The sequence below is a fragment of the Hoplias malabaricus genome, chromosome 4 (assembly GCF_029633855.1).
Source record: "Hoplias malabaricus isolate fHopMal1 chromosome 4, fHopMal1.hap1, whole genome shotgun sequence".
Classification (NCBI taxonomy): Eukaryota; Metazoa; Chordata; class Actinopteri; order Characiformes; family Erythrinidae; genus Hoplias; species Hoplias malabaricus.
Genome location: NC_089803.1, coordinates 25,870,526 through 25,937,680, shown reverse-complemented (window position 1 = coordinate 25,937,680; position 67,155 = coordinate 25,870,526). Strand labels below are relative to the sequence as shown.

Here is a 67,155-nt window from a genome sequence, read left to right as displayed (position 1 = left end):
GTGGATTCTGGAGTGAAAATGTGCGTGTGCCCAAAACCAGAAAACAGCGTACGCTGCAAAAAAGAATCTGATTTAAAATGCCTTGCGTACGCACACATAGACTCTATTTTCTCTTTATAAATCACAACTTTCTTAAAGGCTAAGTACCAACTATATGAAAGTGTCAAACAAATAAATACAGCGGAGTTCCTAACGTGTGTTTATTGATAGTCAGAAAACATGTTATTTCTTACTAATTGAAGGAATAAGGTTTAAAAGACCGTTGGTCCCAATCCCCCCTCAACGGTGTTCGGAAACTCTAATAGGCGTCTTACCTGTGACGTAGACGGTGGACAACAACTCTAGAAGTCACACTTAATTTAATGTAAAATGACGAAAAGGTGTGGTGTTTTTGGCTGCAATCATTGAATGTACAGTGGGACATCTGTGAACAAATGGCCCAAAGATCCCAAAATATCCAGAAAATGGACTAAATTTGTCAACTATAAACGGGCACTTTGGAAAGGACCCTCCGCTCACTCCGTTATCTGTAGCTCATTTCACTGGCGCTTTTCCAACACTATGGGCATGTAAGGACACCAACGAAAGGTGATCAAGAGCCTCTGTAACATGGAGGTAAACAGGGTGAGGACACTCACTTCGCCTGTTTTACTTAGTGTTAGTTAACGGTAGCTTGACTCGCTAAACTCGGTGGCTCAGATTATACTCGGCTACGTAGCTGCATTACGGAGGTTTATAGTGAACTCGGATGAATTTGAGTTCGACTTCGATCACATTTACAAGAATAACGGTACCTCTACATTTGAGTTTAGCTTATTGCTAGGCTATTGTCATGAATAATGTTGGTTATTTAGCTAGATACTGTCATAACAGTCAGTCATAACGGTGTTTTACCGCGGCGTTGTTCAGCTGTTGTCCACCAGTGACGTCACGGTTGCGTTCAAGAATTTCGAGCTCGGGTTTTTCCGTCAATTTAATAAAATTGTCAGTTTTAAAGCAAATTAAGCTGCTATTTTCATTTTAATTCATACTTATATATGTCAATAACTGAAATAGTGTGAAATATTCATGGAGGTCCATTAAGTGGTGCTTAGCCTTTAAAAACGTGCGCAGATGAACCAGCCTCATGTTCCGCCTCCATCACGCCCACATTGCTCGATGCAAATGACCTCGTGAATATTTAAATATGGGCTTTGGTCATTGAGATAGTGGAGTAAGGACCGAAAGACAAAAAAAAGAGAAACTTCGACTGCGAGATAGACGTTAGTTCATATTACCAGCCCATAACGATTTAATGTCTATTTATTATGGGGTATAATTTCTTAAAATAACAATAATAATTATTATAATAATGATGAACTTATGACACTTTTAACAACAGAGTTTAAAAAGCACTGTGCAAATATATTCATTACAGTGAGATAAAAGAAAATAGATAAAATAATTAAAATGTAAAAAATCTGAATAAAATAAAGTGAAATGAAACAAGCTAAAATACTACAAATAAAGTAGAATGAAATACAGCAAGCAATGTAACTTTAATTATTTTTTTATATTCCGTATTTTTTAAAGTTATTTTAAACAAGTGTGCGTCAATCTTCCTTAGCTCTCGTACGTTTTTTTAGTCTTTATGTGTTATAGACGGATACGTGTGAGGATGGTTTGCATATTTACTTGCAATTCTCTATTTTACCACATGATGTCACCAATTAGCGTTCTCCGCAAAGTCTGGCTGTGCATGGGTCAAACCTTGCTCTGTTTGGACGCAAAATATTTCTTTACAAATCAGTTTTTCCGTGAGATGTTACATTTACATGTTTCAGGTCCGTTTTTGTGCGTATGCACCCTTTATATATGAGACCCCTGGTGAGAGTGAGACACACTGTACTGCAAACTACTCTCTTGATCTAGGCTACTTGTCAGCAGCCATAGCACGTACCTGAACACAGGAACATAGGCCTGGCCAGTACATGGAAGTCAAACCATAAATCACAGCTGAGTAGTCTTCTTGAAAAACAAAGAGACAAGCCTGGTTTAGCCAGACCACCATTCTCCATATAGCCATTGTCAGAGATGTGTTTGTGATATTTGAAAAACAGAAACGCCCAAAATACATACCCTTGTCATTGGAAGGTCTGGAGAAGCTTTGGTGCTTCATATCAATGTCTTTGTTTACATGTGTTTAGTGGCATTAATTAATTAAAAGGAGTAATATGTTTTGTTCATAATATATAACACTGGCGTCAGTGTTTTATTTCTTGTTCATTTTATTTAAAAATGAATACTAGATGATCTACCACCAAAGAACAAAGAAGACCAATAACATTTTGTTGCTTTCAAGAATTACAATTACTTATTTATTCAATGCAACAAGTTAAAGCATATGAAGTTTAAAGCCCCAGGGAACCCATTTTTAAATTTTGTGTTTTTATGTATAATTTTAAACTTGGGTGTTCTGTGAAACATTCAGCAAAGTTTAAATAAAAAATACAAAAGCATAAATATGATAAATCTCTCCTCAAATGTAGAATGGGCAGTCCTAAAGTGGGTAATGTTTATGTCAGTATTACCCTGACCAATCACAAGGCTACCATAGCCATGCCTCCTCTCGGAGTCAAAGAGACGGATGAGCTAACGCTTAAGAGCCATTAGTAAACGAGCTAAACAGCTACTCGCCAAGCTCTGGGGTATGGGAGTGAAAGACATAAACAGAGCAAACGGAATGCAAAACAATACAGACTGAACCTGAATGGATTAAGTCTGAGTACAGCAGAGATAGCAGCAGCACTCGGTAGGCATGTTTAATGGGGTATCAGAGGAGATATCAGATGCACTTGGCTGGAGCGCAGAGCAGAATAACAGCAGGGATGGCAGACCCACTCGGTTGGCAGTACAGTGCAGATAGCGGGCACTGGGCTGGTGTGAACAGCAAAGTAGCAGCGCGGATAAAAGCCACACTCGGTCGGCAGTACAGCAGAGTAGCAGCAGGTGAAAGTACAATTTGGAGACACTCTAGAAGATATCCAGTTTGTACAATTATGTTAACATATATATATATATATATATATATATATATATATATATAATCACACAAAACCACACCACAGACAAATAAATGACAATAGACGCCCATAGATTCATACATGAACTGCTGTATAATGCCAATTTTACCCACCTGTGTCATTTTATTGTGTAATGTTATCTTGTGTAAAATGACAACTGAGGCATTTATATTTAAAATCTGCTGAAAGTTTCACATAACATCCAAGTTTAAAATTATACAAAACAGCACAAAATTTAAAAATGGGTTCCCTGGGGCTTAAAGGGGCTGTGCGCAGCTGTATGGAGTTTTATAAACACACTGACGCCACAAAATGTCTCCACACCACTTCTCTTTACAATATTTCAGTCAAAGACACACACTCACATGAAATAAGATAAATTCAGCAGTCCTCCTCTCTCTGTGAGATATAATACATGTGTAAAGTTGCTGAGTTCTGAGCGGTCCTGCTGAGCTTGTGAACTAACCAACGCCAAGCCGCGGCTCTGGCCAACGCTCATGTTGTTGTGCCAAACACAGCCCCAGGAACACACACAAACAGAGCGTGTTCCTGTCTTATTTCCTATTATTTAGCCACGGTTTGCCCTGAAGAACCTACTGTTCTTTGGCTCCAACTGGGAACTAATATTTCTGGTTTGTGAGCCCGTTTTTGTCGATGGAAACGCCTTAACGGTTGAAAATTTAATTAATGAACTGGAATGTAAAATTTGGCTGAACTAATGAGAAGTCACTGAATTCTGTGTCCGCCGAGTTCTGATCCTAGAGGGTGCTACTTTATAGTGTTGGCGTAGGAGGTCACAATTTCTGAGAGGTGCTGTTAGAATTTGTGACCCCCACTGAATCTCCATATAAACCTTATAAACATTCATGTTTAAGTACATTTATGTAATTAATATTCAGTGGGGTAACAATTGTGACTGCAGCTGTCAGAAATCGTGACCCCTATGCTGGACATGAAGCAGCGCCCTCTAGGGTCACAAGTTGTAAACGCTGCAGAGCCAGAAATCCATAGGGAGGAGTTGGATGGGATCCAGCTCCTCCCTCTTTATGCTTTCAATGGAAAAACTAAAACTAGCTCCTCCCAGTACAACCTAACCCTTACCTTATATTATAACCTCTCATGAAGGAGCTGGATGGGATCCGACTCCACCCAGTGGACTTCTGGTTCTGCAGTGAGGAGTACCTGAACTAACAACGGTGTAGTAGCGCCACCTTAAATTCTCTTTGTGAAATATGACTGAACTAACTGTTCCTACTCGCACATGGGCCTTTCAACATTAGGAGTCAGTCAGTAAGCGAAAATGCCTCTTCTAGGCCGGTCCGGCAAATATACACAAATATACAATTCATGTCAAAAGTTATGAAATCCATACACTAAGAGTTCAATGTTTCTGCTATGTAGTTAATAAAAAAAGCACAGATATGACACTCCAGATTGACTCCAGTAATTTAACTCAGGTGTTTTGGGAATAAGTCATGGCATCACGCTGTAATTTAAAATTTTAAAACAAATGCAAGCACAAGTCTAAAAATGCAAATTAGCCTGTGGTCGAAAAGTTACAGACTATAGCAAGCTGTGAAAAATGACAATAAGTGTTGGCTAAATGAAAGATAACATTCCCCCAACAAGGGAATCATCTACTGAAACGAAGGAAAAATATGTAAATATCCCTCAATCCTCAATTCAACCGAATGTGGCAAAAGATGTTTGTTGTTCCTATTCAGCGGTGTCTAAAATTTGGTGCAAGTATAAACATAGTGAAAATGTTATAAAAGCAAAACATATGGGTAGATCAAGAAAGTCATCAAAGTAAACATAGAAAACCAAATCAATATGCCTTGGAAATTAAACACACACAATAAAACACATTTAAAGAGAAAGCAGAAACAGGACTTAGTACAGAACTGTAAGATAGACACTGAATACGATTTACATGTAAAAATCATGTAATATCTCCACTCATGTTCTATGTCAGGTAAAGAAACAGCACAGGTGACATTCATTACCACAGGAGTAAATGCACTAATGTACATGGAAATATTGGACGTGTTGCTCATTCTTTTGAAAATAGGATGAGAGGATGAGGACAAAAAGCTTTTCTTCAACTCAGTGGCATGGCTAATAAAGAGCTCAGATCTTCATCTGACTAAACTTTCCTGGTGGGAGGAAAATAATGGTCCATGACACGGCTCCATCCTGTAAAGCTGAACAGCCAGCCATTTATTTAAAAATAGGGGAACCAGCCCTGTTTTGAATATTGCTTTTAATTAGTGGAGTTCATGCCTCAGAGAATTCAAGCCCATGGAGGAACAACAAAGTATTTTATTTTAGTTATTTTTTATTATTATTATTATTATTATCATTTTGTTATTATTATTATTTTATGATTCTGTTATATACCTCCACCAGATGTCACTGTGGTGCAGATCAATAATACAGGATATTATGATATTTACAAGATACAAATTAATTAATACTCTGAAATTAGAGAAAGCAATAAAGTTTATTGCAAAATCATTTTATTTGGCTGAAAATCTGCAGTCCCAAATGACTTACAGCTGTATGCAAATGTCTGACTAAACATAACAAAGTTGCAATTGCTTTTGTACAGGCCGTATTTTATAAATATTTTTTCAGTTGATTTTCAAGCAATGAAAATCGCTGGTTAGTCTATTATATTAATTTTAACTCATTATTACAAGGTGTGGTGTGTCTTGCCTGTAGGTCAAACACGTGGAAAGCAGTTAGATGTATTAGTGCAGCTGCAGACAAATATTTTCATATACTGCTTGATAACTTTGGGGCTGTTATATGATGCTGTATAACAACATATGTGCCGGTTATTATGCAGTTTTTGTTTATGAATCTAATGCTGTTGATACACAGTTCATCATGCGCCACCAGGCTTTCTATGCCATAAATACCCCGGATAAATGGACTATAACCATCTGACAAAAGCCTGTGGGTCATGAGGCCTGCCTTCCTAGATTGGGAACTCATGAACCTGAGGATTTGAATGTGATTCAAGAAGTCAAGAGCCTGGCTCCATCTGATAGTTTTGTTATTGTGCCCATGAGCAATTTACTTGGTCACAGTTATGTCAGAGAAAGCTGATGTTGTGTCTTACATGGCTTTGAAGTACTTTTTAGGGACACTCAGGCAAAAATGTAATACTGGAGTGTAATACTACATCTGCTGTAGATTAATCTATGCAACCCCTGCAAAGAGCGGCACGGTGGTGCAGTGGATTGTGTTGCAGTCACTCAGCTCCAGGGACCTGGAGGTTGTGAGTTCAAGTACTGCTCCGGGTGACTGTCTGTGAGGAGTGTGGTGTGTTCTCCCTGTGTCTGCGTGGGTTTCCTCCGGGTGCTTCGGTTTCCTCCCACAGTCCACACGTTGGTAGGTGAATGACTGGCTAAGCGGCCACAGAAAATGAATGAATGATAAATATATGTGTGTGTTGTAGTGTGTATTGCGGTATAGTATATAGTATGTATTGCAGTGGTACGAGAAGATCAGTCTGTGCCCACTCACTCCCCACTCTATTATTAGACACACGTATCTTGTTTTTTCCATTGTCCTTAGCTATGAATTCTTGATGCTTGGAATAGATGCTTACAACTTGTTTAGGGTATCATTTATTCTTCAGATTCTGAGATGTGGAAATGTATTCATGAGCTAAAACGCATGTGTTGCCTCAGAGGCCGACTCTTTAGATAAGGTAAGCCGAGGTAAGCGCTGAGGGTGTGCCTCATGGGTGCGTTAAGGAGAAGCAAGTGTACGGTGCATAAATTACATGGAAAACACGTGACGTCAGGCACTAGGAGGTCCCTACTCTGTTTAGTCCTCCACTTTCATTCATACGCAGCGGTCAAAACTCATAAGCTCACCCACCAGCCCACGGCGAGCCTCCAGAGGAGACGGACAGGTAAGATACACTGCGGGCTTTACTGACGGGCTGCAGTGCAGTGTGTGTGGGTGCCGGTGTGTGCTTGGTGGGGGAGGGGGGTGTGTGTTGAGGTGGTTCGTTCACCGGTAAGTAGGTTAAAGTGCACGAGTAAGGAAAAGCACTATTTTAATCGTTACAATAAGAGCATGCGTCGCCTGTAGATACTGCACGGGTTCAAACGCGTCTTTATATAAAACAAGTTAGTAGTAGGTCTAGCTCTTTACAATGTTCGTTTGTCTTTCTTTTTTCATTCAACATATTTTGCTATAATATTAGTCTTTGCCGTGGCACTAAGGCTCAGTGTACTGTGTAATATAAACCCTTTAACACGTGTTTTGCCAACACGGTTACGAGCTCTCAGCGGGGTCAGTAGGTGCCCGGTGAATGCAGGGCATGTGTCCAAGGACGTGGGTTTACGATTAGATACGAAAGTCACTTATTATTATTCATATAGCGGTGAACCTACTCACAGGAGTGTGTATGTTGTGTTTGAATCCAACACTCTTAGTGCAGACAGCACTGGGAATGAGAAACACGGATCGGTGGCTTTGATTTCATTCAGTATCCTCATTTAACCCGGGTTTTCCACTGGATCCTGTGCCGAATGATTGTAGCCTGTTTACCGTGGGGAATCCAGGTCAAACGGAATAGGACGTTAGACAGAGGTGTAAGTGATAATCTGTAACAAGACCACCTTCTGTACTTGATGCCTTTCCTAATGCAAACCTGTTGTAAATAAGACCACATCCGTGAGGTAAACAGAATGTGTAGTAGTGGGTATTATCGTAAATTTGCATAACGTGAACATCATTTTTTGGATGTATTATTATCAGTTCTGAGGTCGCTTAAAGAACATAATGAAGTGCATTACCGCACTTTTTTTTCCACACAAACACACACATGTCCTGTGCTACAGCGCTGCGACCTTTCCCCCAGTTTCCAGTAGCAGCGGAGAATCATGTGATCAGGGAGCAGAGCTGGGGGATGGGGAGATGAAGGGCAAAACCTGAGCTTTTGACATCTTAGCATGTCCTTCATACGACTTTTAACGTCTTAACATTTTCTTCATACGACTTTTGACGTCTTACATAAATGTCCGGTGTTCAGGAACCTTTACATTTGACAAAGTGTTGTGAAAGTGGTTTTTCTATGATGCCTAGTTTTTAATCTTACTGATTTCAGTTTAAGCAAAATTATTCTTAGAACGTTGTAAAACAATGTATCGGGCGTGGAGTCATAATTTTCTCTTATAACAGTAAGCTTTTGGTAGGGTAACCAGATCTGAGATGGTGGAGGGACGACTACTGACGTGCAGACTGACCAATTAAATGTTTACAGAGAATGTCATCGACCAATAACGGTAGCTCTACAGTCAGACCGTCCAATCAGAAGATTTTAGGCTATTTCACCACGCCCCCTTCTTACTCAAGCGAACCAATCGGAGTAGGGGAGGGCGGGACTAGTTGTGAACGAAACGCTTCTCGAAGTTCTATGTAAGCTCTAGAAAAACACAATCCCGGACGTATGTGAAATTCCGCCCGGACATTTTTTTAGTCTAAAAAAGAGGACATGTCCGGGAAAGAGAGGACGTCTGGTCACCCTACTTTTAGAGTCAGTGATCACTGTGTGATCTCTATTGACCCAGCTGTGTGAATTATAATTTGGCAAGTTTCTGTAGTACTGCCAAGTTCAATGAACTGTTAACATTTGAATGATTTTGGTTTAAAGACATTATAGAATTCCTCTATGATTACTCTTTATGGTCAGGGCTGAAATATCACTTCACACTCAAGACAACCAGGTTTGGTGGCAGTTTAACTAATCCTCACATATTTAGTGCAAGCTGATCATTTTTGAAGAATGGCACAGTGTCTTGTATTGGCTCTGTAACTGAGCAGAGTATTTAATGCCTTCATGATTATAAACAAACTATATAAATAATACCGACCTTTCCTGCCTTTCAGTGACACATTTTCTTATCACTTATGCTCTTATCACCATATGTAAACAATAAACAAGCATTAAAAACCTAGACTCCTGATTGGCTGTCTAAATGATTTCTAAGAAATATGTTATTAATGTCATTGTATTTTATACCCAGGGGTGCCTATGAGGTGAAAGAGTACAATGTCAGCTTTAATTTGAGGATGTTTAAAAATGTATGGGCTATCAGTACGGAGTCAGCTGTATTAATGAAGTACAGCCATTGCTATATTTATTTTCCAGGACTGAAAATTTGTTAAAATTTTAAAGATAGACTAATACTAAAAAACTATCAAAAAACTGTAACTTTTACTAAGTATTGTAATCATACACATGTCCTATAATATTGCTACAGTAGATGTGACTGTTTAAAGGCTAGGAAGAATGTGTATGTGTTGAAATGCTGAAAGTGAAAGAAACATTAAATACTTTGGGATGTATATTTTTTTGACAGGTACATGTTGTTCTTCAGATCATCAAAGAAGAACAACAAAATTAATGCTAAAAAGAAGTAGCTGTATTGCTGACTACCTCTTTCACTTTAGAGTATATATGAAAAATATATATTTTGTCTGACACCTGAACAAAGAGTATAATGCTTGGGTGTCTTTATTACTTACGTTTAACAGGTTAACAGTCAGGACTTGAAGAGCAATCTCATGTAGCACGCTGGTTCTTGTAGTAAATGAAAACTGATCAACAAATAAAGATAAATAATATATAAAATAATGATACATGTAAATGGTTTACATAAATTACACAATGCTAAATGCTTTTGACAACAAAGGAAGCAAAGTTAACATAACCCTCTCTTATTATTTGATGTGACATATGTTGTCTGACGAGTTTAGAGATATGCACCCTGTCTCCGTTTATATGTGACACCTGCAGTGACTGAGGTTTTTATGACAAAGTTATCTTGAAAGAGCCTGACTTTGCTTTCTGTGTAGTATACATGTGTTTTTAGCGAAATGTAATTAACAACCTGAAGATATTTTGAAGAAAATAAAGCTCTATAAGTCGTGTTGATTCTGCTTTGTGTTGAACATCATAACTTGTTTGATGATGGCTACTCCCGGTTCACTCAGGTCATGTTGACTGCTAGGTGTTACTAGGTGCAAATGTCACTTAATACTCATACACAATGCTTTGTTTATAGATAGATAGCACCTACACATTACTTTTATGAAAATGGATCAAAGGTTAAGGGGAAAATCAGGTCACATGTTGTGGAATTATTACCTTGTTATGTCATATTTTGTTATGACTGAATTGTAGTAGATGTTAGCTGGCTGCAGGAGTGGAAAATTTATCTGCAAATAAAAGTATAGTCAAGAAATCTGACTGAATTAAATAATAAATAAATAGCAACAGACTACATGCTAAAAAAATTAGTATTGTTATAATATATATATATATATTATATTAGTGTTATATATATATATATATATATATATATATATATATATATATGTTATAACACTTCTTCAGATACCTACAAGTGTATATTAATAATTTTTTTCCTATAGTTTTACCATATACCATATACATTATATATCTGTTTTTGTGTTGTAACATGTCATACATGGTATGGTGGCACAACAGGTAGTGTTGCTGTTACAGAGATCCAGGGTAATGGGTCTGTGGGTTCAAACCACATGTCGGGTCACTATGGCTGTGTCTTTGTGGGTTTCCTATGTCCCACAGTTCAAAAACACTACGTTGGTAGGTGAACTGGCTGTGCAAAACTGTCCCTAGGTGTGAGTGAATGTGGGATGCCCCAGGATGGACTGGCGCTCTGCCTTGCGCCAGTGATTCCATGTAGGATCTGGACACACTGCAGACATGAACAAGATAACAAGTTATAGACAATTAATGAATTAATGTTTTTTTGCCTTCAGTGAGAGTTTGAAGGCAGTATGGCCGAAGCTCACCAGGCGGTGGCCTTCCAGTTCACCGTCACTCCAGATGGCATCGACCTGCAGCTGTGCCATGAAGCCCTGCGGCAGATTTACCTCTCTGGCCTGCACTCCTGGAAGAAGAGGTTCACTAGGTTCAAGGTACTTGGAATTTCCTTTGTTATCCTGGCAATGATTTATTAGGGCACTGTATCAAAGGTCATATATTTATTACTTTGTGTATTGCTTTATATGATTTCGTAGGAGTAGCACAATTTTGCTAGTAGTTGAATTGTACCCATTTAATCAACTGATAAGATATTGTTAACTTTAATAATTTGTATTTATAGTGTATAGCTTATGATATACATCTGATAATAATATGATGGCATTACTGATGGCCTCTTTCTGTATTTCTGCAGAATGGTGTCATGACTGGAGTATATCCTGGGAGTCCTTCTGGACTGATATTTGTTGCTGGGGGTTATATGACATATGCAAAATATGCCAAAATAGACCCATCGTTAGGACTCTTCACAAAAATAGCCACTCACATACCAATAAGGTAAATGACTGACAGCTTTCAGGATTCATTAGCCATGCGTAACAAGGAAAAGGACAGACATGATCTGCTAATGTACAGAATGTTCAGATAAAGAAGCCAAGCCTGTTCCACCTTGAAAAATGTTGCTTTGTGACTAAAGAATGAACCTCAAGGGCTCTTCCTGTTAATAAATCTTGTTAATTGAATGTTTGAGGAAGTGAGATAAACTGGAGGGAATCACAAAAAAGATTTTATGATAAATGGAAAAAGACATTCCCAATAAATAAATCAATAAATATAATTCTGCTGATGCCACATTGTGATTAATTTTGCTTCTGTGCAGTAAGTACATAACAGAGGATGGTCAGCGTATTGTTGGTGGAGTGCTGATAGGTACAGGACTGTGGGTCACCATCATCTTCTTCATGCGGAATGTGCTTAAATCTCTGTTGTCTTGGCATGGCTGGATGTACAATCGCCATGGGACTGTGTCTATAGGCACCAAAGCCTGGCTGGTGAGTTCAAACCATGTTAAATCTAATCTTGACCATTTAAAGAATTTTAAAATTACAGCTTTTTGTGGAAACCCTTTCCTACTTAACTTGATTTTTATGGTTAATATTAGTTGGTGTGATTGGCTAACTTGTTCCTGCATCTGTATAAAGGCAGCACCACACTGCATACATGTGTGTTGTTTTTGTGCTTAAAGTATGAAAAAAATAATAATTTTTGGCTTTGTAATACTGTATAATGTGTCTTTAAGGGGTTAGTTAATACTCTGTGGTATCATTTTACAGATTGGTAATAATTGGGTGATATTATGGCAATTTACATGTAACAACGTTTTGCTTGTGGCAGCAGGATAAGCGGTTATAGCCAATGAATGAATTAATGAATGGCAATGGCTTGTAATATTAGGGTTATTACCCCAAAACTATGAAGTAGTTATGTAGTAGAAAACAATTCTGTAAAGTACTCATTCATTTGCTTCGTCTTGGTTCCTGACCTAATATGTCTGTAAATGTTTATGTGAAGTATGACATACAGACAGTTACTCCATTTCACATCTGCTAATAACATCAGTTATTAATGCATTACGTGAGCAGTCATCAGCTCCTGCTGTTCCGTGCTCTTTCATTGCAGGGGTTTAAGCCCTAATTATCAGTTCTTGATGTTTTGTATTCATCCAAACTGGAATTTGAACCTATGTCTTTGGCTTACAAGGAAGTTGCTTTACCCACTCATTTAATAACATGATATGAGATACAATAACCAAGAAGGAAGATGGAAAGAAGTGATAATTTCTAAGTATTTTACAGCTTTGTTTCCATGTAGGTTTCCATTGTAATTTTAATCTGCTAGTAAGACTACATTATACTGTAACTGACCATTTAAAACATTTAGACAAATATTTAAATTACTGAATCAATAATTTACTGCACCATCCCCATATAGTTTCCACAGACCTTGTGCTCAGTGTTTGCATAGTAACCCTAATATTACAAAATATTTTTTAACCAAGATGTGGTTACTGAATATGTTTAATAACAGGACACTGTTGTATAATATATTTTTTACGATAATATTCTTTATACCCGCTTCTGATCAATCTGTAAAATAAAATGCAACTGTTTTTGCCATCAATCAATCAATCTGATTTTAATAGTCATTTGTCTCAGGCAGGTGCTATGCTATATTTGTTCATGCTAACCAGTTTACAGCATGTTGTGTGTTCCCATTCCTTTGGTTTAATGCTTCAACCCACTATCTCTGCAGGTGCTGGTGAAATTGTTTTCTGGCCGTAAGCCAATGCTCTACAGTTTCCAAAACTCACTGCCTCGCTTACCTGTGCCCCCAGTGAAGGACACTATGCAAAGAGTGAGTTATAACTGTTTAATATAGTTAATATCTGTTTAATTTATCTATCTAATATCTATTTAATTAAAAAAATTATAAAATCATAAACAATTTTTAAAAAATATTATTTATTTATTTAGATAGATTTTGTGAGGTTTGAAACTTTAGAATCTTAATTTTAAGGGAATGTTTGCACTTTTTTCAGTGCTGTAAATCAACTATACAGACTAAATATAATATAAATTAAAGGTGGTTTTGGGTTTGGAAAGATGACTGTAGAAGTTTTACCACTGAGTATATGCCTTTTTTAACACCCTGTCTCGTGTTCTCTTGTTTGTCTAGTATCTTGAATCAGTGCGCCCTCTCATGGATGATGAGCACTTCAAACGTATGGAAGGCCTGGCAAAGGACTTTGAGAAGAATCTAGGCCCAAAACTCCAGTGGTACTTGAAGTTGAAGTCCTGGTGGGCTTCCAACTATGTAAGATGACATCATCTGCAAACTCAGACGCCTGTGCCATGTAGCGGTGCCATGTGTCTTTTTTCTTTTACAATTCTGCTTTTGATGTTTACAGGTCAGTGACTGGTGGGAAGAGTATATTTACCTGAGAGGACGTGGGCCAATCATGGTCAACAGCAACTACTATGCAATGGTAAAGCCCTCACTGGTTTGAATTGGTGTGAATAGGTATGTGCAGTCAGTGATACTGAGCTATTAAGACCATAGGCTCATATTATGTGTCCTATCAGTGGCATGAGTTCACATGATAGTGAGAGTCTGAGGACATCATGTGACCCAGAGCAGGAAAGAAAGGGAGGTTTTATCAGAAATCCTTAGTGCCTCTTTACAGCAGTTCTTACTCTGTTGTTTATGGGGAATTGCCAGCAAGATGTAATTAAACCTGTTTCAGCTCATCATAAAGCAATACAATATCAGTAATTAATTTAGACTTATTTTAGGGTTACTTACGTAATGCATTCAGTTTTGCATGGACACTTTATATATTCTCCATAAAGAAGCATGAAATGAAAAGACAATGAAATGTAACTTGGGCTGTGGAATGAGTTTGAATGGAGTTAGTTATTCAGAAATAATCTTTGGGTGAATGCATTTGAATCCTCATGGAATTGTTTTAAATATCTAATGTTAATCCTTCCACAATTAGAAGCTATTACTGCAACATATGGGCACATACCTAATAATGCTCTTAATTAAAGAAAAAATAATAAAATAATAGTAACAAAGTTAGAAAAGAAATATGGCAAGAGATAAGTCTTGAAATACTTAACAAATGCGCAAAAGTTAATCCACAAATTAAACACAAGGCACAGATATGTTTCACTATTCACAAATGAATACGTCCCAATCTGTGTCCCACAGTCTGCAGTTTGTACAAATACAGTTACGTTTATAAACAAAAGTTTTCGGGTTTTCATATTTGTGTTTAATTTGTGGATTAACATTTACGCAATTGCCAAGTATTTTGAGACTAATCTCTCTCCACAGAGAACAGTTAGATATCCACATATTTTTAGACATACAAAGTACTTTGAGTGCTATTATTTACCTTTTAAAAAATGTATTTATTTGACACCTCTAGGATTTCCTGTATGTTTTCCCTACTCATCTGCAAGCTGCCAGGGCAGGGAATGCCATCCATTCCATCATGATGTACAGAAGGAAACTGGACCGTGCTCAGATCAAACCTGTAAGCCTTGCACATATCATCACACATACAATCTCTTTTCATTCTACTTCAACAAAGACGTTTTTACATATACACATGTTACTAAGTTTTCTGCCATACCTTATAAGCTTGTTATTAAGGCTCAGAAAGCTGGTTCATGTCATATATTTTTAAAAATATATACATTACTGTCTGTGCTTAAAGTACCAAAAAAAATAATCTGACAGGGAGATGAGTGTGAAGTAAAGTCCACTTATACCACTAATTAAGTCAGACATCTGCATTAACACATTCTGAAATAAATTTGAATTTTTTCCTTCTCCTGTAAAGTTACAATTTTGAGAGATACAATTTTGAGAGATGTTTTTTACAGGACAGCCACAATATTTAATTAAGTTGTCTTTCTTTATTTGATTACTCAATATATGAACTAAGGTGATATTAGTAGCCCATATAAGTAACAAAGTTATGAGAGTATGGACCCATTTAAATGCATTTTAAGAGGTATATAGATGATCATGTTTACTTTCTCAGAAAAAAAAGTACTATACAGATACATTATTGCCAATAAACATATAAATAAAGCAAACAGTATAACTGTACTATTAAAGGTACAACAATTCTGGCCCCTAAAGGTGCATTACATCCTCTTCTCCAGAAGATGAAGTGAATATTTGTCATCTTTAATTAAAGAACTGTATAAAATAAAAGAACATAATATAAGTCGGTGGCACAGTGGCACAGCAGGTAGTGTCGCATTCACACAGCTCCAGGGACCTGGAGGTTGTTGGTTCAAGTCTTGCTCCGGGTGACTGCCTGTGAGGAGTTTGGTGTGTTCTCCCTGTGTCTGCGTGGGTTTCCTCAGGGTGCTCCGGTTTTCTTTCCATGCTCCAAAAACACTCATTGGTAGGTGGATTGATGACTCAAAGGTGTCCATAGGTGTGAGTGAATGTGTGAGTGTGTCGCCCTTTGAAGGACAGGCACCCCCTCCAGGGTGTGTTCTTGCGCTCAGTGATTCCGGGTAGGCTTCGGACCCACCGCGACCCTAAACTGGATAAGCGGTTACAGACAATGAATGAATGAATATAGTCCTGGAGATACAATGATGTATATGAAATTAACAACAATTTGTATAGAATATGGTACAGTTATGTTCCCTGATTAAAGGTATGGAATATGTACTTTTGGGGGTACCACTACAGTGTCAAAAAGAGGTACACTGTCAGACAAATTGTCACTGGTGGTACGTTTTTCTGTCACTGTGGTACATATTCAGTATCCTTAATTTTGGAAAATGGTTGTACCTTAATCTACTGTAATTGTAGATTTTAAACTTGATTTCATACATACCATTTCATAGCCAGGATATAATGTTCTTTTATTTTACACTGTCCTATAACGAAAGATTATAAATTATTCATTCAAATTATTCTGAAGAAGAGAATGTAATGCTTTAGGCAACACAACCGGACTGAAGTATTTCTACATCAAACCCACATATGTATTTTCCTATTTATTTACATGTAGACTTGATCTTGTTTAGTGTCTGGCTTTCTTTCTTGGATATATGCACTGGCATGTTTGTGCTTAGGCAGATTCTACTGATATAGAAAATGTGAAGACTAATGATTAGACATAGTGTATGTTTATAAAAAAGCATGTGTTTTGTCATTCTTTTTCTAAATCTATTTCTCCATTTCACTTTTCCTTCTCATCTCTCTTTCTCTCTGCTGCTATTCTCTCTCTCTCTCTCTCTCTCTCTCTCTCTCTCTCTCTCTCTCTGTCTTCTAACACTTTACCTATTTGCGTGTTCAGTAAAAAAATCCCTCCTTAACAGTGCTGTGTTTTGTCCCCCGCTTTCGGACGGTGCTGTGTTAAATAAGGTTTACTTGCTGGAGAACAGAGTGCCGCTGTGTTCGGCACAATGGGAGCGTATGTTTAACACTTCCCGTATCCCAGGGCTGGAGTCAGGTAAGAGAGAGAGCGAGTAGGCGCACTCTGCGCCCTAATGGGTTAACCCATGGCATGCAGTCTCACATCACCTGCAAATTTAAACTTACTGTCACACATTAATCTTAAAAGTATACAATGCTTTCAACGTAATCTCAGTCTATCATCTTTGTAGCATGTGACCCTCTACCATGAACAGTAATCTCAGTGGGTTTCCCTATAATGAATAAAATAACAGACTACTCAATTAGAGGATTTTGGGTGTGAGATCTACAAAGGGGGTGGTCTTATTAAAGTAAATGTTTAACTAGATTTACTCAAGTGTGTAAAACTGATTACATGATCACCACTGGCCTCACAAAGCAACAACATTTGTAAATGGATTGATTTTGGAACACAGTCATTCTCATGCATTTCCCTGTATATAGTAAAAGAACAGAATATCCGTTGACATGAAAAACAAAACTGTAAAAATAAGCAGGTGCTGAAATCATAGTCTAATTCAAGGAAACTTATCAATAGAAAACTTCCTTGTGTTTTGATGCTGGATCGCAGAGGTTCTCATGGTTGTCAAATGTTCTTACAATAGGACATCTGACAGCACATTACTACATAGGTGGCAGATGGACATTACGTTAAAAGCCACTGGGCTATTCCTTTAAGTGCAGTAAGTTATGCTCAATTTGAACATTTCAACATTTTAAATTCAAGCTTTCAAATCCATTTGATTATTGTTTTATCAGAAATGCTGAACTTTTTTTAAAACTAGTGTTTTTCTTTATTGCACTGGTGATTTGAGGCTCCATCTCCATGGTCCCGAATGACCTTCTCACTCGTTTCCACTCCACATCTCGTGAACGTCTCTGACTCCGATCTCTTCATCCATTTTAGTCATCCCTTTTGATTTCATCATGCTCTTCCTCCGCTCTAGGTTTCCCTGAGGGGTTGGTATTTGGGATTCCTGTTATCTCTTAGTGTCTGACTCTCCCTCTTGCTTTACAGCTCATGGTTCTAAACACTATTCCCATGTGCTCATCCCAGTATGAGCGTATGTTCAACACAAGTCGAGTCCCAGGTGTAGAAACAGGTAGAGCTCTCTCCTGTCCTCTGCTTCTGCACTTTAATCTCTGAATTCCAGATTAATCTGCTGTTCATTCATTAGACATCAGACAGTGCATGTGGGTGGAGATTAAAATGCATGGTTTTGCAGAGGTGTGAGCTTTATGTGGTTTAACCCCAGTGTATTTGTCCATTCTACTCTTGGAGGATTTTTCTATAACTATTTAACTATTTAATAATAACGTAATCATATATTTAATTATTTAATGAGCCCTGCAGTTAAGTACTATTACATCAGATTTACACTTTGCATCAACAGATCAGGATTTTTCTATTTGTTTTGATGCCAAGTCAAAAATAACTAAAACTTGGCTTTGTCTCTTTCCAACAAACAAATGTTTTCACGGACAACTAAAAGGTCAGATTGAAAGTGTGTAATTCATATTTCCAGCAAATAAGTATGAATTTTAATGCACTGAAAAGCAGAAATATATATATGTAATATTACCATTTTATGAAAGCACTGGTTGCTGTGCCATGAAGTTTGAATAAATTCACATGAATATAAAGCCTTTTATCAGATGTTTTTATGTATTTATTTTGAGCATGTACATATATTTTCAATTAAATAAAATGTATATTTGCCCCAGCTATCACTAGATGTAGTTTCAAATATAATATGTAAGCTATCGTCTATGCATAGTATTAGGAAGTGTTAAAAAAATAAACAATGATTATTCATTAACAAAGCCTCCCTCCCATTTCCAACAAGAGCACTTGTTTGAACAGTAAAGGACAGTAAAATTCCCTCTAAAGGAAATAAACGGCCAGATAAATATATGGGTATTATCATGGGCGTAACTTTGAAATGTTCCTGGGACAAGAAAGCCGCCTTTGTATTGCATGGTTTAAAATATATTTTATTACCATTATTTTCTGCTTGTTATGATTAAGAAATTATACATTTAATTTCATGAAATACCAGTTTCCTACAGCTTGTAGAGGAAAAACTTTCATCCAAATGAAACAGAAATGCTAATAAATTTCTCCTCACAGATATAACACAGAGCTTCTCCAAGGGTACTGTGGATGAAATACCTTGGGATAATAATCACTATTAGAGACATGGGCTGACCAAATACACTGTTCCTCACTATTTTGTTCTTAGTACAAATTTCACACACCTTTTGGGCAGTAAGCTGTAATAAAACATATTTTCAGAATGCACTTTCCAAATTAGGTTTGGACAACATCAGCTATTTCAAAAAGTGGTGAGAACATGTCCCCTGCATCCCCAGAGTAAATTTACCATGTGTGTATAACAAAGTGGTGTGTAGAAAATAAGTATTTGGTCTTCAATCACCCATGTGTTCATTTCTCCTTTCACATTAAGAAACATTGCATGACTAATATAAGACTGAGATGTCTTTACATCTCAGTGACTGAATAATGCCAGTGGTAATGCTAATTTGAGCAAAGGTTTTGGACACATTGTCACTTCTAGGGATGCAGAATAATTTAGCTCCACCCTTTTTCTTTAATGGCTATTATTTTAAAGTTTCATTTCATACACAATTCATTCTCTGAGAATTCCTTATATGTCTCTGTGAGTAGACGTGATTCAGCACGTGAACGAAAGCAAGCACATCGTCGTGTACCATAAAGGACGGTTCTACAAAGTGTGGGTGTTTTATGATGGGCGGCTGCTGTACCCCAGGGAGATTGAGCAGCAGATGGAGAGGATTCTGGCAGACAAGTCTGAGCCACTGCCTGGAGAAGAGACTCTTGCTGCTCTTACTGCAGGAGACAGGTGAATAACTCTATAGAAAGTATAACATGAGATATTCACAGAAGGCTTAAAGCTTGTAAAGTTGTAAATTTGTTCAATCCCCGATTATTTACAGAGACACAAAACTATATTACTATTCAAAAGTTTGGAATCGCTTGCACATTAGAATTTTTTTGGTAATTTAAATAAAATATTCTAGTGTGTTCAGTTAACTGATTTCTTACTTATTCTCTATTTCAAGGGATTAGGAGAGGAAACGCTCATTAAATGATACATACAAACATAATTTAAAAAGTTGATTACATAATATGAAAGTGGCAGCTATTGAGTTGTTAATGAACAGAAAAAAAAAACAGATTTTTACTTATGTTTCAACAGAAGGGGAATATTTACACAGTAGTGCATTATACCATTCTGATGAAAATAAATTTTTTAAAGTTTTTCTTTCTCCTCACAGAGTGCCTTGGGCCAAGGCCCGTACCAAGTTCTTCAGTAAAGGGAAGAATAAGCAGTCACTGGATACAGTGGAAAAAGCTGCTTTCTTTGTGACTCTAGATGATACTGAACAACACTATGACCCTAATAACCCTGTCAAGTCCCTGGACAGCTATGCTAAGTCACTTCTTCATGGGAAGTGCTATGACAGGTCAGAATGACCACTGAAACTCATCATTTATTTGTGATTTTCTTTTTTTGTTTTCAGTTCAAATGATTTTAATTTACATAAATGGTGTTTGTATTTGGAGACAGGTTTCGCCATATATCATTTTAAATGTGTAACCTTTGTTTTCTTCTGTTCAGATGGTTTGATAAGTCCTTTAACCTGATTGTGTTTAAGAATGGAACTATGGGTCTGAATGCTGAGCACACCTGGGCCGATGCCCCAATCATTGGACACCTGTGGGAGGTGAATCTCTCACAATTACATATATGGAAAGTTTAAACATGTTATTTCACTAAACATCATTTGTAAAAATGTGAGATGTACTATACTTTCTTTCGGCCTGATGTCTTACACCTGTATTACACATCTGTATTGTACGTCTACTAACAAAGGCACAAATTTGATACACTTAGTGAAGAATGTAGAGTATAGTTATAACCCTTTTGAAACACAGCTAAAATAGAAATCATTGGGGTGTTGCTGAATTCTGTGAATCCGCATTTGGAATATATGGCTAAATAGCATTAATCAATTCATATGTAAAGACATACAGAGATAAACTCTTTCCAAGATTTCCTTAACACTTTTTCACATTTTATGCAAATAAACACTAGAACAGACGAGTCACCAAAAAATTCCTGGTTAAATTCTCTATCTTCTGTTAACCATATCTCAATCATACAGATATAGGTATTAGTTTACACAAACACATACTTTGGCCAGATGTGTTCATTAAAATATAAAAAAAAATGTTATCTGCTGACAGAGTTCAGCACAACTGCTTTGCTATGTTTGCTAAGTGGAGTGAGTTCTGATACAAGTCAGAATGATCAAGTATAGAATTCTGGTAGATATTAAGTTGCATATAGTTTAATGGCAAATATGTTTATTCTACAGCAAGTATTAGCCTTGGATCCTGTGATCCTGGGATATGCTGAAGATGGCCACTGCAAGGGCAAAATACACGAGAGTATGCCTGGACCACAGCGTCTACAGTGGGATATTCCAGAGGAGGTATACCATTTCTTCACTTCTATATCCCTTTTGTAATTAGCACTAAGATATTATACCTCCAAAAATTAGCAAACAATACTTATGAAGGTGACTGTGTATTATTTAAATTGTTTTTCTGTTAAATACAATTAAAATTAAACGACATGACCAATTTCTCCTTGAATATTTAAGGTTTGTAGTTGATATCTTCATTTCACTACAATTTTTACTTTAATCTTATATGGTACTGACCTGTCTAATCTTTAAGAATTTTATAGTAAGTTCTTTTTCTTTTTCTGTAGTGCCAGGCAGTGATCAGCAGCTCTCTAAAGGTGGCTAATGCCTTAGCAGATGACGTGGACTCCCACATTATTCCCTTCAGTAACTTTGGCAAAGGCCTGATCAAGAAGTGTAAGACAAGCCCAGATGCCTTCATCCAGCTCGCTCTGCAGCTTGCTCATTTCAGGGTAACGTTTACAGTACTGTGCAAATCGGAGGCACCCCAGATTATTATTATTATTTATAATAATGTATCTTCTTAGTAAATGTGCAGCTTTTTAAAGATTATATATAATGTAAAAAAATACAAAATTAACAGCACACTTGATTTAAAATAATGAAATATTTATTAACCTGTAAAACATTGGATGATAACCTCAGAAAATCCTGGACTACCAAGAAGATCATTTTGGACAGGGTCAAACAAACTCATTTACAGAATATCAGTATTTACTGTAATAATGCTTTTTGTTTTTAATTCTAATTTTAGTGTTTTTTATGGGTTTTTTAAACTCCTAAACTGTTAACATTCAGATAAATTGATTTTTGATATCTCATTTTCGCAGGTGCCTCTACATATACACTTATTTTGTTAGATCATTTTTTTTAAAGTTCACATTCCTTACCTGAAATGACCGTCTGTCCACTCTCCCCTACATCAGGACAAGGGTAAGTTCTGCCTGACCTACGAGGCGTCCATGACGCGGCTGTTCCGAGAGGGTCGCACTGAAACTGTTCGCTCATGCACCATCCAGTCCAGCGCATTCGTCAAAGCCATGATGGACAAAACTCAGACGGTAAGATCCACGGTTTTCAATAACTACAGCAGCCATTCACACCAGTGCCAAAATGCCACCATATAATTCAGATATATAATGTTAATTCCTGCACAAAATACTAACAGTATATGCTCATCCTTACAAAGTGGGACACAAGTGCGGGACAACTGAATTTATCTTTACTCTGATTAAACAGAACAGGTGTATGCTCTTAGCAATTCAAACTACACTCTGAATAAGCACTCTATGCTCACAAACAGAAACAAATTGCCTACACACAGAAAACTCTAATGATTTTTTTTCACTCTATGCTTTGTTCATATGCCTTGAATCCTTCTTCAGCAGAATTCAGCTTGGAAAGAGGATAAATTGAAATTGCTAATTGAAATAAAATAAAAATTTGACCACAGCGATAAATCATAATGTTATCTGTTTCTAATTCTCTCATTTCACATTCAGAGAGAGGAGAGACTGAGGCTGCTCAAGTTGGCCGCAGAGAGACACCAGGAGTTGTACAGATTGGCTATGACTGGAAAAGGCATTGACCGACACCTGTTCTGTCTCTATGTGGTGTCCCGGTACCTGGGAGTGGACTCACCCTTCCTTAAAGAGGTATGACATTTTTTCCTCCGGGATATATCCTATTTATTTTAATGCACAGTGAATTTACTATACCTCCATTTGTGTCTTTATTCCTCTCTCTCTTTTTCTCTCTCTCTCACTCTCACATTATTCATATTCATATTATTATTATTTGAAATGTTGGTCATGTACTTATAGTAATAGTCAAAAGGATATTATTGTTACATTGATTTATGTTATATATAACAATATGCAGTACAAAATATATATTATAATTTTGTCCAGATATATAAGTGGATTTACTGTGCTGCAGGTACTGTCAGAGCCCTGGAGGTTGTCCACCAGTCAAACTCCTCTGCAGCAGGTGGAACTCTTTAATCTGACCAAGAACCCACAGTATGTCACGAGTGGAGGTGGCTTTGGCCCGGTATGTATAAACAGATTTGGCAACAAAAACCTTGTACAAAGTAAAAGGCCAACTATAGTCTAGAACAGATTGAGGCATAGTTCTTGCTTGTAAAACGAGGCAGGAAGTTAGTCATAATCTGTAGCCTCAATTATTTAACTCACTAGTGTGGTTAAGTATTGGAGAGAGAGAGAGAGAGAGAGAGAGAGAGAGAGAGAGAGAGAGAGAGAGAGAGAGAATTGCCATTGGGTTAGTAAGGTTTAGTGCTGAATGCTTGTTTAAATGTAAAGACACAGGCTTAGTTACACGATTTGTGCAAAATCCCAGAAAACCTTTTGGCACCAAGTAGTGCTTACAACATCCACCTTCAACAGATGTCAGAAGAACAAGTCCACTCTTGCTTCAGATCTGGTGAAAATTGTGCATCCGTCCTTTGTGAGAAGAGAACTTACTGCTGTGGGTCAGAAGAGATGTGTAGCTTTCAAGACGGCTTTAATGAGAAAAGGAAATACACACACAAACAAATTGCAGAAAGTTTGCAAATCAAAAAAGAAACAGTTAATGCTCTTACAACAATGGACTGACCCCCAGAACGCAGACCTCTTTTTCTCAGAAATAAAACAAATGATGGGTGATGTCTGATATTGGACAGTAATGTACATGAGGTATTTTGGGATAAATATTACACATTACCACCTGTGTTTTTTTCCCTCATCTTAGGTAGCAGATGATGGTTATGGAGTGTCTTATATCATCCTTGGAGAGGACCTCATCAACTTCCATATATCTAGCAAACACTCCAGCCCTGAGACTGTGAGTACCATACGTTTACATTTACATGTATGTTTTGACAACCCTGGTAAATATATGTCTTACTGATTGCATAAGTAACTCTGACTTAATACTATGTACAGAGAACAGGCTTCAGTAAGATATTTTTGTGTATTTTGCATGATATACTGTTCCTGTAAATTTGCTGAGTGCATCATATTGGAAAAATGTGATTAAATTTTTTCACAGGCCTTATTCTGTGTGTTTTTACATTGTTTTTTTTTACATCTATTCACCACATAGAGTGTTTGTGCATTACATTGGGTAAAGTGTGTCTCCTCTAGAGTCTGTGTTGAATTCCAGCAGTGGGATCCACTATTCTGAATATGACTGTGTATACAAGTTATGTCACATAAAACGTTATGTGATTATTAAAGCCAGCATCCCATTTGTGTTTGTAGGACTCTCACCGTTTCGGCAGTCACATAAAGCAAGCCATGCTGGACATTCTGGACCTCTTCCAGTTGGATATGAAAGCCATCAAGTGATCTGTTTTCACTCTCTCCATTCACACAAAGGGGCTTCATTTCAGTGAAATGCTCAAAGGGTTTGTTACTCCTCCATAGACGTGTAAAGAGGCATGTACCTATATATTGAGGGTTTTTCACTTCTAAGAAACTGAATTAGTCTAATTGAAGCATGAAAAATGGATATATCCATGTACTGTTCATTCACATTGTTTTGAGTGTGTAAACTGGGAGAAACCTTTCAGTGGGTCTGTTTTATAACACATTGTCTCCATTTTCAGGTTTTGCATATTGTTTGTATTTTCATTGTTGACTTATTGAGCAGAATGGACATTAGAGTAACACATGAGGGACATAAGGATAACCCAGGGGGAAAAAAATCTCTGTTCTTTACTGTGCACATAAACCAAGTCTCCTCCGATAGCTGCTATAGCATGGCAATAGTTAAAATAAATATATTCATACTCAGGTTAATTAAAACTGCTGAAATAAAACTACAAAATATGTCACTTGACCAGGGGCCCCAACGTTTTTGCATATGTCAGTAGCACTGAGGCAGGAGAGCCACTAGAGGGAGCTATTAGAGAATTTACTCAATGCACTCCAAAGACTCCATTTCCTCACGTACTAGTGCACTGATGCAGTGGACATTTACTTGAAGGCAATTGTGAATGTTTTTGTATATTTCCCTCACTTGAAACTTCCTGTCAATGGGATGCACATTGTGGACAGTGGCAACTTCTGAAGCCTGTTTTTTCACTTAGATTTTTCCTCATAGCTTTTCCTCATAGCATAGCAATAACTTCAAACGGTTTCTTCAGAACAAATCAGTAAAGCAACACTGAGATTTCTGAGTAATTGAAGAGTACCTTAAATGGCATTTCTAAATTCTATTATTTTGTATTATTTTATTTTTTTCAAAGTAAAATGCATGGTGACTTGTGAATGGCAAAAATGTCTTTCTTCAGCAGTGAGCATTGCATGAACTGAGGGCAGGAGTTGATGGCATTCATCCATAACAATATTGTTGAGGTCAGGTTATATTATTCTCGCACACAAACACCACTCCATCTCATCCCATAGATACTAGATGGAACTCAGTTCCTACAGAGAACACATTTTCAGTGCACCACAGCCCAGGGGGCTATATTCACTTCTAGCTAACACTTACCATTGGACATGGGGATTTTACGCTCATGTGCAGCTGCTCCAGAGCATCACGTTTCATGTTTTTCTATGTAGATTATACAAGCTGTACAAGAACAAAAGAATGTCAATGTCCACACAATTGCTGAAATATAAAGCAGCAGAATTCAGTAATTATTCAGTGTCTACAAATCTTTGGACATACAGTGCATTAACCTTGAGGCAGACGTCATTAAAATCTCACAAAATCACAAAATCTCCAATTTGGTAACTTTGCAGGAAGGAAAGAAAATATAGCGGAATTCTTTGCCAACTTTCAATGCAAGTTTCTTTGGAATTATTATATTCTGAGTGAATTTGGAGCATTTTTTGGGCCATTTATAAAGAAACTATATATATATATAAAATGTTCTCATATACAAGAGACAGGGATATTTTATTCTGTATATAGGTTCTTCAACGGCAGAACAGTAAGCTATTTATTTATCCTTGAAATCCATGTTTTCACTGTTCATCGTTGCATTGGTTAATCAATAGTGTGTCTTCATTAATTGCTTGATTTTGTGTCATTGGTTGAATGTAACAAGAGAACTAATGTCTGAAAGAAAATAAAGCAACTGAATGTTTTGGGAAATGTATGTGTCACTAAATTGTATTCTAGCTGTAGCACATTCTTCTATAACAAGTTCCACAAAGGCAGCTGAAATGTCAAAAGACAGTAAAATAAATTCAAGGGAAGAGGTTGTCTGAGTCTGTGTTTACTGTAATATGTTCATGTGGGGAAATGTTGTTCTCTGGTTCTCTCAAGGTGGAACAGAATGATTGATGGGACAAAAAAGGACTTATTTGTACCTGGCTGAAGTTTAGCTTGTCTTTAAGTTTTTATTCACAATTTTGATCTGTTCTTTCTTTCATGCAGTTAGCGCTCTCCCAAATTGAGTCATTTGTAGATTGTAATTCTGTCTACACCAAAAATGTCAGTATTACCCACCTATGGAGGAGAAATGCTTTTCAATATTTGAAAGTGTCTTTGCTGTGTAAAATCTTCCTAGCAAGCCGGACTGAGATCCTTAGTTTTATTTATCCGTTTAGAAACACTGGAGCTTCGTAAACACACTAGACTGTTTTGGGCAGGGAAACAGACTGGAGAGTTAGCAAATGATGAGGAAACATCCTCAAATAAAAAAATAATAATACTTGTTTTTGATTAAAATCGTGAATGTTGACTTTAAGTATGATATGAATGGCTAAGGTTAAAGCTTGACTACAGGACCAAAGTGAGACCAAAACCTTATCTTTTAAAATAGTTTTAAAACAGAACACATTCCAATGACCTCATGTAAGTACACACAGAACATGAAATTATACAACATTACCTTTGAAATATAAGAATCAATGCGGAGAAGGGATTACAATGTACAATGATTTTAATGCATTTTTTTCAGACTTTTAGATTGATAAGTAGTTAAAAAATACCACAAGGAATATGCAAGCCATGTAAAATACGTCGAAAAAGATATGTTTATACTATTTCTGTACCACTTCTGTATGCACACTCTGTTGAAATATTTGTAGACATCCATTATAATAATAAGATTTAACTACTTTGGCTTGAGTAATCTACATAGAAAAGCATAAAATGAAATGGGTTGCTTTGGGGCTGTTGCACATGACCCTAATATCACAATGCTCAATACCAATAGTCAGTGAGAGGACTATAATGCCATGTAGTACTGAGTTATAAAGCAGTGGAGAATTATTTGCCTCTGAAATAAATGCACCAATGGGAAAAAATACAAATTTATTTTCACTTAAAAAGTTGGGTAAGGGTGTCTTTCATAGGTTTTTACAAATATTACACTATTTATTGTCACTTGCAAAATGCAATAAATTACATGCAGAACAAAAATAAATATATAAAATACAAATTTGTAAAATAAAATCCCATTGGTTTATTAATAAAGATCTGGGGGGCCCCAAGAAGTGCACCTGTCTAGGCGATGGTCCAGTTTTTGGGAGATCCTCAGCGATGCCAAAGCCAATCCATGTCCAAGTGTCTGGGGCAGATTAATTGGCCTCAAGCTCCCTGGGTGGGTAGGATGACCTCCTTCTGAACACCCAGTGGTAGCCAGTGTGCGTGTTAGCTGTTAGCTGCTGTGACAGAAATGGAAGTTAGCGCTCTCCTCTAAGCATCTTGAGCTGTGCAGTGATGACACATTTAGTAGTTTGCGTTATAGGGAAGACCTAGCCAACAAGAATTAGCCAAGACAAACCTCTCCAAGAAAATATAGACTAAACCATTGTATATGGATTCTTACTGTGGTTATGCATGAGCTGTTTTTGTTTCCAATGTTATTCCCCACCAGACACTCAAACACATTCGTTGACATTTGTGCTACAGTATCATGGCCCCAGTAGACGTGGGTCTGAACCAACTGAGTGTGCCTTCTTAGAGTCAATATTGGTGATACAGCATACAACATAGATGACTTTACAAGAAGTAAATAACAATGTAAATGTAATTAAAATGTATGTAAAATTTAGTGACAGTTGGAGGTGAGTCCTGGGGTAAAAGGTCAGGGCTTTGGCTTTGACTAATATGTCTTACGAGAAATTTTCACACTTAAAGTTCGGCTGAAAATAACCATTTGTCCATACTCTTAAACATTTGAAACAGATATCAGAAGCAGCCCATCCTCTTGGCAATGTTGTCTCAGTGGAGTGACAAGGATGAGTGGAAGGACTGATGGGGCTTCTCCGAAATCCCTTCCTCTGCATCATCCAAGAGCTTGGGCTTAATGCAGCACCTATGGAAAAGTAGCTTCCGCCTGTTCTCGTAATAGAGAGTTTGGAGAAAGTGCCTACCCACTCTGATCTCAGATCAGGAGTTGGATTTCCGTTATAATTGCCTGGGTTAAAGGAGGCTGATATGGGATCAGTGTAAAAGAGAGAGTTCTAGTTGCAGCTAAATATAACTTGCTGGTGGGGGATTGTGCTGATGCCTCAGACTAATGAGGAAGATGCTTACAGCTATCACAGGGGTGACACATTTCTCAGGAGGGCGAAACAGGAAGTGGTTCCATGTGACACTGGCCACAATGCTACGCCCGTGTTAGCCACCACTCTTTCCGCTGGATGGCTTACGTTTCAAGGCCACATTCCTGCTTCCCCTGAGCCCCCAAAGACACTCAACCACACAAACTTTTCTTACAACATATTTTATATCAGTCGTGCAACACAGCCCTGATTACCATTGCTGGCTAGCAACAGCCTCTACTCTTTTGGGAAGTCTTAAGACTAAATGTTGGAATATTTCTGTTAGGATTGGATTGTATTCAGCCAGGTGTTGATATTGGATAATTAGTTCAGAATCACAAAAGTCACTCCAGATCATTTAAAGGGATTAAGATGGAGTGTAGTCGCTCCAGAGAACTCAGTTCCATTGCTCAACAGCCCAATGTTGGTGGACTTTATACCCCTCTATTGTATGGCATTGAGCAAGGTGACCAAGGTGAGCTCATGTTCCTGATGACCCCACTACAGGCAGTACATTTTTATGAAGACAATACAAAATGTCTACAAGCTTTTGGATATAGTTTATCATATCCTTTCATCTTTTTAGAGTTGGAAAGTACCCGCTGCCTTTTATGTTTTGTGAATGCTTAAGGATGAGTGGATCAATAAATGGTCTGAAATTACTTGGCGTAAAAGCTTAGTACATTAACATGCATTAAAATTAATGATGTATTTTCCTTCTCCTATAAGGTTACAGAGATATCTGAGATATAACATTTCCCATGTTATGTTAAGCCTGACTCTCAGTGTTACTGCTGACAGAGTTCACAATTTTAACAATATTTCTGACACCCATCTTCAGTCATGTACAAAAGTTTGGTGCTCCTATTTAATTAATTAGTTATATTTAAAAAAAAAAAAAATTTTTTAAGTTCTTTGAGAGTGAACATATTGTACTTATATTTATTCATTAATTCATTGTCTGTAACTGCTTATCTAGTTCAGGGTCACAGTGCAATCACTGGGCGCAAGGCGGGGACACACACTGGAGGGGGCCGTAAACATTTGTATGAATCATTTTTTATTCCAATATGAAAGCAGCATAGGCGGCACAGCCGCGCAGCAGGTAGTGTCGCAGTCACACAGCTCCAGGGACCTGGAGGTTGTGGGTTCGATTGCCGCTCCGGGTGACTGTCTGTGAGGAGTGTGGTGTGTTCTCCCCGTGTCTGTGTGGGTTTCCTCCGGGTGCTCCGGTTTCCTCCCACAGTCCAAAAACACACGTTGGTAGGTGGATTGGTGACTCAAAAGTGTCCGTAGGTGTGAGTGTGTGAGTGAATGTGTGTGTGTCTGTGTTGCCCTGTGAAGGACTGGCGCTCCCTCCAGGGTGTATTCCTGCCTTGCGCCCAATGATTCCAGGTAGGCTCTGGGCCCACCGCGACCCTGAACTGGATAAGCAGTTACAGATAATGAATGAATGAATGAAAGCAGCATGGTGGTGCACTGTGTTGCTCTGTTGCACAGCTTTTCACCTGTGCTAATCTGTTGTATGGTTAATTGGCCAGGTATATTATTCATTATATAAATAAATATTGAGCACTAAAAAGTGCCATTGTAAGGTTTAAAAGGGTTTCACTCTTTGCACTTGAACAGGTGAACGCGTAATTTAACCAGGGCTATCCAAATGTTTGCGTTCAAATGTATATGTCTAATCTATACTTACATTATTATAAAAGCAACATTGTAACACATATAGCTACATATATAACCCACCTGGGCCTTTAAAAAGTTTTTGTGATTGGTAAGCTGGGAAACCTATTCACCCCCCCTACACAGTGAAATGTTACACCTTGACTTGCAGTTTCTAAAAGTAGCCTGGGAGCAAAAGGGCTTGTCCCTCCACTTGTCACCAGTTTAATTCATCTTCTGTGCAACAGCCTTTTCTCCACTGGCCCGGCAGACAGAAAAGAGCATTACACTTCATTCAGCTTTCATAACTGCTTTGATTTTGTGGAATGTGTTCTATAATCCAGCATGCAATGTGTTACCACTACTGTAATGTCCCCTCTGTCCTTGGGTCCAGAGCCTACATCAGATCTTACAGTCTCATATTTTGTTTTGTCATAAGTGGTCCTTTGTAACAGCTGTATGGTTTATCCCCATAACAACAATATCCCACCACGACCCTAAAATGGATTAAGCGACTGATGATGATGATGATGATGATAATAATATTTTATTTGTATTTGACCATTTCCCAAGCCATCTTTATTCCTGAAAATTCAACATTCAACATTTTGTAACTGTTAAAAGAACACGAACAAGAAAAGAAGACAAACTGGCTTGGTCCAGTATGCTATGTTCTCTCTCTCTCTCTCTCTCTTTCTCTCTCTCTCTCTCTTTCTCTCTCTCTCTCTCTCTCTCTCTCTCTCTCTCTCTCTGCTCACAGCAGAGGCATCTGGGGTATTTTTAGACAATGGAGAGAACTCCAAACATTGAAAAGTATGAACCGAAATGAGGATATTGCTCATGGCTGCTCCATACATAGGTAATGACTTATTTTTACTGGATCATGTTACAAATGAGTTTCTGTGGTAATTCAAACAGTGGATAAAAACACTGTTCCACCTTAAAAGACACTTAGCTTCTGAATGTAAACATCCAGAGAGATCTGCGATTACCCACATTCATAGACATTCCTTTTAAGTCTATACGTTGTAATTTCTACACACCTATTATGTGATGTCCCCTACTCAAGATGCACCCATTGTATAATCTCAGTTGAACCTCACTGACCTATAGAATTATGATGAGGACACCGTACCAGTGCCAAGCATTGGCTAGAGGGCATTATATCACCCGCTTTTGTTTATGTGGCATCATTATTCAAATGTAATGTAAATCGCCTTAAAATCTGTTCATTTCAGAAGCTGCATTGTGTGAACAGCCCTTTTTTGATCATATGCTCTATTGTGACTGGCTAATTGTGAAGGCCTAAACAACATTTTAAACAAAGAAATGTATTTTTGCAAGTGAGACATTGTTTGTGTGAATGTAAGGAAACAATTTTAAACTATGAAGAACCTTCACATATGTAAATGAATTTCCTACTAGCACATTTCATTAGTGCATTTCTGTAAGACACCACAAGCTTTTAAAAGCTGTCAGATTGATAAAATGACGTAAATGAGATGGTTTTTGTGACATCACAAATACATATATATTTTTAAACTGGCTGCTTTGCTATAGTAAGCAAAATGTTTTATTAACATTATATTTGCTTGAGCTAAATGTTGCCTAGCAATACATGCTATTTAGGAGAGTATGTACCTAGATGCTCTGCTTGTGTGCAGAGTGGTAAGGAGTGGAATTTTAAATCTGGCCTGTAATGGAATAGGTCCAAGTTAAGGTGAGGGAGGGGTCAGTCAATGTGTTTTCCATATGATTCCCGTTGCATGCTCACTGCAGCTATAAATATGTTTTATTGGGTTTAAGTGGTATTACTGGACATATTTGTTGTCAGCATAACAACCGATATACTGTGACAGTGTGGTAAGTTCCATTGAAATTAATACACTTGCATGTGTACATGAAATTTAACGCAAATGCATATTCATCCAGAGTGCATGTACACACTGTATTGTGCCCAAGTCAGAGAACACCCATCACTGATTTGCTTTCCAAAAACCATGATCAAAATGACCATCAAGGACAAGACATCCATTTTTAGGAGGTATTTTTGGAAAGATTAGAAATGAGATGATCAGCCTACATGAGGAAGGGAAGTCAAAGAAAATAAGTGACAAAAGAGTTTCCAATAATGGGATTCAAAGCAAAAACAAAAAGAAAAAAAAAAAGCACAGAAGAATCAGCTGAACAAACAAACAAACAAACTCTCAGAACAATGGATTTTTCACACCAAAATATTTCCAGACTTCAGCATCATTGAATATGTTTGGAACTTTGTGAATTTTCAAAATAAAGATAATCCACAAATTTGAACACATGACTGAACATTAGAGGTGTTGACATAAATTCTATCTCTGTGAAATATTTAAATTAGGTTTCCTGAAGAGGGTGGAAGCTGCATTGTAGGTAAAATATGAACACAGTTAATAAAATATTTTATTATTACTTTTTAAAACATATTACTTTTCTATTAAAATGCTTTTGCAGTGAATGAATGTGGCAAAGCACTGCGTTTATACAGTAAGAAAATGTAAACTTTATTGTAAATTGGCATTTCTAGATCTTTGATTTATAGATCGATACATGTGGAAGGCACAGTCACATATTTATTACATAAAATTAAAGCTAAAATAGAAGAACCTCCTTGAACAGAGTTCTACATAAAAAACATCACAGTTTTGTTTCCTTTGAAAACCATTAACCTAAACTAAAAAAGTTCAGATAAAAGATTATAAAAGATATAAGATTAAGACATTTAAGCAAGTCAAAGTTGGGGCTTCGCTAAGACATTCTTTACTTGGATGTGATATCTTTGACCTGAGAGATCTGCGGTTACAGTAAACATTGAGAATAACAATCTGGATTAAGAAGAGGTTCCCAGAAGGCTACATGTGCCAGGTTACACTGCTCAGGTTCTCTCCTAGCGCTCTAGCTTCATATGACCAGCTGATACTGCTTTCAGGCTTAAGGACCAATGATCAAATGGTGGGCTCCTACTAATCCCCTCATAAACTAGAGTGCAAATGACTCAAGTTTCTAGAAGCTTGAGGAGACATAGCACCCATAACAACATCATTTGGTGGCATAAAAACTTGTCTTTCTGTGTTCCCGTTTCACTGGCAGATCAGTAATTCAGACTAACTGTAGTTCCACATCAGAGAAATGGAAACAAACTTTGACCACTTTTCGTGCCCAGAACTGACTTTAAACAAAATTAATAAGGAAATTCATGACATAAACATTTGCATTAATGAGATTAGTACCTGACTTTCTGTTTAGTCTATTAATCGGTATATTATGTGGTCAAAATCAATGTTCTATTTCTATCGCCACGATCATCTCCCTACAACCTACAAGATTAAAGCATTACTTTTGATAAATAAAAAAGTACTGATTCGATGACTGGACAAACCAAACAATCTACGGTAGACAACATTAATGAACACCTTAATAGCAAACTTGCATGGAAACAAATGCAGAAAAGTCTGAATAAAACTAGCCAGGACCCTATTGTAAGACTGTGCAGCAACAGTACTGAAGATACGTGCCATGACACTGGAGATCATACCATAGAACCAGCTCACCTGTATGCAGTTGGAATACTCTTGCGGATAACACCATTGCCCTCCTCACTGCACACCGACCTTTGATCCCAGCTTGGAACACAAAACTATACCAAAGATATTACATTCACCCATCTGATTAAAATTTCTGCCAAATGTAACTGTAGTACTAACAGAGCATCCAGTCTTTGCAACTCAGGGCTGCTCTGTTCATCACCACAGTTCAATTACTAACTTTCATGTCATTTCTAAGTAGTAAGTGCTTTTGGGTTCTTTAGTGTTTGCCACTCATTCATTTTTCACATTTAACAAAGAGAACAACAGGCTTGAGGTACAGAGAAATAATCAGAAAAAATCCATGTGAAAAGTCTGCTCAGTGAAGTGGAGAGAAGTCCACTCTGCTTCTTCCTCACAATTTCGTTCTTTACAGAAGTCTCTTTTCACCCATCATTTGGTCTTCTTTAGAAAATTCATTTTTTTAAGCAAATGAAAGGCTTGATTTCTCACTCCATTTTATGCGAAGTGCAAACAGTTCAACTTTTAAGGCTGTAAGAGTTCCTCAAGTGTAAACCATAGCACTAAGAAAATATCAGTAAAAAACACACAGAATTGCACAAATTAACAGGGAGAATAGTGGAGAAGTGAAACATAAAAAAACAGATTTAAAAATGAAGAGAAAGTAGAAATCATTTTCATTTGTAAAGTGCAAAAGTAGAAAAAAATCTTGTGCCTAATCCCAAGACCATGTCTTGAGACGCAGAAAAGTGGTCTTTGTGGAAAGTGCAACTCGAGATCAGCACAAGTGAAAAAATCAAAAATAAAAAACATCAGCCTTACGACAGCCAGTCAATTTGGCCTCAGGATAGCTTTCTTATGAACACAGGAACCTCTCCCAGAGCAGCAGGATAACTCTGGAGGAGGGTCCCTCCATCAAACACTTTAGCGTTGTTTGTATCCTGCCATTGAAAGTCACTGTTTGGCAAATATATGTCTCTCTGTGATGCTCCTTTATCTGTCACTGGTGCAACAAGGACCTGAAAGAATAAATGACATTGTAGTTATTGCTACTACTGTAAATGATTCACATTAGCACAGCTGCTACATGTGGGGTCAAATGATTAAGTTGCACACAGTTTGGTTAGAATGGACCAGAAATCTAAGTCAGTTTTGCCTTCATGATTTATTTTGTATCTCTGTTGTGTAAAATGGCAGCCACAGTCATCTGGACAGTTTGATAAGTCAGTGCAGTCATAATGAAGACCTAAATGTGGCTTTAGAGAATGTATAAGTTTCTGTATTTATGTAAACATTTGTGAGCATTAACTTTGTGTTTGTTAGCCTCAAAGCTTCAGTGTCAAACTGAAAATAATGCCTTTATAAAGCAGTGCACATTTCATACATTTTGGACACAGAAATATATATGGGCAGTTATGTCCTGTTAAAATCGATCTATTCATTTATAAAGAAATATAAACAATATGCCCACTGTGGCTATACGCTCTAGAACATTTAGGTAATTTAGTTAATGATGGTGGCAAATAAGTGTTTTTAATATTTAATGAAACGTTTGTTCAAACATCAACATGAAACATCTAAAGCAAACTCATTCTAACGTTTCCAATGTACTGTCCACTATTTCTTTTAGCATGTTGAGCTAGAAGCTCACCTCATCTCCGATGAGAAACTCATCATCAACAGTAAATGTGGCTGGATCCTCAGGACTGACCCACCACAGTGGACGGTAGATGGGGTCTCCACTTGCCTGCCACTCTTCAGCATATTTCTCAATCAGAGGCACCACAAAGTCTTGGTGTTTAGCTATATAGACTCTGGTGAGGTTAAGAACCTGCAAAGAAAAAACGTATGTTGATCACAAGGCTATTTGATGACTACCAACAATAATATTAAAATCTAATAAATAAATCTAAATGAACATTTTTAACTTGTTCCAAATTGTGTTGTTTTTCTTAAAGACTGTGTGAACCCTGATGTCCAGCTGACATAACTGCAATATCTGCTGACTTTGATTTACACATTGCACTGAATTGTGTAATGGCAGTGATTTTTTAGTTAAGATGACACAATGCATAATAAAAACTAGCTCAATTTACCTATGCAGGCTACAGAAAAACTCCCTTCTCTTTGACAAACCACACATATCAAGTTATAATGCCAGCTAAATATATTTGTGACATACACTGAAATAATCTGTCATTCAACCCTAGTGAGCTTCATGATGCAAACTAAAATTAGAAAAAAAAAAACAGTTGTTATGCCAATTGATATCAAAGTTGGCAAATGCAACATTTATCATAGATGATGGCCATTAGAACAACTGTTTACAAATGTTAATGCATATTTGTGTTGTCCTGGAAGTTTTTAGGTATAGTTTTAGGACCTTATGAACACTGCAATATGGTTCAATATATTAAAATATTTTTTCATTAATTTAAAAATAAATACACTAAATTGCGACTTGAGGTTTGCTTCTACTATTAAAAACTATTTAATCTAGATTAGGCTTTCGTCTGAGCCTGCGGTGCTGGCCATAGGGGAGCTTTCATGATTTCTACAATGGGAAAATCAGAAAAATGTCTGCATTTAAAATATAAAATGTTAAACTTTAAACAGTATTCTGTCCTTCAGTGCCAAACTATTTAAATCACTGGCTTCAGTATACTTTCAAGCTTTAACAATCAGAATGTTCAGACTAACCCCATAGCTATTACACTCTTCTCAATTTCATATGGAAAAAGATGGGAATATTTTCGCATTGTGGTTTGACACTATCCAAATGTACTTCTGCCGTGGAGCGTTTCAAACATTCCTAGAAGGATCACATCCTTAAGCTAACATCCCATTCAGCCTCTGGTGACGGAAACTAAGTAAAACCACATTCATAAAAAATGTATTTTGAGGATGAGAAAAGAGGTTTCGTGAGATGAATTTTGAATCACTGCCTGAGTTCAACCTAATTTCAAATTGAGAAAACAGGCCTGTGGTTTTCATTCTTGGTATATTTCTGTTCAGACTCAATGTGGTCATTGATTTAACAATCTCTAATGGGCATTGGAAAAGCGCACACACTCACATACACACACACATGCACACACGCACGCACACAAACACACAGAAAGTGAATAATCATCACACAGCACTGAGTGGAAAATGAAGTTGGCCGTTAGCATTAGACATGCCTAAATGTTGTTTAATACGATTTCCAAAATTATAAAAAATGTATAGGGGCTGAAACACTGTCCATTTATGTTTAATAAAAAAAACTAAAATATACTTCTCTGTCACGCCAGTTAAACGTGACACCCTTAATTACCTCTGTAAATTCGAAATCCTCCAATTCATTATCATTCCTGAGTGTTGCAGTGACACTCATTATGGTCAAGACCCAGGGCCACTAATTTGAAAGAGAAGCTAATGTGAACCAGATGGACTTTTAACCACAGGTAATATTGGGAGAAGGCCAAGCAATTACTCCCCAAACTGCAAGAAAAACAGTGGCCTGCAGGATCTTCTACACTTGGCTGAAACATGAAATGGTCTCCAGAGGCTTGGAGACACCAGTACCTGAGTGATACACTCCACACTCAAAGGGTCAGATATTATTCCAACCCTCATTGAGATCTGTTTCCCACAGTCCCACACAGTCAGTGAGAATATTATATTCCCACTGTACAGAGTTGATGATGTATTCGGTCATATCAGCTCTCAAACTGAGCACCACACAGGTGGAAGTTGAACTACACACTTACACCTCTGTTCAGAATACTTTCCAAACATGTTTTGATGTTATATCTTTACACAAAAACCTGACTACCCTGAGAAAATATGTTAAGACAGTCAACTCAAAATGACAAAAAAAAGCATAGTGCACAGCCTCAGCTGATGTGTTCAGGATATATATTCAGATTGTCGAGGGCACAGAATTTTTTAAAATTGTTTCTGCACAGCAAATCAATATAATTGATCCTTTACATTGACGTGAATCATGGCAGTGAACATACACACCATACGCACACACACACACACATTAGCGACTAGGACTACATGGAAAAGTGGAAAGCCCAGACAGCATTTGAGTGTTTAGTGAATATTCAGGGAGAAGCAAGAAATATTCTTTCACATCCCTACACTCATTTATCCTACCAGACCAGGAAACCAAACCTCCAACCTTTGGTCTCAAGTACACTTCTTTAACTCTTAGTGTACAGCTGCATGTTCACAGTCACTGCAAATTCATGTGCTTATATGTACAGTATTACTGTCACCACATTAAAATATAATTAATTTAAATAGATGCCTTGCGGAATGGGTTTGGTCATTTGCAGTTTTAATGATGAACCTGGCAGACTTTTGTACAAACTAAAAGGTGAAAAGAAATACATAGAAAAGATCAACAGCATGTGGAACACTCACCTGGTTATCTCCAGAAGTAACTGGAGGCATCTGGAAACTGAGCACAGGGAGAAAGGCCATGACTTCCAGCCAACGAATGAAAAGTTCATCATCTTTGAGTGGCTCATTGGAGACAGAACCTCCTGTGGATCCATGAGGGACAAGACACAGACCACAAGCTTCTTTAAGGTTTATGTCAAAGTTATATAAAAAATTCAAATGTTAAATCATCTAGATGATGATTTACTATACCACCTTTACATTACACATTCTCCACACTCATACATTTTATTAACAAATATATCTTGTTATGGAATTATCAACTGGAATTCTATTTAAGTTTTTCCAAAATGTGACAAATTAAAAAAATAAATAAAATACAAATAAAAGAAAATATTTTGGCTAGCAGTCCTAGACCATAATGATTGCCTGTTACATTTAACAATTCACATGACACTTGTATGGCATTTTTAGATTGGATATTTTGACTTTGTAAAATACATCCTATGATTTATTTGAAAGGTATAATTATAATATAAGTTACTTAGTATCTAGGGGTAATTCAATAAAGAACTTTCCATTTGTCTGAAAAAAGGCAGTGGTCTGGCATTCGCTCATTCCAGAGGCCTTAAATTATGTTTATTTCTGAAATGGTTAATGCCCTTGATCAAACATGATTAGTTGATTCCACACTCATCTACCAATATCATTACTATTAAACAAATACAGAACATGATCTGAAATTTCTACATGAAAAGGGGTATGTGGTAAAGGTTTAAATGCATTGCAAATGTATACAGAATTTACACAAGTTGTGTACAGAAGTCATATATTACCTACGGCATCAGGAATGAAGAAATGATAGCCCAGCAGGCTATAATGCAGCAGGGATGGAATGACGCCTTTAAGGCCAGCATAGCTCCAGTCAGACTGCAGTGCACTCATACGGATGAACAAAGGCTTACGGCTGGACCTGCACAAAGGCAGGAACAGAAAAGATTTGTAGTGGCTGTAACAAAAAGACAACATTAGCTGGAAAGCAGAAACATACTGGAAATGAGAGATGATTATGACCTCTGTCTGGATGGGAAATAGCTTGTGGTGAATGGAGTGGATGCTTAACAAAACCAAAGGGAATTAAAATTTCTCAATATTAAATATGACCTGCAGTTCTTAGTCTTTTCAACTGACCTCATATTTTACTTTTTTTCCCACCTCTGAGGTTTTGCAACATCATACCACAAAAACAATCATTTTTCATTTTTTCCAATCTCTCTTTATGATTGAACAGATTATTTTAACTGGGACATATTGTACTATTTTATCCACAAGTTAACATATTTCCCTGGGGTATTAATGAAACGTGAATGACATGCTTCGGTCAGAGTACCACAAGGGTCAAATAACCATTCTCACCCTGTCTAAACAAGTCAGCCAACAGTGAGGGGAAAGGAGCAGCAACACAGGTTTCTAGTTATTTTCACTTTGTTTTACATTTCTCCTCTTTCATTGTATTTGTTTTGCTTTGTTTAACATTGTCACATATAAATGTGGGCCCAATACTGTAGTTGGAGAGACTCGAGGAGGTGTCTTACAGTTTGTGGGATTGTATCAGCTTGACTTCCCCAAACGTATTTGCTAATGCATTCAGAAAAATGAAATATTCTTTCATAATATGTACCCATTAAGACCGATAGATTTAAATTATTTCTTTTCTGATTTGGTGCGCTATTCTATGCCTTCAGTACAAACGGATGGGCTAAATCAGTCCAGGCTGAACAGATAAACTTTAAATGTGACATCACACAAAAATATTACATTAATTTTTAGGTTGGTTCTATTCCTACATACTTATATAGTCACTGTCCATTCAAAAAGAGTTTTTAGTTTGCTACATCATTTAAACACAGAGCAAATAGAAATGCCCCAAAATTACTTGGAATAAAATCTTTCTACATTTACTTCTATTGAAAGTTAAGACGGTATTTTCCTTCTCCTGTAAGGATGCTATTTTGGAGACACATGCATTTCATTGGACAGTGACAATAAGCACTGTACAAGTTCAAACGTTTGGCCTCTTATAAGAACTCTTATAACTGGCTTTGTTGCTGTCCACTTATTTTGGAAAATATTGTGTTGTATAATCTCCATTGCAAAGCAGGAAACAAATTGAGTCACTACGGAACAGTTCCATGTGATCTTAAGCTTATTATGTTTATTGGTAAGGTTTGGCAAATGGTCCCCAAGAGAGGAACGGCAGTCTCTGATGGAGCTTCATTCAGTACATTTGTGATTACCGTGTGCTGCTTTCATGATCCATAACTAATTGTTTAATATCTGAACCTGACCACACTAAAGGTCTTGTGGCTGAGTGCTATCAAATCATCACAGAAATGTTCAAACATCTAGTTTCACTTTCCCATTAGAGCAGAACCTATGGCTGCAAATGTAAACCTTATACATGCATTTATTTGTCATTTTTCAATGTACAACATACACACACACACACACACACATTGGTGAACCACCACACCTATCCTTAATTTTCCTGGGGATCAAACCAGTGACCTTTCAGGAGCAAGTCACTTTTCTAACCATTAGGTCATGGCTGTATATTTTTGTCATGGTATGGGCCCTGACCTGCAGTTTAGAAGGGTTACATTTTCCAAAAATAAGGTTGAATTTTGGTTCATACCTTGTCCCTGCACTCACAATGGTATTGTCCCCTATACTCTCTGCAAGACCTGCCAGTAATCCAACGTACTCATCCCCTGTGAGAGCCGGAGGGGCCTTCAGAGCCTGTTCCTCAAAGGGGTTCCCCTCTCCTCCCTCCAGAATCACATACTCCATCCCCAGACGACTCTGTAGAGACTCCACTTTTTCCAAGAACCAGCTGACAGCTTTAGGGTTAGTGATATTCAACTTCACACAGTACTTTCCTCTCCACTGAGTTAAAAGGGGAACCTAGAAAGAGACAGAGGGAAAGAATGAGAGAGGGGAAAACTAGGCAGACAAACAGAGAAATATAGACAAAAGAGAGAAACTAATAAAAAATATATCTTAATATGTCATTACATTTCAAAAAACAGACACCTAATGTAAGAAACGCAGGGAGAGACAGTCACAGAGAGAGATGGTGTCTAGATGTCTGAAGTGGTTTGTGCATGAAGGATAGATATTCAGACATTGAGCATGTACCAGTTGAGCCTGAGGGCCAGAGGGAAGGCTGAGCCAGTAATCCTGCGTTCCGTCCTGCATGGAGGTCTGGAAGTGGCGGGAGTCCACACACTCATACGGGGACAGGGTTACGGAAATGTTTAGAAGCTTCACAAACGGGAGGTCCCTGGTCTGTCTCTTCAACATCCTTTTCCTGCCACTGAGGTAGTCATGGTCCTGCAAATCAAACAAGTAACACCCTCCTCTGGATAAAACTTAATATGACTGAGCAATAAAGGTCTGCTTGTCAAGCAGTGCTTCATTTTGCTTATTTAGATATTCCAATAAATTAGATTAATGATGGGGGAAAATGTGCATTATTTTCATTTCACTTGTTTGATAATTATAAGAACTTTAATTGTTCTATATGTTAATTATAAGAGGTGACAAGGGAGTCTCATTTCATTTGCCTTACATTTTGTATTGACAGTGACCGTGAACTTGATAAAGATACTGCATACAGAAAATTAAGGAATAAAGGAGATATCTAAGTCTGAGAATTAGCTTTAAGCATTAAAAAAGTGAGCAATATGCCAAAAAAGGAGGTGTGTTTGATACAACTGATAAATTAACAAAAACATTGGCCGATTACCAATATAGAGGTGAAGAAATCAGTCACAAAATTCATGATTGGTGCCTCTTTAGCATAGGGATGATTTTTCTTTGGACAGAACATAACTGAACTTAATGGCTTTCCTTTAAAATTCAAAAAATTAAAAACACATGTCCTTTTCTGCTTACAAAGACAAATCAAATCAAATTTATTTGTACGGCACTTGATGTTGTCACAAAGCAGCTTCACAGAAGACAATTGATTTAATTAAAAATTTCCACTGAATTCTGTTTGTGGCAATGTACTACATTAGAGATGTTATTGATAACAAAATGTTTTACGTTCCAAGCAATAATATTGAGGGATGAAAGGTTTTTAGGATGCTGTGTGTCAGTGTTACAGAAATGCTGGAGGCCTGTGTTATGCTTTCACAGTCTTATGTAAATCTGGCTAAAGGTTAAGACTAGAGTGTACATGTCTAATGTTAGTGCTATGTTGACCTTGTGACACTATGGTAAGTATTACAGCCTTATCCCTGCCCCTGCTGGATTACTCCTTAATGCTTGGATTGCACCAAGGCCTAGGGTCAAAGGTCAGTACCAATGTGTAGCTAGGATTAGTGATCATGAAGTGAATAGCTGTGAAAGAACAGCAAACTAGTTATGAGTTAGAAATACATGAGCTGAGCGGAACAGTTGAGCATATGCTCTTAATGGAGAAAAATCTGCTGAGACATTTTTACACATTTAAATTTCAGTCTAGGAAATTTGTTGGTTGAATTCTCAGATTCTCAAAATAATCAGATTTAGACTTATTAGCCTAACATCAATTTTCAAATGTTCACATTCTGACCTTTTGGCACATTTTATTTGGTTTTTCTATTTCATTTTCTCCATTATGGCTTCTTGACAATTACACATTTCAAACCCATATTGTTGAGTGTTCTCACAGTGGAAGGATGGATCATATAATATAAGGTATAATTAGAAATAGCTCTTCAATATAAACAGCTTGTATGTAATGGATATTTGGTCTGGAAATGACATCAAGGGTGAATTTTTGCACAGTACTCTCTGGATGTACCTCTGCTTCAGAGCAAATCTACAGATATAAAAAGAATTAATTCTAATATCTCTGATTTTTTCTTAGATGTCATCATGAATAATATATATGTATAACTCTTGTTGTTGTAGAAAGAAGCCAGGCACTTATGATGAATGGCGACGAGACAGACTTAACACCTTGGAAATTATATTTTGCTGATTGCTTTAACAGTATGGAAACATTGTCTTTAAGCATCACAAAAAAATAAAAAATACTTCAGAGTTTATTAATGGATTTCCCATGACTCACGCTGCAGCAGTGTCTATGAAAATAAAATGAATGGTGTATTCTTAGATCAATTACTCTGCACAGCTACCAGCTGCAGCACCCAGTTTAAATTAAGAATTTGGGCAATAAACAGAGAATACTGGCAAGAATATTTATAACCAGACCCATTCCAAATCCAGCTGTTGGTTCTGCGTATGACTGTTATTTTAAACTAATATGGAACAGAGTAAAGAAAATATTACATTTTGCTGGAAGACTGCAGTTTCCTTGAGCTCTTGTAACACTATCACAGATTGTGAGACTTTCCTCTGTGATAAGACAGTTTTGTTAAGACTGCATTTCTAGTTGGTAAAAAGCACATACTTATGTGTCAGTGTGATTAAGAAAATTCCCAGCCCTAATTAAACCACAAAAAATTAGATAATTATAAATAATGTGAATTTAGTTCAGGGCGGCCTGGTGCCACAGCCGGTAGTGTCGCAATCACACAGGTTGTGGGTTCAAGTCCCACTCCGGGTGACTGTCTGTAGGACTTTGATGTGTTTTCCCTGTGTCCACATGGGTTTCCTCCGGGTGCTCCAGTTTCCTCCCATGATCAAAAAACACATGTTGGCAGGTGGATTGGCGACTCAAAACTATCTGTAGGTGTGAATATGTGAGTGAATGTGTGTGTTGCTCTGTGAAGGACTTCCGCCCCCTCCAGGGTGTGTTTCTGCCTTGCACCCAGTGATTCTGTGTAGGCTCTGGACTCACCGCGACCCTGAACTAGATAAGTGCTTACAGACAATGAAGGAATGCATTTAGTTCATTTCTAATGACTGAATTTTATCAACAAAACTATGGAAAAACCAGAGAAAAACTAAGATTATAGTTCTAGAGTAATATGATAATTTTGCTTTATTTTAATACATCTTGTTATAGTGATTCACAGCACAGTATTCTTTTATAAGCATTATTATGGATGTAGTATTTAAACAACCTTGACCTGCAACATGTATCATTACAAAGGGAACATAATTACTCCTTTATTATAATTATTGTTACTATTATTATTATTAGCGGTAGTAGTATTAAGAATAATAAAAAATAAGCATTTATCATAGTTTGCAAAAATGGATGTAATTATAGAAAATTAATTTTTAACCATTAGAACATGCTGATATTCACACGTAGAATAAAACCCAGTCAAATTAAGTGTACTTAACTGTTTTTAATTTAACACTAGTAACGTGTGCAGTGTTTGTGTGTATCTTATAACTATATTATTTCAAGAAATTGAATTGAGTCAAAAAAGCCTAATTAATTAATGTAAAGTAGGTTTATCTATAAGCCTTTAAATATGTCAGACACAAAGAACATTCTCTTTGTGGGAGAGAACAGGTTCTCAGCACATTTCTGCTCCTTTCTCCTCCCATTCACCTCCTCTAATCTGCCTAGAGGAATCCAGCGGTGTCAAAAGTAAAGAAACCCCTGTGAAGTGACTGGAAGCTTTTGAAATAACAGCCAATGAACTCTTGACTGCTCTCTGTGGTGTATGAACAGCTTATGGCATTACTGTAATATCACATTTACCTGAAGAAGTTGCTTTTGGCTTGTTGCCTTGCCCTTCCTCTGAGAGGGAGCTTATACTCCCAGTTGCCCTGTTTCCACTCAGGTACATTTGATTAAACCTGGCTGAATAATCAGATAAGTTGTCTGTTTGGCCATAGAAAGCAATTGATTATATGGACAGAAGAGGTGTCAAATGGCCTACTAGATTTCGGCATAATCCTCAGAAGCTCAGAAACTAACACCATCAGCTATTTAAAGCTATTTGTTTTCTGTTCACAAAACAGTGCTTGAAGCTTTCTCTTGTTTTAAAAGAGAGAGAGAGAGAGAGAAAGAGAGAGAGAGAGAGAGAGAGAGAGAGAAAGAGAGAGAGAGAGAGAGAGAGAGAGAGAGAGAGAGAGAGAGTTATGTAAATAAAATTTGTGCTTTATCTCCATCCTTACACTGTGAGAGGAGAAATCAGAACAATGGGACTGAAAAGATTAGTAACTGTCAAGCAGCCATTATTGATAAAAGGAAATCGACAAAAAAGAAGGACAACTGTAAATCAGACAACAAAAAACGTGCTGTGGACTTTTTGCCCCAAAGGCAAGACCTTAACATCAGCCAATAACCAGGTTCTAAACCTTTAAAAAAAACTGAAAGAAATGCTCATGAAAACAATGCAAGCTGAAATAAAAGGCAAAAGAGGACATGGTACATTGATTATCAAATTAGATGCTCTCTCAGTCTCTCTAAATCTCTTATGTGCGAGAAAAGTATTAAAATTGTATACATATCACTCAGTGGAAACCATTTTCCTGCCTGCTGACATTGCTGTGAACCTGAGAAGTGTCTCTGCTCCTCTGGGGACTGGCCCTACACCTTGCTGACCTCTCCTTGCTGCTGCAGCTCCACTTAAAATATAAAACCTTTCAAGTCTTACGGTCACTGACCAACAATGGACCATGCTGGAGTTAACAGGCCAGCTGGTGGCTTTTAATGTCAGATGCTTGTACTTCAACACACTACACTCCCAATTCCTGGACTTACCCTTTCCTGCTATCAAAGCACCACTGCTCTCACTAGGCCTCCAGCCTGTGGCATTGATTAACATCAGCAACTTCACAAAAAAAAAAACACCACACGGAATGTCAGAACTTAGCTCACACATTCCCCGTTTCTTCTGCAAAACAGGCAGCCTGACCAAAAGCAGGCTTAACATTTTCTACAGGCCAAACCAAGATTTATGAACCCAAATCTGAAAATAAATCTATTAACCCTTCCGAATCTTATTAAGAGGCAGCATCTGCTTGTCACGCCTTCGTCCTGTCATGTCTGTTGTCCCCGGCCATGTGCTTTTAGCACATGGCTATGTTTTGTTTATGTCCTTGTCTCCGCCTCCTCGTCCATGTCATCTGTTAACCAGTCCTCCTCGTTATCTGTCACAGGTGCGTCTCGTCAGTGTCTTGTATTTAAGTCCCCTTCCTGCACTTCCTGTTTGTTGGTCATTGTTCCTGTACTATGTCAAGTCTGTCGTGTTCTCTTGTTCTTTCTCATGTCAGTCGTGTTATCAAGTCTGTCTCTGTAAGTTTTCTCGTTATCGTTTCATTTCCGGTCGTCTCGTTCTTTAGTCTGTCTGTCCCGTTTGCCCTGATTTGCTCCTCGTGTCCCGTTAAGCCTGTTTGGCTCCCCGTTTCTTGTCTTTTGTTAATGTCTCTTTGTTTGGTTAGTATTTGTAAATTAAAGGTTATCTGTGTTTTAGCGAATGCGTCCGCTCCGTCAGTCCGCCCCGCGTTCCTGACAGAATGACCAACCCCTACATGGACGCAGCTAGCACAAACTATTACCTTAAGGGGTGTGCCGTTCGCCGGACTCCATTCCGCACAGGCCCCAAAGATCCTGTGGGGGAGGCTTTGAAAGCGGCCTCGGAATGGAGTCGCCGGCTCCAACTCCTGCCTGGCGCTGTTCCGATTCATATACCGGAGGAGTCGACTCGTGAATCGAGTAGTTGCGCCAGCGGGAGTCAAAAGAGTCGGCGGAAGAAGCGTGCTGGAGTCCCCCCCTCGCTGGAGGGTTACCCCCTCAGGTCCGGGGAAATTTTTGGGGGGGCGTTAAGGGTAGGGGCTGTTAGCCTCACCTCCGTAGCTCTGAGGTCTGAGGCTAACAGGGGCGCACCTCGAGGGGATCTAATGGGTGCGCCTGTGAAACACCCTAAACCCTTTACAGCTCCAGCGCGAGCCCGGCGAGCAGCACGAACTCCTGTCCTTGTAAACGCGGCGCCTCCAGCCGCGCCTGTCCTCGAGAGCGCGGTGCGCGCCTCTCCTGTCTTCGTGGACGACGTCGCAGATTCATCTGCCTCCGTGGACGTCGTCGCATGTTCTCCAGTCTTCGTGGACGACGTCACAGATTCATCTGCCTCCGTGGACGTCGTCGCACGTTCTCCTGTCTTCATGGATGACGTCGCAGATTCATCTGCCTCCGTGAACGTCGTCGCACGTTCTCCAGTCTCCGTGGACGACGTCGCAGATTCATCTGCCTCCGTGGACGTCGTCGCACGTTCTCCAGTCTCCGTGGACGATGTCGCAGATTCATCTGCCTCCGTGGACGTCGTCGCACGTTCTCCAGTCTACGTGGACGATGTCGCAGATTCATCTGCCTCCGTGGACGTCGTCGCACGTTCTCCAGTCTCCGTGGACGACGTCGCAGATTCATCTGCCTCCGTGGACGTCGTCGCACGTTCTTCAGCCTCCGTGGACGACGTCGCACGTTCTTCAGCCTCCGTGGACGACGTCGCAGGTTCCCCTGCCTCCGTGGACGACGTCGCAGGTTCCCCTGCCTCCGTGGACGACGTCACAGGTTCCCCTGCCTCCGTGGACGACGTCGCAGGTTCCCCTGCCTCCGTGGACGACGTCGCAGGTTCCCCTGCCTCCGTGGACGTCGCTGCAGGGCCTCCTGTCTCCATGATGGCGGCACCCGCCGCTCCAGTCTCCGTGATGGCGGCACCCGCCGCTCCTGTCCCCTTGACTATGGCGGCACCCTTCGCTCCTGTCCCCGTGACTGTGGCTACGGCCGCTCCTGTCCCCGTGACTGTGGCTACGGCCGCTCCTGTCCATGTCCGTAGGTCGGCCCGAAGGACTTCAGGGCCGATCCCCAGAACTGTGCCCAGGCTGGTTCCTCAGACTGCCCCACAGACATTAGCCAGTCCTGGGCACACCCCTGTTATTTTGGTTCCCTTGTCTGTCCCTGTCCTGGTTCCCGTCTCTGTCCTTGTCCCTGTACCCGTGTCTGCCTTTGTGTCTGTCCCGGTCCCGGTCACTGTGTGTGTCAGTCCCTGTAAATGTTCTTGTACCTGTTCCCCTGCCAAGTCCAGTCCAGTCCCGTCAGCCCTGTCCAGTCTACGTTTCAACCCTCTGTCCTGCCTCATGTCCAGTCCCCTGTCAGCCCTGTTCAGTCTCTGTTTCAAACCCCTGTCTTGTCTCAAGTTCAGTCCCCTGTTAGTCATGTCCAGTCTCCGTATCTGTCCAATGTCCAGTCACCCGTCATGTCTCCAGTCCAGTCTCTGTCTCAAACCCCTGTCCAGTCTCAAGTCTCGTCTCCTGTCCAGTCCCCGTTTCAACCCTCTGTCTCGTCACCAGTCTCTGCTCCCGTCCATTCCCAGCACCCAGTCCTGTCATCAGTCCCGTCTCCATTCCAGTCCCCTGTTCTGTCACCTGTCCATGTCCAGTCTTCTGTCCCCAAACGTGTCCAGTCTCCATATCCGTCCCACGTTCAGTCCCCTGTCTTGTCTCCAGTCCAGTCTCCCGTCAATTCCCATGTGTCCACTCCTGTCCTGTCCAGTCCGTTCTCGTCTCTTGTTGCCCCCCTTTGTCAGTCTCCTGTCATGTCCCATGTCCCGTCTCATATATTCGGTCCTGTCGTGTCCCCAGCTCCTGTGTCTGTTCCCGTATTGTCCTGAGTCCTGTCACCCGTTGGTTTGTTGTCCTGTCTTGTTTTCCGTGCCCTCTCCTGTGCCAGCTCCTGGGGGGTTTAGGAGTATGCGCCCGGGAGTTGCGCGTTCTTGGGGGGGGCATCTGTCACGCCTTCGTCCTGTCATGTCTGTTGTCCCCGGCCATGTGCTTTTAGCACATGGCTATGTTTTGTTTATGTCCTTGTCTCCGCCTCCTCGTCCATGTCATCTGTTAACCAGTCCTCCTCGTTATCTGTCACAGGTGCGTCTCGTCAGTGTCTTGTATTTAAGTCCCCTTCCTGCACTTCCTGTTTGTTGGTCATTGTTCCTGTACTATGTCAAGTCTGTCGTGTTCTCTTGTTCTTTCTCATGTCAGTCGTGTTATCAAGTCTGTCTCTGTAAGTTTTCTCATTATCGTTTCATTTCCGGTCGTCTCGTTCTTTAGTCTGTCTGTCCCGTTTGCCCTGATTTGCTCCTCGTGTCCCGTTAAGCCTGTTTGGCTCCCCGTTTCTTGTCTTTTGTTAATGTCTCTTTGTTTGGTTAGTATTTGTAAATTAAAGGTTATCTGTGTTTTAGCGAATGCGTCCGCTCCGTCAGTCCGCCCCGCGTTCCTGACACTGCTGCATTCATGTATTTTATATTTTTAGCATCAGATTAATGTCTGCAAAACTATTTCTAACAATTGACTAAAATATCTAAAAAGTATTGAACTAATATTCACAGTCAGTGAATATTTCCCACTCTTTAAAAAGCAAAGCTGAAGTAATTGTAATTAGTACTTATAATAGTAATAGTTACTAATAATTAGTAATATTTCATATTTAATATTAATTTAAATTAATTTATTAATATTTTAAATATTTATCAATATTTAATATCTAATAAGTAATAATTACTAATAGTAATTAGTACTTCTTATGCAATAGGCTTTCTGTTCTGCTGCTGAAGGCCTAACCAATGGGAGAGCAAGCTTGGCTATGTCTAACTAGATATGATGGATAAAAAAAATCGGACTGGACAGTTTTCTACTTTTAAAGCAGAATTTACAGTGAAATAAGAATATGACTTGAATTGATTCAAGTAACAGAGAAGTCTTCTTCATTTCTTTCTGTTAGCTCAGTGGTGGGAGTTACAGCACAATTACTCAGGTCCAGCTTTCTGTCTCTTGAGCATACAAGTGACCGTGTCATAGAGGGTGCAGTTGAAGGCCACTGTCCTCAAAAAACAGGTGCAAAACTGGAGCTGACGAACAGATTAATCAGCTCAAAGAACAGAGGAACACTCTGTTAACACTACAAAGTACTCGCAGTACTCACAGTACTCACAACACTTACAATACTAGCTGCAGACACATCTATTTTACTGCTGATTTATAGTACTGGCCTCTGGTGTATTGCGTTTTTGTTCCTGTGTTAAGCTGTGTTGTTCAACCCCAGGGCTTTTGCTCCTCCCAAAAAAATCACTCAGAATTGGCTGAGTCTACCTGGCAGCATGATTGAATGCAAAAAAGCCATGGCTGAGAAAGGAGAGAGAGACCCACCATGTTGGAGAGGAGAGATGTGGAATGTTCGTCAAGGCTGATTACCCCCTCCTTGAGGTGGTGCCTCTTTAACCGGTTAGAGAAGGTCCTCAGCTCCCTCTCAACCTTCACCCCTGAGTCCACATTAGCTGAAAGCTTCCAGAAAGGCAGCCTTGACCATGAACAGAAAGAGAGCATTATTAATGAAGTCCTTGTCACAATTTACAATCAAGGGTATTTAGACCTTCACCTTAGTCTATGAACAGTTTGTCCATTTCAGCTGTGGAATCCAAGGTTTATTACAGTACATACAATTAGCATAACACTGCTGTCATAAAACATTTTTTTACAGTTAATCAGTGTTTCTACTGGTACATCCACAAAGACATTTTAAGGAACTGAAATTGATTCTATGTGACTGAAATTAAATGTATGCAATCTAGTTTAAAAATGGACAATAGGCTTTCTTTCAAAAATGCTTTAATTCCACTTAATGTTCTTTTTTCCCCTGATACACATAGCTGGGTGTGGGTTACTATGGTAATTATTATAACAATAAAAAGCATTTACTAACAAAATTAGAAATATGCTTAATATACACTTTTAAACAAATGTTTTTCTTTCAAATTCTGATAGTACATCATCTTCCACTTTTCTTACTCATGACTCCATACCGTAAGACGTTCATGTTGGGCAGCTTTCTGGTGGGGTCTGAGGATGAGAACTGCTTGACTGCCTCCTGATGGACGGCCCTGACGTTCTGTCCGACGCAGACGGTGTACTGCAGAGGCATTCGCTCCATACTGGGGGCTGTCTGCAGACAGAACTGCTGACCACTCTGCACCCCAACATGCAATTGGATATGAGGTGAGACCAGCACTGTGACACCTTCAAAAAAAAAACATACATAAAGACCTGTAAATATACAAATCTTTAAGCTTGATCATAATGCCAGGGAAATTTCATAAAAAGATGGAATTCCATAGTTATCCTAATAAACTGATCTGAAGCTGAAAGAGTTCAAGAGGATAGAATATTTCTGACAACTGCAATGTTTTCAAGCTCTGCTGATTTCATCACTGGCAGGAAAAAAAATGATTTTAAAAAGCTGAAAAAAATTCTACCTGCCCTTTACACTGTGCAAAAGTTTAATGATGAACAGATCAACACATCATTTTGCAGGTACTGTCACAGTGAGCATTTATGGTAATTGATTTAGCAGTGATTTTATTCTCATGGGACACTGAAAGCACTGAAAGCACTAAAAATGTCTTCTTTTAACAGTCATCCATAAAACCTGATGGCAAACTTTTGGAGTGCTGACACCTCATTGCTGTCTCCAAACTATTACTTGGATATTACCCACTATGTTGTTTACGATAAATTCCTTAAAACCAACGTGTGTTTTAACAGTGTCTGGGTGCTGGATTTGTTCACATTTAAACCAACATATAACCGACATTATGCTGCCCTAACCACAAAGGTAAGATGACTGTAGTCAAGTAAAAATATATATATTATAGTGTATATGATCAAGGCATGTCATCATGAAAGAACCCAATGTTTAACACAGTACTACTATAGTAAAACATAAAGTATTGCATGTTTTTGTCCTTGCCCTGATTATTCATTTATATTTATTTATTTATTATACAGTTTCCAGCACGGGACTGATTATTGCAGTTTTGCACACAAATGGATCTTATCATTCATACCATAAATGGAAACAAATGAAAAGTATGGCCTTAAGCACAGAATACCTCCAAAATGGCAAGGAAAACACAGTTCTCACTGGCTTTCTACCTGTCAGTGATCAGTGATGTGCCCTAAACCTGGCTTTTTTTTTTCTTTACCAACTTCTTCCTCCTATTTATGAGACTTATTGCCATCAATAAGTGAATAAGTGAAGTTTGAATTTACAATAAGTGAATAAGTGAATTTAAAATGTTATTATGGCAGTCCCAAGCCTGGTGCTGGAGACATACTGCCTTGTACATTTCAATGTTTCTTCTGTTCCCTTCACACAGGATTCAATGGATGAGTTTATTAACAAGCCCTCACTGTCACTGTGATGGTACTCACAAGGATACATATTCATACCATTCATTAGGGAACATAATTCATTAGGGAACCATATTATATAATTATTGTAGATTATAATGTGTTGATTTCATAAAACCAACTTACTTTCCAGGGTTATGGTCTTTTGTTTTACACAAATCTGTAATGAAAGCCTTAAAGTATTCACCTCTCTACCAAGAGAAGAGTTTTACAACAATTTTTAGAAAAAAGAACGGAAGCCAGTCCATTTTTGTAGAAATATGTTTTATTCACATAGGCTTAGTTTCCATTAACGTGTTTCCAGAGTTGTGGATGGATCATATCCTGGTTGGTTTCTAAAAATGCAACTGAATACTACCTCACCAGTGATTAATGGTTATTGGGCAGTGCTGGTGGAATATTTACTCATTAACTCATTTAATATTCACTTTTATTTTCTGTGCAGCCAACAAACATGGGCATGGGCTTATTAAATTTAATCACTCATCCATCACTGAAAATTCCAATGTTACAAAATGCTGATAAGTTAATTAGTAAACTGTAGTAGTGCGTATACTTGCTGGCAAAGTAAAAGGCAAAGATTCTTAACGCAAGTTGCGAGAAGGCAAATATTTACTGGTCAAAAGCAACTGTGAATATGGAAGTGCAAATGTTTGAAGTATAAACATTGAGCATAAAATGAAGAAAGTATATGTTATAACTTTTTAGTCATGCAGAGAATTGGATTCTCGTGTATAACCATTTCCTATCTACAGACAGCACAACCAGTCTCTATATAAAACAACTGAAGAAACCCTTAAACACCCTTGCTTTGAAATCATGGAAACAACATGAGACCAAAAATGTCCCAATCAAATCTATTGGGCTTTTATTGTTTGTTTGTTTGTTTGTTTTTAAACAATAACAACAATTTTACAAATCTGTATTTTAAGTTTCTATATGTCTAAAATATAAGTATAATCACTGGGTTAAAAGGAAATACAATCAAATGTATTTATAATAAGATAACTTTGCAGAACTATGCCATATTTGGTTACATAAGCTGAAGCTCATCCTTAGAATTGCCCCCTTAAAATCAGGCCACACTGTGAGAGGTATCCAATGGGGTGATGTGGGGAGAGGGGCCAGGGGGCTGCATCAGCACATCTCCGTATTAGAGGAGGCAGAAATATCCATAGTTACACCACATGGCACTAAGAGTTTTCCTCTGTGGGAAGACTGTCAGAAAACTCAGTAAAATCCCGAATAAAGAGTTTTCAGACATAACAATGAATTAACTTGTCTTATGGAGTTATGAAATGTTACAATAACCCTAAATACTAGTGATAGTCCACACATTTTTGTTGTTTCAAAGTTTAAAAAGTTTCAGTTCATATCAGTAACACATTTGCTTTTTGTTTTTTAAGCATTTAAAGAAGAAGGGTATATAACTCCAGCCTCATGACAGTTACTGAATACATAACAAAGTAATATGTCCTAACATATACATCATACTCAATAATAATTCCATAAATAATAACTAAAGAATAAGCTTGTAGTTTAAAAGATCACAGTATTAAAAGCTTAAAGGTTGAAAAGAGAGACAAGGCAAATTTTAGTCCCAGAGCATAAAAAGTGTTTGAGAAGCACAAGCTGAAGGCCACCTCATGTGTTAGGATGGTGTGTCTCTCCACCCATGTGAAATGATGAGATTATGTGAAGCAGATAATTGTGTCCACAGATGTGGCTGCCCTCCCAGGAATTCCTACTGCCTCTCATATTTCCCCACCATCTCAGAGTACCCCCTCACACACACACACACACACACACACAAACACACACCTCTACATGTCTCACACTCAACCCAATACGCTGTGAAAATCTTCCATACACTTCAGACTGGTCTGACGTGGCCTAATGTCCTCTTAAGCACCAGTCCACTTTTACTCTAAGTAAAACATTATACACTATCAAAGTACAGCTGCATTTACAATTACCACAGCACATTTAAAAAAGTGACAAACTCAGAACTTTTAGTCAGGACATCAATATCAAAAACTCTTTAATTTAGCTTCTGCTTTCTTCCATTGCATCCAGTGCAGGAAATCCACTGGTAAATAAGTGGGAAAACAAACAATTAAACAAATACTACAGCTCCAAAGTTAAAAGTGTCCAGATACTACTCTATTCTACTAAATAATACACATAAGTAGATGAAGGAATTAGGAGAACTATAACTACTTAGAGCCCACCACTATGGGGTAATATAAGAGTAGTTCAATATGAGTAAATTTATTCTTACATGGCTTGCATCACACTGTGTTGTTAATGATGCGTTAGATTCATTATCATTCTTTGGATCTATGTTTTACAAATAGCTGAGGTGTGGAATCATTACAAAAATTCATATTTAATATTGTTATGCTGGTCTATGCAGTTCCAGTGCTGGTCACACATTATGGTCATACTATGGTCATACTGGCTGATGAGCCAGTCGCTCAAAACACAACAAACAATGTTTTTGCTGGTGGCAGCTGGTCTATATTGGATTTTCTAGCAGTGAAACACTGTCCTGTGTTAAATGGCATTGACAAGTTCAAACATCATTAAATCATCTTTCTCATAACTGATATGAGATACTCCTGCATAGATCCACTTGAATGAAATTCACAGGAAGGAAACTATAAATACAGGCAACGAACAAGTGCTTAAAGCTCACAAATACTCTACGTGTTTACAGAATGTACTTTATGGACCGTGACAAATACACTTCATACATTTTATATTGAAGACTAAAAATGAAACAAGGGGGGAAGAAGATCAAATGGAAAAAGTGTGGGTTACAGAAGGTTTGTATATCTGCACATGGTTCTATTTTTGGATGGGATAGGGCCCTGAGTCAGAAGAGCTGGAGAGAGCTTTTTACCTATGAGCCTTCAAAAGCCTCAAGGGCCCTTCTCCAAACGAGTGTAACATACAGGAATCTGCAGAGGAGGGAATCAATAACTGTCATTTGGGGAAATTTAAGAGACTTTTAACTTGAATTATGAGCAAGGTGGGCTCTTAAGTGAGCAGCCTCTTATTTTTAGAACAATTCCCAAGAGTAAATACTACCAGCTTTGCTGAAATATTTTCCACTAGGGCTTTAAAGGAAAGATGGATGCTTAATGGTGTCTTCCTCTCCCATTTTTCCTGAGAGACTCACAGACTTACAAACCAATAGATTCACTAACTTACAGCCCTTTCCAAATTATAAAAAATGCTTAACAATTTAGAGCCTCTGTCTAGACAGCTTCAATTATATTTTTGTATTTTTATTATTTTATTTATTTGTATATTATATTGTAATTAATTTTTTTCATGGCATCCTTTCCATTTACTCAATTTACTTGTTTTTGGTGTTTTCCCGTGTTGATGTGGATGGTGCTAAGGACTAGGGATTGATAAAATGTCCACTAACGTAGCTATTTGTATAATATTTAGTATTTTTTTTACTCCTCTCCTTCCTGCTAAATAGCCATTCTGTCATGTCTTGTCTGAGCTGTTTTTTCTCTTTTCTGTGTTGGTTATGGAAAATCCCATAAACATGAAAATAAATATGAAAATAAAGAAAAAATGTATCTAATGTGTAAGGATGTTTTTAATTTGTTTGTGTCACAAATGGCCACTTCAGGCAAGTAAAGGTGGATAGGAGTATTACTTATCTTCAGATGCCTTTTATATTTACACTAATGAAACAAATCAATAATAAACTTTTAGTGCTCATACCGACTCTGATGCTGCCCAAGTGCATTTAATGTAATAGCACACAGAAAGCTCCAATTCCACATGCTGAGACTTTTCACTGTGCTAAATGAGTTAATTAGAGTCTCTGAATGCTTCACAGAATGTTATGTTAGCGTTAATAATTCTTAAAAATAAATTCAGATTTTGTTTAGATTCAAGTAATTTAATAAAACACATGTAAACCAAACACTGAAACAAAGTCCACAGTACTGAATAGTACATCTGCAGTTGGAAGGGTTCAGCTATTTGTATTAGTGTGGTGTGGGGTTTGAGGTCAAAAGTACACCTCTCTAGATCCTAACTGTAGCTCAGACTGAATGAAAGGAAACAAGTCAGGCAGACGTCCTGCTGTCAGCCACATGGGTTCTGCCTGCGCACCTGTCACATTCACACACTTATTTACAACCCCACCACACACAAGGGAGCACTGAAGCTATGATTTGTGAAGCTGCTCCGTGTAGGGTGGGTTTCTGAGTACTGAACGAACAAGGAAATAAAGTTCGGTTCAGGGTAATCAACCATATTGTGTGTTTAAACTTCAAAAAAGTGTTAATGTTACAAAAGAGCTGGAAAAAGGAACTGGAAATAAAATTACTAACATGTTTGAGTTAAACGCAAGGCTTGTGTGTGAGCCTATGCCAACACTCTTACATAACTTTGATTTGCACATCAATTATTGAATAATTAATAATACACACTGACGAATATGACTTAAAATAAGACTTTTGCAAAAAATCCAAACAATTTTTGTTTAGTGTGAACAAGACACATCTGGTGACAAAATGTTAGTTTTTAGTTTTAAATGTTAGTTTTTAGTTCTAAATGTTAGTTTTTAGTTTAAAATATTAGTTTTTAGTTAAGCCTTTGAGCTACAAGGCTAATGTTGCAACCAGACACTAGAAGTTTCTGTAAACAAATCCACAAGACTTTTCTTAGAGCTCACATCCCATTCTTCAGTCAAGTCTTAATTTGGGCATGCTCTTACAAAAAAAACCTATTTCTTAACAACATTAGCACCAGTGCTAAGTTAAACAAGCAAAATGGGACACCAAACATCTCAGGTGATTAACTGTATCTTGAGTAGGGTGAAAGTAGTGCACATTTTATTTTCACTCACACATTATTTTAAAATGAAAGACTAAATAATCATGCAGTTTAAGTGGTTAACATAACTGTATTTCTGAGATCATTAGATGGTTAAGATCTACACTCACATCTAGAATGCAATACAATCCATTAAAAATTCATGACTTTCCCAGTAATCGTCTGAAAAACAAAAAACGTTCACAGAAGTGACAAGGATATTTCACTTAATGATGAACACCAAGATGTTGTCAGGAACTGGTATATTTTTTGCTCATAGACTTGGCCTATATTTGAGCGGATATTACTAGTAATGTTAAAAGATTGTATTAGTTCTACATCAAAGCAGAACCTACCAGGACATAAAAGAAAGTCATTGTATGTTACTGCTGTTCATGGTTAATTGTACCATTGTGCTGGTCATTCACAATAATTCTCTATAGTGCTGCACCCAATGCCTTCTCATAACATTAAGCTATTAGTGAGAGGAACAGTTAGCTAAAGTAAAAGTATTTGCAGAGCTCTGCATAAAAACAAAAAAACAATCTGCCCCTGTACTTGTGCCATAGTGGATTACTTTATCTAAAATCCTATTCCTAATTCGGAGACAGAATTAAAGCGCAGACAGCAATAGAGTCTGACTTTTTCCTCTGGTGTGGCTGGTTTAGTGGCAGGTGCACTACTTAGTGGATGCAGCACACCATCATTCATGAGCATTTGCCACAATAAAAACCTTTAGTTATCTCTCCAAGTGTAATCTGCTATGATAAATTGAGGAAACTTCAAAGTGTGCCAAATAATTCATCTTATTTAAGAGATGCTTCTCCCTGAGCCATGCATATCTTATATTAAGACAAAATGGAAAGTAATGAGATAATAATGTCTGATGGAGAACAAAAGGTTACTGTGGTTACCGAACTGAAACATAAACATATAAAGATATCAGTGAAAAATGTCCACTATCACACTGCAGATTAGAGCACAGTGTGTTAAAACTGCTATAGAAACTTACTTAAACCTTTTTGCAGCCGATAGTACTCTCAGCATATACCGTGTTTTGGTACACCAGAATAATGGTAAACAATTGTACCATTGTAACATAATCCACATAACTCCAAATTTTTCCTATAAAGCAGATTACAGTAAACAATAACCAAAACTGCTTCAGGATGAAAATATAAGCACCTACTAAAAAATAAATAAATAAATCAACAGTTCTGGTTCCTTGCTGTACAGCTCTACCATATTTCCTCTTATGATGGAAGAAGTAGGGAATGAGTAGTGGATAAACAGTGGCACTTTATTACATTTAGAAATATTCATTTTCTTTCTGTGCTTTGCCATACTGCAAAGTCAAAAATCAACAAGGGTAGTGTTGTAACAAAACTTTGTTTCTGCAAAATGATAATTATGTTAATCAATTCTTCCCCCCAATTATGGTGATGCATAATGCTACCAAACTGGAGATATTAAAATTTACTTTACTTCATTTTTTCAAACAGCTGCTAATGCAAAGACACTGGACAGTTTACCTCATAGAGGAGAACACAAAACTGCCACTTCTGTTACGTCAGATTAAAGATGCCTTTACTGGCTTCTATCTGAATGAGTGATTGGTCAATTATACTCTCTTGAGTCCTGGCCACAAATGGATTTTGCTGGGGATTTAAAGTTTTGAACTTCCAATAGGCTGGAGTTTATATGGTTGCACTTATGAGTTTGAGCTTTCAGAACTTTAATGCAGTGTAATGTAAATGGTCCTCATGGATCATTTCTGTTAAACCTTTATTTAGGACATGTCCACACTATATTAAGATCAGTTGAAGGCTTAAAATAATGTAGACTTTTAAAATTTGTCAACACAAAGTGTAGAATGCAGCAACAAAAACAGCTGACTAGATCTATCCATCTGATCATTTCATTACATGCTAAAGAGAGTCCTCCTTGACGTCCCACAGTATTACCATGGCTCATTTCACTACCCCAAACAAGCAACAAGTCAGCTGCTCTAAAGCAATGGCGCAAAAAACAATTATCTCCATTATTAAAGTCTGCCAAGCTAGAAGGCTTGATCAGCATTATGGAGCAGCAGCTGGGTTACTTTCTGAACCTCTGACCACATGGCAGCTATTGTTTAATGCCACTGGACTTTATGAATATCATGCCATGCCTCTGTTTCTCTGTGTGCGGTTCCTTGGCAACCTATCGCTGCTGCCTCAGCCAAGAGCTCAATTTTTTTTTTTAAGTGGGGCAATTAAAGCGTGGGTTTAGACGTCTTGCTAATCATGAATTTAGCAAGGTGGAAAAGGGATTAAAATCATGCGACCCCTTTCAGTTATACTCAGCACACTGTTACATAATGGTCCAGAGACTGTGCAAGCTATGGTCTAGGAAATCATAATAGGCTTTTGTTTATGTCACATGACAATAATGATGTCCTTTAGCTGATGTCATGCCCTTTGCTTTAATCTAATACTGTTCAGCTGTCTGGGACACAGATTACCACTTTCACCTTTTAGCTGCTGAAATCTGTCTCTCTCACACACTTGGACAGACACACACACACACACACACACACACACACACACACACACAAACACAGCAGGGCAAGCACACACTGTTTATATGCCAAATAAAGACCTCAAATACTTTCTAACATAAGTACACTTATTAATAGTTGTATTGTGTTGAGTGTATTTGGGGAAGTGTGGCTCTGTCTGTGTGTGTGTTAGGGTGAGACTGTGTGTGCATGTGTAAAAGGTTTGGAGCTCAGCTGCCCAGCCGCGCATGCCTTTCATAGCAGGCCTAGTGGTCCCGAGTCCCAGGGGTCCTTGCGATGCCCCTTTAGTGAATAATATTAACCATTTGCATCATGGCATTCGTCCACCTGATCAAACTCACACCCAAAAATAACCAGCTAAGTTATTATAATCACCATGGTTCTGGCCTGTTTGCTGCAGTGTTGCTTTATTTAGAGCACAAAGACAACTGTTGAGGTATTCCACCAGGTTAAATTAAGATGATAGGTAGAGTGAGGCTCTTTGTCCTCTACTCTTTTTTCCAATGAGCAGAAGCCAAACCCCTGTGTTCATGTACAATGGGCATACAGTGACGGAGACTGCTGAGCAAACTGCTGTGCTACATTTAAATAAGTGCCAAGGAGGTATTTTCTTTTATGATTCCATCAAAACTATACCTTAAAGAACCTTAAAGTCCTCACAGGCCCACTTTCAATAATTACATATGTTTACAGACTACATTTATATAGGTTTATAAATTGTTTAAAATTTGTGTATAGCTTGGTTATTAATTTGGATGAAAACACCTTACAGGTCATTAATAATAATTTTTTACACAAAATAGAATGGGCAAACACAGGGAGTGTCAGAGAATTTACTGAAATTTCAAGGTAAAGAAATAAGCTAATACCTGAAAATGTAAATGTAGTCATTTTATAATGTAAAATACACACCACTTTATCATCAGTGTCTAAAAAGACATTCTATCAATGGTTAATTGATTCAACTTGGCAGTTAAATGGTTAAATTTAAAAACAAATATGTGCTGAAGCTGACAATCTTAATGTTGACTGACGGAGAAGAAAAACCAAAGTAAGTATCCAGCTAGAGCTGAGGTTTAACAGTGTAGATTAATGTGGGTTCAAATATCAGGTCACTGTTACCCTTCCTGTTTATGCTATAAATTATCATTAATTATGTTATATGTGTTTACAACCTAATTTATAAAAACTAATAAACAGATTGTAAACCAATTATAAACCTTTATAAGTGTAGTCTTATTCTAAATTGGTACCTCTTTAAATATATTGTCGGTGTCTAATTAAAGACATTTTTTTTCCCAAAATAGTGACTTTTCAGGAGAAGGGAATGTAAAAAGATATCATTTTAATTAATTTTAGAGCATTACTATTGATCCATTCATCATGAAATTTCCATCCAATGTGAAAGACAGCTGATGTGTTCAAATGATATATTAAGCTAAAAATCAACAAAAATGAAGATACATGTTCTTAATTGGGCAACGATGATATCTTCATCCTTTAGAAATAAACAGGCTGCTTACTGTGCATTTAAAGCATGTAAATAATGTCTGTTCTCCAAAAAAAAATAAAAAAACAGACTGAAACTAAACCGCTGTAAGCTGAATGGACAGATAGGTGTAAATGTATGTAAACAATGTAAATTTAAACAATATATCAAACACATTCTATTTCACATTTTTTTATGAGGAAATTTAGGTTTACAAAATACGTGCCCTTTAAATACCTGAAGTGATTTTTTTTCTTTATGAAATCTTTAGTATTTCTTCCATGGCATTGCCCTGAATTTTTAATTTTTTATTTTTTTGGGGTGTTATGTGAATATGAGACTGAATCTGCAGGCTAAAATGTGTTGATGTGGAAACCCCCTCTGCTCCCCGATCCACCCCTCTTCTCTCTGACCTACCACTCCACACACACACACACGCTCAAACACATACACACACACAGTCACTCACCTGATGAGCCCAGGAAGTAGCGCTCTAGGACTGAGCCGAAGCCAGAGGGGTTGTCCCTCAGGTCACTGACCCTGAAGGGCTGCATTGAAACATTCACATTGTTTATGGGCCAGCTAGGGGCATGGACACTAGCCCCACCATACCATGACACATTCACCATGGAGAAGCAGTCCTGGAGAAGACAGAGATAGACAGAGAGAGAGAGAGAGAGAGAGAGGGAGAGAGAGAGAGTGAGAGAGAGAGAGAGAGAGAAATGGAAGCAGTTTCAGAGCTGATATATATGTCTTTGTCTATTTCATGCAGAGAATATACACACGTTTTTCTCTAAACTCTTATCATTGAATTCTACAACTCTTTAGCAACATAATTTGTCTTATTAAATTACAGTGCAGCATTAGGACTTGACTGCACCCTCTGGAGTTAACACATGACATGGAATTACAGAGGAAGGGAATGTAGAAAAATGAAAAAAAAAGAAGGGATTTAATACAGAAACCCCTCCAGATTATTTATGGAATTAGCTCTTAGAGTACAAAGGGAGGTCTGGGCGTATGAGTAAGAGAACCTAGTGTGAACTGCCACCTGTGTCCAAGCTATTGCTGTTAGAACTAGCAAAAAGTAGAACTGCTACCTTTTGCTTCACACATTTTGAAATAAAATATTTCTCCAGCTGCCATTTAAAAATGGACGGAATCTTATTTTCAATTCTATATAAACATTACTTTTTCCGTTAAATATTCATTAATTATATATTTGGACATTACAATTAATTAAAATTATGTCTGTACAGCTGTTCACACAGTTTGGTAATTAAAGGAGTCTGCTGAAATCGATTTTTTTTACATCAAAAAGATGTTGATTAGCTGAGACATCTCTGGCATCTGAAGTATGCTTCTCTAGTTTTATAACAGAGTTTTGAGACCATAGTTTGGCTAAAAAGCATCTTTGTAGTTAACGTAGCCTTATTGGTCTTGAGGCTTCAGTAACAAACTAAAGAATCAACCTTCAGTGTGCACAAGCAGCCTCCAGTTTTTAGTTTTATTTGAGTGAACTCTTCTAAGCTGAAGATAGGTGTATGCAGAAATCACTGAAGCCGCTTACGTTCGCTTAACTCCTCCATGTTGCACTAGCTTATACCTGCACTGAGCTGTACGTGGTCATGAACTGGGCTGCACTCTCATTCTCATCAGCTGTTACTCACACCTCTCACTTTCAAACTTTAGCAGGTCATTATGAACTCGGTAAATCCCAACAAGAAGAGAATGACACCTAACAAAGTTCACTGACAAATCAGCTGTGTACTGTGTTCCCTCGTTTCCCACATAGAGTCAATCAGCCAAGATACGTTTGATGTGTGAAGTATTGTTTTGTTTTAGTTCTGGACTGGAGCTACATGGCTAATGGAGCTAAAAACTTAAGGCGGTGTATGTGCAATAGGGGGAACATGGATAATATTTGTCTTTTAGCTCTTTTAGTATGAAAAATTATAGAAGTAAATCAGCTGCACAAAAACTGCACAGAAATTACTCAGCAAACCTTTAGAGGTGTATTTTGCAGCACTTTTTACACTAGGACTAGGAATATCTGAATGGGTCATTAGTGGGTATTTAGAAGGTCATAAACACCATGTAAGTTGTAACAAGCACTGCGACTCTGGACAAGTGGAAAAGATGAGATGAGAACTTCTAACAAGCAGTATAAAGGGTAACAGTAATCTATATATATATATATATTACTGTTACCCTTTTTACTGCTTGTTGTATATATATATATATATATATATATATATATATATATATATATATATATATATATATATATATATATATATATATATCCCTACATATACAGGTTATATCACCTCATCTTAAAAGCAGTAACCAGCAGTATCTGAGGTTACTAAAGTAATTTAGTTTTGGTAGCAATCACATCCGAAACTTGTGTGTGTCAGTTAAAACCCCCCTATCCAGCACTCGTCTTATCCCCTCACCCTGAGCTGGACATGGCAGTGGATGGGGGTCCAGCTCATGCTGTAGCACTCGGTCTGGGAGTCGTTGCTGATGTCCAGGGAGATCTTGACCTCGGCCACGGAGTCCCACGTGTAGCAGAACTCGGTCTTATTGAGCCAGCAGAGGTTGCGCACGAAAGGCGCGTCCATGTCCGCGCTGCCCACGTTGCCCACGTCGATCTGCACGAAGCTGTCGTCCTCGTTGAGGGTCTGGATGAGCAGCGACTGAGCGCGGCGCTCCCAGATCAGACCGCTGAAGCCCCCCTTCAGGATCCAGTTCTTGTTGGGCTGGTCGACCACTTGCCAGTAGATTATTCCGATGGTCATGACGAAGAAGATGGCCACGCCGAGGCACGCGATCGCCCCCTTCCACGTCTCGTTCATCTCCTTCAGCCCCGTGTCCCAGGTCACCTCGGGGATGGGACTGGGGTTCCTGGTGCGCGCGTGTGGCATCGCGGCTGCAGCTGCTGGTCTTACTGACACTCTTCTCCTTTGATTTGTCTCGATTTCTTTTTTTCTCCTACTGTTTACTTTAAGAGAGGCTTCTCAAAGTGCAAGGACGCAGCGCGCGCCTCATTTTGTCACTCCACGCTCGCGACAGGCTGGAATTTCCACGCGTTGTCTTCTCGCCTTTGCGCCACTGAGCTGAGCTTGTCCCGCATTCGCCAGATGGCTGACCGCAGCAGAGAGAGCTGTGTGAGTGCGCAGTGACCCCGCGCTGTGGCATTGGTCACTGATGAGCGCGCGCCGGCTCCTTTACGCGCTCGTTTGCTTGCCCTGCACTTCTTGCGCTGACGGCACTGACGTAAGAGCGTCTTCGCCGAGGCGGAGGGGCGCGAGGCTCAGGGCGCCCACCGCCTAGGCACAGTTTAACACTCCCAAACAATGGCTCGTTGACAACAAAGCAAAGCTGGTAACGGCAGTTCCCTCGCGCGCTCTCTCGCTCTCTCCAACACGCGCGGCTGTCGTACGCGTGACGCTTGGCACGTGACGTGATGATACACACGGTCGAGACTACAATAGCCCACCAATCTCAGAGCGAATGAATGACCAATGCACTCTTCAGTCAGCGCTGCAAAAGTCACCTGGGCTTCCACCTTAGCACTTATTAATTAAACTGACTGTAAAACTGCAGCACTTTACTGGCTGGTTACATTGTTTTCAAAGTCAGTGCCATTCTAACAGTGGTCAATAGTCAAATAAGTATGTCATATTTCCAGGAATCAGGAGCACAACTGTACATTTACAACAGCAGTCTTATATATTCAGAGACACACTCATCTACTTCAGTCTATAGACACTGTAGCTCCAACCAAAACAAGAACAATAACAACAACAACAATCTGCTGATAGAGTGACTTCATCCCTTATACATTCTCAGGCACATAGAAATCTGCTACATGACTCATTTTGCTTTTATTTCTAATGCATTATATATATATATATATATGTATACATATGTATATTCATTCATTCATTTTCTGTATCTGCTTATCCAGTTCAGGGTTGCGGTGGGTCCAGAACCTACCTGGAATCATTGGGCGCAAGGCGGGAATACACCCTGGAACACAACCTCCAGGTCCCTGAAGCTGTGCCACCGTGCCACCCTTCATATGTATATATGTACATAATATAAGCACAAAAAGTAAGGAAATTTGTGTTTGGTAGACAACAAAAAATCTTATACCATTGGAACGCCTGTTAATTTTCCTTTTAAATGGTGCCACATTTGTAAGGAACATGCATTAGTGGGATGAGCAGTAGAGCTAATGTTGGTTGCACTCATGAAAAATTTGCCAAGTCATCTCTGCCATTGCCAAACAGCTTATTTTGCTGTTGCTTTTGACACTTGTTTTGAGCTTCTGGTACCCCCACGGGCTGCCAGTCAGGTGCCTGTGAGCATGGGCCCTGCTACAATGGTCAGTAGGTGTCTGCTCCAAGAATCTGCATCCCACGATTGACTGATCGGGAAAGGGCCCATGCGATAGGGCAACTTCAAGCTAGTGTTCTGCAAAGCCAAGTTGTGGCATTATTTGGAGTGAGCCCAAGTGCCATCTCCAAATTGAAGACCAAGTTCCATATAACGGGGGATGTCAGCGACAGGCTGCGAAGTGAGCGTCCCAAGAAGACGACACCCCAAGAAGATCGTTTCCTCACCCTGTCAGCACTTAGGTTAGGCTGTCTTCTACAGATTTGCAGTCAAGGTTTGCAGGATGATATGGCTGATGGATCTCTGCCCACACAATCTGGATCAGACTGCACGCAGCCAATCTCCGGTCTCATCGGGCTGCCAGGAGGACTGCCATGACTGCCCTTCACCATCAGGCTCGTTTGTGCTGGTGTCGGCAACATGTGCACTGGTACCTGAGGAATGTTCAGCGATGAGTCCAGATTCTGCCTACATCAGTTGGATCATAAAGTCAAAGTGTGGAGAAAACGTGGAGAACATAGCTGATTGCTGCACCGATAGAGTAACATATTTTGGTGGAGGCAGTGTGATGGTGTGGGGCGGCCTCCCCCTCACTGGAAAAATGAAGCTTGTCATCATTGGAGACGATCTCAATGCAGAGCGATATTAAATTCTGTAACCAGTGGCGATCCCATATCTCCACAGTCTGAGACAGAACTCTACCCTCCAAGATGACAAACCTTGCCCCTACAGAGCAGGGTTTTATCAGAGACTACCTCCAGAATTTGGGAGTGGAGAGGAAGGAATGGCCTGCCAGCATCCTGACCTCAACCCCACTGAACACTTGTGGGATCAGCTTGGGCGTGCTGTTCGTGCCAGAGTGACCAACACAAACACGTTGACTGACTTGCGATAAATGCTGGTTGAAGAATGGGATGCCATCGCACAGCAGTGTGTGACCAGGCTGGTGACCAGCATGAGGGGGAGGTGCCAAGCTGTTGTGGCTGTGTATGGTTCTTCCACACGCTACTGAGGCTCCTGTTTGTTAAATTAATAAATTGTTAAAATGCCAAAGTTTTGTTTCTTCAAACTTCAGTCATCCAGTCCACAAAACAC

The 67,155-nt window shown here is 38.5% G+C and overlaps 2 protein-coding genes across 3 annotated transcripts; one reads left to right on the top strand and one right to left on the bottom strand.

The window, feature by feature from the left end:
• Positions 1-6,886: 6,886 nt before the first annotated feature.
• Positions 6,887-25,443, top strand: cpt1ab (carnitine palmitoyltransferase 1Ab (liver)). Of its 2 annotated transcripts, none has more exons than XM_066666988.1 (19): positions 6,887-6,990; positions 10,896-11,054; positions 11,315-11,457; positions 11,780-11,951; positions 13,213-13,314; positions 13,636-13,773; positions 13,868-13,945; positions 14,894-15,001; positions 17,933-18,017; positions 19,604-19,799; positions 20,236-20,424; positions 20,580-20,685; positions 21,340-21,456; positions 21,738-21,902; positions 22,377-22,511; positions 22,953-23,105; positions 23,389-23,502; positions 24,202-24,294; positions 24,714-25,443. In XM_066666988.1, the coding sequence occupies exons 2-19, from the start codon at positions 10,914-10,916 to the stop codon at positions 24,798-24,800; spliced, it is 2,322 nt and encodes a 773-aa protein (XP_066523085.1). In that variant the 5' UTR covers positions 6,887-6,990; positions 10,896-10,913; the 3' UTR covers positions 24,801-25,443. The 2 variants fall into 2 exon arrangements, with proteins under 2 accessions (XP_066523085.1, XP_066523084.1); XM_066666987.1 differs by lacking the exon at positions 17,933-18,017 and adding an exon at positions 16,864-16,951.
• Positions 25,444-33,177: 7,734 nt separating this feature from the next.
• On the bottom strand, positions 33,178-64,887 carry si:ch211-236l14.4 (SITS-binding protein). The gene is made up of 10 exons (XM_066669574.1): positions 64,113-64,887; positions 62,123-62,294; positions 51,370-51,583; positions 50,717-50,867; positions 41,798-41,992; positions 41,295-41,563; positions 39,436-39,572; positions 38,621-38,742; positions 35,856-36,035; positions 33,178-35,223 (listed from the first exon to the last, which is right to left on the bottom strand). Exons 1-10 carry the CDS (start codon positions 64,581-64,583, stop codon positions 35,047-35,049), a joined length of 2,088 nt encoding a protein of 695 aa, XP_066525671.1. The 5' UTR covers positions 64,584-64,887; the 3' UTR covers positions 33,178-35,046.
• Positions 64,888-67,155: the final 2,268 nt, after the last annotated feature.

Excerpts from the sequence above, each read along its gene's own strand:
- cpt1ab (XM_066666987.1), top strand. The coding sequence starts at position 10,914 with ATGGCCGAAGCTCACCAGGCGGTGGCCTTCCAGTTCACCGTCACTCCA. Across the intron at positions 15,002-16,863 it reads ACCGTGCTCAGATCAAACCT|GTTTACTTGCTGGAGAACAG; the intron begins GTAAGCCTTGCA and ends GTGTTAAATAAG. Across the intron at positions 22,512-22,952 it reads TGATGGACAAAACTCAGACG|AGAGAGGAGAGACTGAGGCT; the intron begins GTAAGATCCACG and ends TTTCACATTCAG.
- si:ch211-236l14.4 (XM_066669574.1), bottom strand. The coding sequence starts at position 64,583 with ATGCCACACGCGCGCACCAGGAACCCCAGTCCCATCCCCGAGGTGACC. Across the intron at positions 41,993-50,716 it reads CATCTCTCCTCTCCAACATG|GACCATGACTACCTCAGTGG; the intron begins GTGGGTCTCTCT and ends TTTGATTTGCAG. Across the intron at positions 35,224-35,855 it reads AGTTTCTCATCGGAGATGAG|GTCCTTGTTGCACCAGTGAC; the intron begins GTGAGCTTCTAG and ends TTATTCTTTCAG.